At 46.1% G+C, this 72,089-nt stretch overlaps 1 protein-coding gene across 1 annotated transcript; it reads left to right on the top strand.

The window, feature by feature from the left end:
* Positions 1-22,019: 22,019 nt before the first annotated feature.
* LOC147712516 (uncharacterized) lies at positions 22,020-67,694 on the top strand. The gene is made up of 5 exons (XM_086923194.1): positions 22,020-27,268; positions 44,287-44,605; positions 45,612-45,779; positions 58,406-58,521; positions 66,552-67,694. Exon 1 carries the CDS (start codon positions 22,867-22,869, stop codon positions 24,172-24,174), a length of 1,308 nt encoding a protein of 435 aa, XP_086779320.1. The 5' UTR covers positions 22,020-22,866; the 3' UTR covers positions 24,175-27,268; positions 44,287-44,605; positions 45,612-45,779; positions 58,406-58,521; positions 66,552-67,694.
* The last annotated feature ends 4,395 nt before the right edge of the window (positions 67,695-72,089 follow it).

Raw genomic sequence — 72,089 nt, 5'->3', positions numbered from 1 at the left:
ACAAAACATGATTAAGTAATGCAATATAGAAATTAGGTCACCTTGAGTCACAGATCTATAATTCTATCCTTAGGTCCAATCAAGGATACATAACAATTTAGGGCTGCCTATTCCTTTAAGGGAATGTGCAGTAAGTAACATCAGGTGATACACTTTGAACCTGTTATATTTGTTTAGTTTTCTTCAATATCAATATAGCCAAATTTAGGCATGCACTGGTAAAAGTGCTGCCTGTCTTCCTCTTAGTATGCAAACCATATCTGTGAAATTTATCATTATACCAAACTCATCCAACTGTTTTGTGCAATGGTACGTATCATCATACGGACCCCTTCACAACACAGGAGAAATTGTAATGGTAACAACATAAAACAAAACATACCCAAAATATAAAAAAATGCACAATGCACATGTCAAGCCATCAGATATATTCGCTGTATACTTTATGCACTGTAAACCTGCAGCCCAAAATGCAATATTTGGGCCTGTCTAAATTGTCAGGTCTAAACTCCATACAAACTCTATACCTTCCGTTTGACAATGAGCACAACGCAGTTGTAGGTCTAATGTCAAATATAATATGTCATGACAGCTGTAAATACCTCAAAAAACATGAACATTTTTTTTTCTGTCAAAGAAATGACGCAAAAACACATCTTTTGTCAATTAGCCAAACTCACGTGTCTTCTCCTCTTAAGAACAATCCATAAACAATCTGTTGGCAAAAAACAGAAGAATACACAACACCAAAAAACACATCGGAACAGACACAGAAATAATTTTACATTACTTAACTGTGACTCTCTTGCCAGTGCACTTCGCAACATCAAACCACCTTATTCTTACCGTTCTAAAAGAAATTGTTACACTGACATTCCATATGAATGTGGCACCCATAATGTGCACTGAAAAAAATAATACCTAATGAGCAATTTTTTAACTAGGCCTATAACCTTCAAAATTGTGTTAAAAGCCTGCATGTTATTTTTATCTAAGACTGGATGCAACATTTCATTTTCTGTAAAATAAACACAGCTAGCAAACATTATTTTCCTTAGCGTGGAAACACAATGTATCATTTCTGCCAAGCATTTAACACGATCTTTGGGACTTTCAGAAAAACCCCTATTTTTCTCTTTGAAATTAAGTTCTTTCATTGTATTTATTTTCTCACGAAGAAACCAGAAACCTCACCCTTAGCAGCCCGTTCAGAGAGGTCATTCTGCATTCCTTGGAAACAAAGGCCTAATTAAGAGGCTGTAAATGTCAACACACGAGGGGCCTTCTCCATTATTTATGGGGAAACACTGAAAAGATGACATCTCAGCGAGCTCGCTGAGCCAGCCTTTGCAAATTCTCCCGCCCCCGGCCTCTTCCACAGTGGAACTGACAAAGCCAGTAGGCTCTATTTAATCCTGCAAGAATGCAATCTATTGTAAAAATAATTTCTCCTTTTAGGCGCTAAAATTATCACTATTCCAGATTATTAGACTACATTCACTGTCAATTTATCTCAAAAGCTAAAGACACACAGACCAGTTTTTTTTTCAAAATGCAGTTTAAACTGTGATTTTACTCAAAATCGACTTTCTCATTTTGGGCATTAAAAAATGAATATCCTACAATTTTCTTGCAGAATATGGATTACTAGAAAGTCTATTACATAACCCATGAGTCAGGTATTTGAAAATAATAATTTATACGTTATAAAAAATGAGCTTGCTTGCGCCTATGGCAAGCGAAATATACACATGAATTCTTGTCATTTTATTGATGCAACGTAACTAAAATCACATTTTAATGCTAGGAGGTCATAGTATGAGTGTTAAGCTTGGCCCCTCCCGCCCTCAACCCTTTAAAAAGCTCAATGAGTCTTTGGTCTGATTGATAGAAGTGCGCGGTTGCCCGTGATTATACCGGGCTCCGTGCTTACTTTAGAGGCGACGTGATCATTTTAAAAGCGAATTGTGTGACTTGCAGCGAAATTTGCACATCGTGTTTTTAACATTTTATTTTGTTATACAGGTTCCTTTTTATAGCGCAAATTGTCTGTTTAACTCATCTGCCCCAGATCTGTCCCATGGCAGGCGATTAAAGCACTGCCCGGGACCCGATTTTGGCCGCCATTTTGGGTGAGGAGACTGGAGTGGAGCTGAGGCGAGCGGACTAGCGCTTGGCCCCTCCCGCCCTCAACCCTTTAAAAAGCTCAATGAGTCTTTGGTCTGATTGATAGAAGTGCGCGGTTGCCCGTGATTATACCGGGCTCCGTGCTTACTTTAGAGGCGACGTGATCATTTTAAAAGCGAATTGTGTGACTTGCAGCGAAATTTGCACATCGTGTTTTTAACATTTTATTTTGTTATACAGGTTCCTTTTTATAGCGCAAATTGTCTGTTTAACTCATCTGCCCCAGATCTGTCCCATGGCAGGCGATTAAAGCACTGCCCGGGACCCGATTTTGGCCGCCATTTTGGGTGAGGAGACTGGAGTGGAGCTGCGGCGAGCGGACTAGCGCTTGGCCCCTCCCGCCCTCAACCCTTTAAAAAGCTCAATGAGTCTTTGGTCTGATTGATAGAAGTGCGCGGTTGCCCGTGATTATACCGGGCTCCGTGCTTACTTTAGAGGCGACGTGATCATTTTAAAAGCGAATTGTGTGACTTGCAGCGAAATTTGCACATCGTGTTTTTAACATTTTATTTTGTTATACAGGTTCCTTTTTATAGCGCAAATTGTCTGTTTAACTCATCTGCCCCAGATCTGTCCCATGGCAGGCGATTAAAGCACTGCCCGGGACCCGATTTTGGCCGCCATTTTGGGTGAGGAGACTGGAGTGGAGCTGAGGCGAGCGGACTAGCGCTTGGCCCCTCCCGCCCTCAACCCTTTAAAAAGCTCAATGAGTCTTTGGTCTGATTGATAGAAGTGCGCGGTTGCCCGTGATTATACCGGGCTCCGTGCTTACTTTAGAGGCGACGTGATCATTTTAAAAGCGAATTGTGTGACTTGCAGCGAAATTTGCACATCGTGTTTTTAACATTTTATTTTGTTATACAGGTTCCTTTTTATAGCGCAAATTGTCTGTTTAACTCATCTGCCCCAGATCTGTCCCATGGCAGGCGATTAAAGCACTGCCCGGGACCCGATTTTGGCCGCCATTTTGGGTGAGGAGACTGGAGTGGAGCTGAGGCGAGCGGACTAGCGCTTGGCCCCTCCCGCCCTCAACCCTTTAAAAAGCTCAATGAGTCTTTGGTCTGATTGATAGAAGTGCGCGGTTGCCCGTGATTATACCGGGCTCCGTGCTTACTTTAGAGGCGACGTGATCATTTTAAAAGCGAATTGTGTGACTTGCAGCGAAATTTGCACATCGTGTTTTTAACATTTTATTTTGTTATACAGGTTCCTTTTTATAGCGCAAATTGTCTGTTTAACTCATCTGCCCCAGATCTGTCCCATGGCAGGCGATTAAAGCACTGCCCGGGACCCGATTTTGGCCGCCATTTTGGGTGAGGAGACTGGAGTGGAGCTGAGGCGAGCGGACTAGCGCTTGGCCCCTCCCGCCCTCAACCCTTTAAAATGGAACCCCCCCCCCAGGAAGCGCAGCGGACGAGCGCAGCGGGCACGACGTAGGCGCGCCGGAGTTGCGCCTGAGTTAAGCCCGTCTGCGCCCGTCCGCGGCCGAACGGGCCCAGGGGCCACTCCCCCTGCTTCTGGTTCTAATATCCCCAGACTTACCTACTCTCGATCTACACTGTATAGCTTACGAACCCCGCCTAGTAAGCACTGCTCTCGCATGCGTGGTCAAGATGCCCCTCTATCTTGCCCTGTATGTGCCTTGGCTCTTATATCTCTCCCCTCGGAGTTGTGTATTCCCTCATCCCCTCTCTGGTTTGAGAATCCTCTCCCAGCAAATGCTCACCTGCCCAATCCCTCTTCTGTTTTTAGTTTTATTAGCTTAAATTGTCGCTCATTGCCCAAACACAAGAGGGACATATTTGATCTCCTCACTTCATCTAGCCCGTCAACCGTGTTTCTTACTGAAACTTGGCTTAAGGATTGTTCTGGTCCGGATATTGCCACCGCCCTCCCTGATGAATACACTTTCGTGGGGCGTAATAGACCTCTCAGGGATGGAGGTGGCATTGCCATTATTTTTAAAAGGATCTACTCCTGTAAGTGGGAAGACCTCGATATCCCTAATTGTGAAGCTGGTAGTTTTAAATTGTCATTATCCCCTAACTTCACATTATCTGGTGCTCTTCTGTATCGCCCGCCTGGCGCAGCCGGAGCATGGGCAGCCGCCCTTCCGGAACTCATTGCCCCTCTTTTGCTAGACTCTAATAACTTCCTGTTGTTGGGTGATATGAATATACACTTCAACGACATTCTATGCCCTATTAGCACTCATTTTATACAGGATTTTTCCGCCCTCAATTTAAGTCTCTTAAACTCTGGTCCCACTCATAAAGGCGGCAACCTATTAGACCCAATCTTCACTAATCTAAATACTGTTACATGTCTCCCCTCCAGACCTATTATTTGGTCAGATCATTTCATTGTAGAGTTCCACATTAAGATAATGGATGCACCCTGCCCCTCTAGCAGCCCACACTCCCTTAGAACTACTAGAAATTGGCAAAGACTTAATTTGGAGCAACTTAATAATTCCTTAGAAAAAACCCTACCTCCTCTTGCCAATATTTCTACGGATGATGTGAATACAATTAGCACCTGGCTTACCTCTGCAATTGATTCTTGCCTTCCGAAGCGTAATTGCAAGCAAAAGTTCCTGCACCAACCTGCCCCTTGGTTTAATGAAGAACTTAAAATGGAAAAATCCCGCTGCAAAAGACTGGAGCGTATTTGGAGATCCAACTATTTTTCGGCAGACAAAGAAAACTATAAACTAGCATTACATAAATATCACATCTTATGTAATACTGCCAGGGCCAATCATGTTAACAACACAATATTGAAAGCTCAGAACCGACCTAAAGCCCTCTTCAAGGCAGTTCAGGAACTGTCCGGTATGTCATGTGCCCCCAAAGCTCCTTATCTGGATAGCAATCAATGTAATTCCTTGGCAGACTTCTTTACTGCGAAAATTGACAGCATCTATGCGGGTTTCACAGCTTCACCATCTGCTTCACCTAAGTCATCTATTCGGCAACATGACCATCCATCTACACAGGACGACCCTGAACGTTCCTCTTTTCCTATATTAGACAAGTGGGAATGTATCTCTATGCCAGTTTTCCAGAAACTGCTGGCAGAGATCAAATCTGGCTCTCCATTGGATCCCATGCCCCCCCAGATTCTCTGTACTTTAGCCACCGCCCCTTTGGACTGTATTCTAGCTCTCTTGAATGCCTCTCTCAGGGAGGCAATTGTTCCTAACATCTGGAAACATGCGATGGTGGTTCCACTTCTAAAGAAAGCCAATGCGGATGTTTGCAATCCTGCCAACTTTAGGCCCATTTCTCTGCTTCCCTGCCTCTCGAAGGTGTTGGAGAAGCATGTTAACCGTCACCTCACCAGCCACATTGAATCGGCGAACGTTCTCCACCCTTTCCAGTCAGGTTTTCGGGCGGGCTTCTCTACGGAGTCCACCCTTTTGGGAGTCTCGGAGACAGTCAGGCGCCAGGTAGATAGAGGGGAGACAGTGACACTCATCCTTCTGGATTTGAGTGCCGCTTTTGACACCGTCTCCCACAACATCCTTCTCTCTGCCTTAAAGTCTGTTGGTATCTGCGGCTCCGCCCTTGCCTGGATTTCTAATTTTCTTTCCAATCGTACTTTTCAGGTTTTCTCCCCCTCTTCTGTGTCCACTGTTCACAATTCTCCATATGGGGTTCCCCAAGGTTCTATTCTTAGTCCGTTATTTTTCAACCTTTATGTTAGACCTCTTGCTTTTCTTGCGGAACAGGCTGGACTTTCTATTTTTTCTTATGCTGATGATACTCAAATTATTTTCTCCCTTTCTTCTAATCAGCACTCCCCCTCCTCTTCTCTTCGTTCTGGACTCACTGACATCGCCAATTGGATGCTGACGAACAAACTAAAGCTAAATGGCGATAAAACAGAGCTTCTTCTGTTTGGGCCGGACTCTGCTCTCTGGGGCCCCCAACATTGGCCTCAGCAAATGGGCCCATTGCCGACCCCAGTTACTACAGCACGCAATCTCGGGGTCCTCTTTGATAATCAGCTATCTATGAAACATCATGTGGTCAAAGTCTCAGCCACCTGTACCACCATCATCAGGTGGTTGAGGAAAATCACATGGATGCTTCCCCCAGACACCCAGAAGTCAGTGGTCCAGGCCTTAGTGACATCTCGCCTGGACTACGGTAATGTACTTCTTCTGGGTGCCTGCAAAGAGGTCACCCGGAAGCTCCAAGTGGTTCAGAACATGGCTGCCCGTCTTCTCTGTAATTTGCCGAGAACTTCCTCTGCTTCTTCGACCCTGCGTAGCCTGCATTGGCTGCGCATAGAATCCAGGTCCAAATTCAAAGCTCTTTGCTTCATGCACCGTATCAAAGCTGGAAAATCCCCTCACTATCTATCCACTTTAGTTCAACAATATTGTCCCTCGCGCACCCTTAGATCGTCCACCCACTGCAGATTCTCTGTCCCCCGTTTCAAGCGTGCTAGAGTTGGAGGGCGCTCTTTTTCTTACCTGGCACCCATGCTTTGGAACTCGCTCCCCATTCCTTTGCGGTCTGAAACATGTTATTTCAAGTTCCGCAAAGGAGTGAAAACCTGGCTGTTTTCCCTATAATCTGTTCTCTACAATTCCGTTTGCCTTCTACTACTTCTGTTCTCCTAGCGCCGGGAAACCCACGGGTAGCTGTGCGCTCTACAAAATCAGATATAATAATAATAATAATAATAATAATAATAATAAGCTTTATAAATATTAAAAAACGATTTTGGTAGCACTAATTTTTAATAATTATTTTTCCATAATTAATAATTTTTGTCTTCTAATAAAAACCCAATTATTTCTGTTTGTGATTGTTCTACGTATAAGAGCACGCTGCATCCCTTGCCTATTATTTAGATGCATTAACTCACAAACCTGAGCGCATATGCCTAACTTAAAAAGCGTCACATTCTGCGTCACTTTTTGGGCCTCTTTTATGTAAAAGGGGCGTCATGCAAAATTCCACCCGTGTTTAACTGCAAAAAGTGCTGGCTGAAGAAACATTCCTATCAAATATACTGCCGCTAAAAACGTTTGCCTGTGAACATTTAACACAGTGCATTTAAGTGAAAATGCTGTAAATTTATTTATTTTTGCAGAAACATGTAATTTCGTTTTTGTCTGGGGCCTTATTTATATCAATTGAATGTGACCCACACACACTGAGCTCATTTCAGACATAGACAGAAAGTGTTGAAAACATTTAGGACACACAATACAGCGCTCTCTAACCATTTCTTGTAAATAGCGCCGTCGCAATTTACAACAAAACCCACAAACAAAATAGACATTTAAACACACATTTTAACCACGCATTCAAACACACATTTAAACCAACAAATCAACACTCAGGACGAAAACAGGACAGTCCGGACTGTACGTAGCTGTAAGTCATATTTACAAGAAACACTGCTCAACAGTGTAAAAACCAAAAATACACTCAATTCACTAGCTGTAGCTGGCAGAACACCAAAAAATCGTTCTGCATATCCATTCATAAAATTGCACAGAGCAAAGGATCCTTGTTATGTATTATGTCATATTTTAATTCCCTGGAGATACAAAATCACCAAGGAAGAAATATGTTTGTAAATCTAACCTATTTAGATAAACCGGCTAATTCAAACGTATACAAAGTTGGCAAACACAAAGCTCCAAATTTGCTAAGATCAGGCATCTTATAGCTCACTAATCTAGCTTCAAACTTCAAGGGGTTATCTCCATCGATACATTTGCAAATATACAAAAACCCTCGGTTATTGAAAATTGCAATCTTCAAATAATACTAAGAACCAAACAAAGAACAACAAAGGACTGGGAGCGACCCACTTAAATACTAAGAACCAAACAAAGAACAACAAAGGACTGGGAGCGACCCACTTATACCTCAAATAAAGCACATTACCTGCCTACACAAATTGCAATTCGCATATACAAACCTATACAAGCTTATCAAAGCTGTACCAAACAAATAGTTGTCCAAATTCTAACTGCCAAGTTCTAACTGCACTAACAGTCTCTTTAAAAAAAACTTACGCCAAAAAGGGTTGCTCAGTCAGGAGTGACATCTTTTGGAGAGTTTTAAGTCAGAAAAAATCAAAAATATACTGGGCCGCAAAGACAGAGAATCCCCCAGAACCTCCGTGCACAGAGTACCTCTTTTAGTAGATTTCTGTCTTGCCTTCCCCAGCAGAATTCTGTTCTCTGACAAAATTTCTCCTCCAGGTAGTCACTTCATGATGAGGCCCGTGTTGGTTGCGCCAACTGAGGAACCAAATATTTACAATACTCCTTCTCAGGGGTCCTACCAATAAGTAGTCCATTCAAAAGTGGCAAAGAAATCAACAGAGAATCTGAAATATGAAAAGACATCTTTATTATAATTAATTGTGAGGCTGCGTCGCCCAGTCACGCTTAAAGCAACTGGATGAGGGAGTCTGTCTGCATGGCCTACGCACAGACCTTTTATACAAAATATTGTGCCCTCGGCACACATTCCTGCTTTGAAGTGCATTATTGTTAGTCACTCCCAGGACGTGCACACAAAGCACCACTTTCAAGATAAGTCCAGGCTAAAAAAGGATCGCACACATGCTTGGTTTCCTGTTCAATCAGGCCGGACAAACCCATCATAAAACCTTCAACCCAGATCGATGAACATGTCTTAAAGGAAAGGCAGAAACAGATGGGAAGGAAATAGAGGAGTGGGAATGGTGGGCCACAAAGTTGGACACGTCCTGCTCTTTGATCTTTATTGCGCCAGCTGCTGAACAAGGAACTGGCTTTCCGAGGATAGCCTCAAGCAACAGGGTCAGCTTTCGTCAGGTCATGCAGAAGTCAGCACAAACCCATGCTAAGGTTATGTCCTTTAAATGCTTGTTCTGCCATGGTGAGAGCCTACTGTAAGGGCAATGCATAACATGGCTGCTATTCACAAGATGGAACCCAAGTGTTCAATGCAAAACCTTCAAATGTACAGTGAATCCATTGGTGTAACATGATGAAAATACTCATGCATACCGCATTCGTCATTTGCGGTTCACTGATACCAAATTCATAACAGAATCATGATATTTTAAACACAGGTTCAGAATTTTCAGAACCACAGTCTGTGTAGTGACGAGTTGTTCAAGTCCGTTGTTGGCGAGGTTGTCACAAAGGATGGTGGAGTTGAGGTCGCTGTGGTTGTCGAGGTGGAAGTTCAGGTCTCCAATGAGTATGTTGTTCATTGAGGCGATGGTGTGGGGTGCAATGAAGTCGGTGATGGTGGTGGCGAAGGGTGTCTTGGGGCCGGGGGGTCTGTAGACGAGGGTTCCTCAGAGTGTGGAGTTGAGGCTGGTCTGGATCTGGTAGTGTAGGTGAATGTGTTCAGCGGAGGGGAAGGTTTCGCTGGAGGTGTTGAGGCGGAGGGTGATCTTGTGGGCGATGGCGAAGCCCCCTCTGGTGGTTGGGGCGGTCCTTCCTCTGGATCTTGTATCCATCCGGGATGGCAGCGTTGATGTCAGGCGCGGGGGAGGAGTTGGCTCAGGTCTCTGTGAAGAAGTTGTTGTAGGACGAGAAAGTTGAGTAGGTTACAGATTTCCATGACGTTGAGTAGGATGCATCTTAGGGTGTCACCAATGCTGGCATCGGCTGTGTTGTATTCCGGGGTGGTGGTTAAGGTGTGGCGGCAGTGGAGGCAGGAGAACTGGCCGTAGGCCATGTTTGGTGAGACCTGTTGGGAGTCTCTGACTTTTCCAGGGTTGAGTGCGTGGAGGCTGGCTGTGCTGTAGCAGTGGGTGGCCTGAGATCCAGGGTTCCTGACGCTGGTCGCGGTGGTAGACGGGCTTGGATAAGGTGCACCTTCTGCACGCCAGTGGCGCACGTTCGCTGCGCAACCGCACAGCGTCTGCCATTTAGTAGGAAAGGGGGGAGGAATGATCAGCTGGGAGGCGACAAAGTGTGAGGACAGAGATGCGGGCCACAGGGGCAGTAGCGGCGGGAAGTGCGGGCTACGAGAAACCAAAAAAAACCATCAAAAGTTAAAAACAAGGGATAATTGATGTAATCATGCTATGTATCCTCAGGGAGTGGAGTGGGAGGGTGGGTAGGACTGCCCCAAACACAGAGCAGGGAATGGGCGGATTGGCATGCCCACTCAAGTGTGCAATGACTGTTTGGTTGGCCCAATCAGGCCACCCACAGCAGACATGGGCACTTCCCTGTTCTCAATGCAGGCTGAATTACAGCCTGCATGGAGAATATGGCCACGCTTCCGGCCCCTGGCTGCATGACTTACCCGTTGCAGAATACCAATCCCACTGTTGCATCGCAGCGTTGTGATTGCCTCAGAGGAGGGAGTCTGGCTGGCTACTTCCTTTTCCTGGAAGAAGACACAGGAGAGCAGGCGCTCCAAAGACACGGGTTACACCTTCGAGGTAAGACTTCCCTCGATACATTTTTAACAACACGCGCTCACATACACATCCCTGCGTCCACGCACCATCCAGTGTTATTTCCGGCATTTCCCACCTCACAGCTGTCCAGCCCTTTGTACTTCTCGATGTTGGCAGCTGTGCACCCATGCACAGTGGCAGTACCACTCGTGTGCCAAAGGCACATACGTTGTTGTGGCGCATGTCATCACCTCACATTCCATTCCAATGCATACTGATACTAGGGACATTGCAACAGTAGTGTGGGTGTTGCATAGCGGATACATAAAGATCAATGTTCCCACTTCAGTGAGTGCAACCTAAAACAGACCTATATCCAAAAATCAAACCGTGAACCATGGAATTCCTTTTCCGAGTCCCCAAAACACATACAAAAATCAAATTTGAGACAAATGCACACACCATTTTTCATTCATATTTTAGCCCAAAATTCACCCAATTTTTCATATTTTACCCCACAATTCACCCATTTTTCATATTTTACCCCAAAAAACACCCCATTTCTCATATTTTACTGCCAAAAAAAGTACATTTTCCAATTTTACCCCAAAACCCATACTCACTGAGAAACTTTAATTTTATCCCATTATTGACCTCACAAGAAGTTGTGATCAAATGCGATGTTAAGGCACCCGCGTTGTCGGTGTTGCGTTGTTAACGATGTACTGCCTGCGTTGTAATGGTCATCTCCGTGCCAAAGGCAACCCATTGGCTACGCTGTTTGCGTCAGTCTGCCCCTGGACAGCGCTCAGCACCAAGGAGCATTCCTCTTGGACACTCCACAGCTACAACGCCAGCACCCTCCTCGCCATCAACTCTGGTTGCCACCCTCCCTGCCTGGACCAACCTCTGCTACGTGCCGGACATAGTCTTCACCATCACTGTCAGATGCAGTGTCACCCACAAGGAGCACTCCGACCGTCAAGGAGGAGGCATGGTCGTCACCTTCAGAGGCACACTCTGACTGACAACGCACTCTAATGTGCCAAGGGTGACCATGGACCACGTCAACTCCCACATTTCTGGACCAAGCCCAAGAACATCCTCTGTGGCACCTTCATGTGCAGCCCCCCGGGCCATGGCCCCCCATTCTCCAATGCCATTGTAGACCTCATTGCATCACAGGGTCTCCCATCCACAAACGACATCCCACTCTGAGTACTTAAGTTCCACCTGGATAACCCCAGTGACCAGAGCACCACCCCCTCCCGGGGAGGGTCACCGACATCAGACCCAAGTAGCAAGTCACCTCAACAAGCCACATAGCAGGATACACGGTCAAACACGTCACCTCCGCCAACGGGTACTTCAACTACAGCCACAATACCGGACTTACTTGGACCGACCATCATTGGTAACATCACGTCTTCACCTTGCCCACAGGACGCCACAGCCATCATCGCACCCCCTCACAGCTGGATCAAGGCCAGCGAAGAACATCTTGTCAACTCCCTCCGCACCAACACTCCACCAATGCTTCCAAACGATGACACTGCAGCGCGCAACAACCACCAATGGCTCTCCAACAGCGCCAACATTAGGGCACCCCTCCTGAACAGCACTGCCTCAGGACCTTCCGCCTGCCTAAGGGCAGGCGTGAGGGTGAGGCAGTGCCATAGGGATAGGATGGCCCCATGTATTGCTGGAGTTGCGTCTTGGTTGTGACACCACTGCAGCAATGCTTGACTTTAGCGCCAGCAGATACGTCAGGATTCCTGATGTATCTGTCATTACTTGCATCATGAGTGCTGTCAGTGATTACAGCGCATCCATGTTGTCGCAAGAAGGGAGAAGTGTTGCAACGCTGTCTTGTCGCAGCGCAACAACACTTTTCATGACTGGGGCACAGGTATGCACACTATGTTATTGTTTGTGCGCATTCCTGCACTGTAGTTTTGTCGCAGGGCAGCGCTGCAACATTGCTTGCAGCGCTGGCCAGCGCCAAAACCTGCAGAGATATGGGCCCAAGTTTTATCACCATTTTTAAGACCAGCTATTTTCTGGTCTTAAGTTACTGGCTCTACCTGCTGTTAGAGCCAGTTTTTTGGCTCTTCAGAATTTCAAGGAGCCCCTTGATAATATGGAGTAGTGGTGTTTGCACGCCTTTTTGCATGTAATTAGCTATAAATAGCGCTAACATGCTTTGAGATTAAAAAAACGGGCCACTATAGCCCAAAAACTAACGCTAAGGCCAGTTTGCTGCAGGCCTTGTGGTGTGGTTCCCCCCTGTTCCTCAGCTCCCCTTTAGCCCAGCTCCGTACTTAGAAACCCCTGGCTGCCCTGCCCATGTCCGACCAAACGCCCGCAGCCCGCATCGGCCTGTCCCCGGCCACCTTCCCAGCCCGCTTGCCGCAAACCCGCAAGGCCCCATAGGCCCACCGGCAGCCATTTTCCCTTCCCTGCAGGGTGCTAATAGTGAGATGTAATTATCGCCGCTTTAGCGGCAAAAAAGTGCAGCTAAAGCAGCGATAGGCCATTAATAATATGCGGCATAATTTTAAGTTTGTTTACCTTGAAGTTCTTCAAAGTTCATAGTTCCAGTCCGCAGAACTTGCACACGCAGGTTCGCCAAAATATGTTGTAAAGAAGTAGGTCCATTCCATGTAGTTTCTTTATGTAGATTTATTCCAAGTTAAGATCTTATGCAGAGCCCCACCAGGAGCAGCCTCCCTGCTGCTCAGCCCTTCCTTAACTGACACTCTGTCTCATCCAACATTCCACAACCAGCTCTCACACCAACATTCCACTCCACAGACACACAGGCTGAGCAGCAGGTATAACATTGTTGTATCATATATCTAGATGCAATGACAGAAACAGCAAAATACAAGTCGGGCGGCACACTATGCTAAACACAGAATTTTAGCATAAATGTTTTTAAGCTACGCCCTTAATTACATTGGCCACGCCCCTTTGAGAGACCCTCCAGTTTTTACATCCCGCTTAAAGCCCTGCATAAAGCAGACATGCCAACCCTCCCGATTCAGGCGTGAGACTACCGATTTGAAGGCTAGTCTCCCGTCTCCCGCATTCTACAAGCAAAAAACCTGATTCCTCTGGAGTTTCAGCTGACAGGGCTTGGTGCTGTGTAAAGTGCCAATTCTTCCAACAACGTGTGGCGACACAGGGGCTCCGAAGGGGTGAAAAACCACCAAAGAGTCATTAACAAGGGAATCTTCTTTTAAAGACCTGCGAAGTACTGGGGGGGGGGGGGGAGCTGTTTCTGTCCTGTCTGCCACAGGGGGGTGGGGGGTGCATGCACTGCCAACAACCTGCCAGGCCAGTGCACAACACTTTCATCACCCTCTCTCTGCCTGCCATTATGCTCCAGGTAAGAAAAAAATGTGCATTTACGTTTCAAATGTCCGATCCTACAGCGCACACTAGAAAATTTGCTAACATTCGTGCCAAGAATTTTCAATTCTATTAAGGACAGGAGGCGAGGATTATGCTTTCTCAATTTCTTTACTGAACAGCAGCCAATCAGCACAGTAAAGCAAAAACTCAGACTACATTACCCATAAACCCTGGGCAACCATAGAGTCCACGTAACTATAAATAAGGTGATAGAGGTTACAACTTCCTCTTTCTTTGCAATAACAGTAAGTAAAAGTTCAACAAGAAGAGCCAGAGGCCAAGACGTACCACGGAGAGGTCATCATCAGGCAGAAGAAACTGGAACCTCCCAGAGCCAAAGGAACAGCAAAAGTCCAACCAACAGGAGGAACTCAGAACACATCTCACTTAAAGTCGGAGCCTGAAAGGAGTAAGAACAAAGCCGTAAAGACCATCCCCAATGGATCATTAGAATCACAACAGGGCGGGAAAGAGTACATGCATAAACAGTATCATAATGCAGTAGAAATGTACAAAATAATTCATTAACATGAAAATACAAGGGTGGAATAATCCTCGCCTCCTGTCCTTAATAGAATTGAAAATTCTTGGCACGAATGTTAGCAAATTTTCTATTCTATGGCAGGACGGAGGCTCCGATTATGCTTGTTTAAAGCTTCGCCACCACAACAGATGCAACATCAATAATAGGCTTAAAGTAAAAAGTCTTAAACACACTTTCAGATGACCAATCCGCAGCCTTCATGATGTCCTGAAGGCTGGCACCCATGGAAAAGGCTTTGGAAGCCATGGCTCCTCTAGCAGAATGAGCACCAAACAGAGAAGTGTCAATGCCCGCTTCATGCATGAGCCAACGTAACCAACGTGCCAAAGTCGCCGGAGTTACCAGCTTTAAAGGTTTCTGCAAAGCAATAAGTAATTGTCTCTTTAAATCTTGCCGAAAAGGTGCAGTGCTTACCTCATAATCTTTAATACGTTGAACTACACACAATTGAGGATTGTGGGGGAAAGAAGGGTAAGAGACTGAGGGCGCATTACACTTAGTCCTTCTTGAGATAATAAAGGTAACACCTTCAGGAGAGAAAGACCGACCAGCGAGATCCAAGGCTCGCACATCAGAAACCCTTTTGCAAGAGACCAAGCACAAAAGCATAGTGAGCTTGGCTGAAAGTTGTTTGCGTGTTAAAAGGGAGTTAGAAGGCCAGACTGACAGGAAACGCAAAACAACTGAGACATCCCAAAGGGCTACATATTTGGGTCAAGGAGGTTTTTCCATCCGGATGCCCCTCAACAATTTAGAGATCAAGGGATGTTCTCCCGCTGGTTTACCATCCAAAGGCACATGACCTGCAGAAATTGCAGAACGAAAGTTATTAACTGTTCTGTAAGCTAGCCCAGAGGATGCTAGAAAATTAAGGATTAAAGAAAGATCCGCTGAAACGGGATCCACCGACCGCTGTCAGCACCAATCACACCAGCGCTTCCAACTTGATGCATAACGCTTGCGTGTGTTGGGTGCCCAAGCCTCATTGATATATCTGGTAGCGTCTCTCGATAAGCCCTGGATTTGCCAGCGTCCCCCGAAATTCTCCATGCTACCAGAAGGAGTTGACCGGACAGCACCAGAGGGTGAGGCTCGCAAAGCGGATCCAACAGCAGGTTCCACATGTGGGGAAGAAGAAGCGGCGTGGAGCAGCTCATCTCCAGAAGAACTGGAAACCATGCTTGAGCCCTCCAAAGAGGGGTTATTAGAACCAGTTCTGACAAGAAAAAGACGTGCTCGGGCCAGCACCCGGGGAATCATGAGGAATGGCGGGAAGGCATAGCACAGATGGCGAGGCCAGGTCTGGAGAAATGCGTCCGAGGCCAGAGCCTCCGGATCCGGACGCCAGCTGTAGAAGCGGGGAAGCTGGGTGTTGAGCCGGGAGGCAAAGAGATCCAGATGACAAGTCCCCAAAAGCGGGACAGCTTGCGGAACACACGAGGATGGAGCCTCCAATCGCTGAAGTCTCTCAGGTGACGAGAGTTCCAGTCCGCGATCTGATTGCGAGAACCCGGCAGGTATTCTGCAATAATCGTGATCTTGCGCTCCAGACAAAGATGCCAGAAGTCCTTCGCAATCTCCGAGAGAAGCTTGGACCTGGTACCCCCCAGTTTGTTCACATAATGAACCGCCGAAACATTGTCCATTCGGAGAAGAATGCAACAATTCGTTTTCTGAGGGGTGAGGCACCGAATCGCGAAGGAGCCCGCCAGCAACTCCAGGCAATTGATGTGAAGGGTCAATTCTTCTGGGGACCAACGACCCCCCGTCGATACCGAGCCGCAACGGGCTCCCCAGCCCCAAAGGCTGGCATCGGACTCTATCACAACATCGGGAGTCCTCCAAAACAGAGCTCGGCCATTCCAGGATTCCATGTGGTCCAACCACCACATCATTTCCGTCCTGGCATCCTCCGACAGGAGGATGTGATCGGAATACCGAAGACCCTTCTGCAAATGACGTATTTTGACGCGCTGAAGAGCCCGATAATGCATAGGGCCCGGAAAGATCGCCTGGATGGAAGACGATAAGAGACCTACAATCCTGGCCACTGACCTTAGCGAAACAGTCTGTTGTGCAAGAAACGACCTCAAGTCCCTCTTGATGGGCCTTATCTTCTGTCCTGGAAGAAGGAGCTGACAAGAGACAGAGTCTATTTGAAACCCCAGGAAGGACATCGACTGGGATGGAGAAAAGTCGGACTTCAGGGGATTGACAAGAAAACCCAAGGATTGCAAAAGGTCTATGGACCAGTGTAAGTGAGATAGAAGAAGAGTAGGGCATTGAGCCAAAAGAAGAATGTCGTCTAGATAGACTATAAGACGCACCCCGCGTGACCTCAAAGACTCCATCACAGGACGAAGGAGCTTCGTGAAGCACCACGAAGCGGAGGACAGGCCGAAAGGAAGAACTTTGTACTCGTACCACTTGTCCAACCATTGGAATTGAAGGTATCTGCGATGCGGAGCATAAATCGGAATGGACAGATAAGCATCTTTTAGGTCCAGACGAACCATCCAATCTCCTTCTTGAAGAAGGACTCGCAGAAGATGAATGCCCTCCATCTTGAAGTGGCGATAAACCACTCGGCCGTTGAAGTCCTTCAAATTGAGGACTAAACACAATCCTCCCCCTTTTTTCTCCACGAGAAAAACGTTGCTGACGAAACCCGAGGGATGAGGAGAAGTGGGAACAATGGCTCCCTTTGTCAAAAGAGAGGAGTCTTCCGCGGAGATGAACTCCTGGTCTTGTCGGGAACAAACAAGGGGGCGAGGCCGAAGATCTTGGTGAGGGTGAGAGTAAAATTCTATTTTGTACCCTTGCACCGTCTCCAGTATCCAGGCATCGTTTGAGATCAAACGCCAATTGTCTAGAAAAAATTGAATCCTGCCCCCCAAAATTACAGTAGAAGCTGGAATCAAGCTCACCTGCTGGGGAAGAGTCTTGATGTCCTCCTTGTCCTCCGGAGTATCCACCTTTACCAGGCTGCCCTCTATTTCTCTTAGAGGGGTAGAAATAAGACTTGTTTGAGGAGTATTGCTGTTGACCGCCTCGCTGGGACTTGTTCCCTCGCTGGAGAGCATTGTCGGAACCACGGCCGGGCAAACGCCCGCTTCGTCCGGCCCTGCCAAAAACCGGACGGAATGCCCGTTTCAAATTAGACTGGGCCTTGTCAAGGCCGCTAAAGGTGGAAACAAAGTTTGTCAGCTCCTTCAAAAAAGGTGCACCAAAAAGCAAACCTTGGGCTAGAGGGCCCGACTCCGAGGAGGCCAAATCCGTAAGTCTTGGATCCAGTTTCATTAAGATGGAACGCCGACGTTCAGTGGACAAGGCACAGTTGGCGTTGCCAAGCATAAAGACAGCCCGTTGAGCCCAGCCGACCAGCTCATCGGGGTCAATGAGGGAACCAGAATCCTTGGCTTTGTATCCTAAGTCCAGAATTTTTGTGAGGGGGCCCAAGAGATCTAAAAGCTTGTCTTGGCACAAACGCCACGATCTATCCAAACCTTTGGTAGGGTCCTTAGAATATTTTCTCATGTAAGTGATCATTGTAGGATCAACATCAGGAGTGGCTGCCAGCTTGTCTGCCAAGTCAGGACGTGGGCATTCGGAGCGCAATCGCGCTCTCACATCCTTATCAAAGGAATGACGGATGTTGGATTGGATGTATAGAGCCACTTCGGGGGAAGGCATCCAAGAAGAAGAATGAGGATGGATAATGTCAGAGGGGTTGAATGTCAACAATTGCGGTGCAGTAGGTGCATCAACATAATGTTCTTTCCTCGACTTTTTGGAGGGAGGAGGCATTGAAGGCTCGGAGGATGAAGACGAGGACACACCATCATCCGTATCAGAAGGAGGACCTGACCGAGAGGACACCCTGCGCTTCTTTGTAGGAGTAGAAAGGGTTTGCGCAAGTTTTGCAAAATTGCTGGAATGAGGATTTTTTGGCGACTTCTTGGAACGCCCAGAGGAAGGAGGCACCCAGCCGTGTTGCGCAGCCTAATCTGCCAGATGTTTTTTCAGAGGCGCAATTGCCTGACAAAGCGCTTGGCCCATAAAGTCATCAAAGGAAGTAGAGGATTCTTCCTCCTCATAGTAGTCATAACCTTCGTCTTCGCAGTAGTCTGCCATGGCGACAAAGTCTGCCAAGAAATGCCCAGTGAAGGTCAAACAATTAGAGAGGCAAAGACAAAGTAATTGGGGGAGTGGTACCCCTAGCGCAAGTCTGAAGAATACAGGGAGACCCTGTGAATAAGCAATAAATTGAATGTGGAGGGAGCAGACTTGCACAAACAATAGAAGAAAAATGAAGTATTTTCCCCCACTCTAGGCAAAACCTATGCAAATTTATACAACCCTCTTATTTCAAATTCACCAGAGGGCGTCAGGGAGCTCAAACGGCAGCAAGTAGGGCGCGCTAAAAATAGCTTTCATTCAGTCAGGCTGAGGCACAGGCGGCGTCTATGTGGAAAACGCTCGAAGAGACGTGTAAACAAACCGCCGCGCATGCGCGAAACAGCCGCTGCCGCCTAGGAAGGTGCGCGCGTCCTTCCAGCTCCGCTCCCGCTCCACAGGAAGACCGGGTTAAGAAATATAACCCTGTCGGGAGGTGCCGCACACACTCCCAAAGCACCGGCACTGGAGCCGGTCGAGTAAAGAAGACGCGCCGCACAGCGCGCAATAACAATACCGGCAAGGGGAAATCAAGGGAAGCAAACAAAGCGGCAAGCCGCACCTGAAATATACGCACACAGCGCAACAATAATTCCTGCAATAAGCAAATATGCAAGCAAATAAAGCAGTAAGCCAAACGTTTAGAACATTGAAAGATAATGTAAAAGCACTTAACTGGCTGCGAAGCAGCAAAGAAAGAGAAAGTTGTAACCTCTATCACCTTATTTATAGTTACGTGGACTCTATGGTTGCCCAGGGTTTATGGGTAATGTAGTCTGAGTTTTTGCTTTACTGTACTGATTGGCTGCTGTTCAGTAAAGAAATTGAGAAAGCATAATCGGAGCCTCCGTCCTGCCATAGAATTCCAAAGCCTATTGTGACACACTTAACGCCTCTATGGAACATGCTTCAGTCCCTGCTCTTTGGAAACACGCTATTGTCAGCCCTTTGCTAAAAAAGCCGACTGCCGATCCAACGATTTTGGCCAATTATCGGCCTTTATCGTTACTCCCCGCTTTTTCTAAAATACTAGAAAAGCACATCCATGAGGCACTTTCATCATACGTGGAGAAAAATGATTTACTTCACCATTCCCAGTCGGGTTTTAGGAGTGGCTACTCCACTGAGACTGCCCTGCTTGGGATCACCGAAAAGATCAGAGAGCTTGGAGATGATGGACAAACTGTAGCATTGGTCCTGTTAGACCTCAGTGCGGCCTTCGACACCATTTCTCATACCAAACTGCTTCTCAGGCTGGAAGAGTGTGGTGTCGAGGGCAGGGCGTTAGAATGGATCAAATCATACCTATCCCTTCGCACCTTCCAGATCATCTCTGCCGAGGCCAGCTCCAATGTCTTCTGTTCTCCCCACGGCGTACCACAGGGATCCATCCTGAGTCCCTTATTGTTTAATTTGTACCTCCGTCCCCTAGCCAACCTTGCTGAGAATTCTGGTCTTATTTTGATGACATATGCCGACGATTCCCAGATTGTGTTCTCTCTTTCTAAGTCCGATACGTCGGCTCCATCTGCACTCAAAATAGGCCTCCACGAGATATTCCGCTGGATGTCGGCCAATCAACTTAAATTAAATGGGGACAAAACAGAGGTCCTCCTTCTTGGAAATAATAAGGACCTATGGAGTGATCCCCATTGGCCGACCGCATTAGGCAAGCTACCGCCTCCAGCCACCCAGGTTAGAAATCTTGGGGTCATCATCGATGACAACCTTTCAATGTCACAGCAAGCTAACAAAGTAGCAGGCATATGTTTTACGATTCTTAGATGGCTCCGTAAAATCGTTTGGATGCTGCCACTCCCCACCCAGAAGACCGTAGTCAATGCCTTAGTAACTTCCCGGCTTGACTACGGTAACATCTTGTACATGGGCGCAAACAAAGCAGTAGTAAGACGCTTACAACTGGTGCAAAATGCCGCAGCCAGAATGCTTTGTAGAATACCCAAACATGCCAGGATCACAAAACATCTCAGGGACCTACACTGGCTCAGAGTCGAAAACAGGATTCGTTTTAAAACGCTGAGCTACTTGTTTAAAATTAAAGCCGGAACTGCACCCAAGTATCTTCTAGATCTTGCCAAACTCCATGTCCCCAATCGCAACCTTCGCTCAGCCACATCAGCAAAGTTTGCGGTTCCCAGGTATAAACGGGCCAAAATGGGTGGGAGATCATTTTCTTATTTGGGCCCAACCCTGTGGAACACTCTGCCCATTCAAATACGCAAAGAGGAAAACTACAGGATCTTTAGGAAAAACCTAAAGACCTGGTTGTTTGACCTATAAGTACCCTGGACTCCCTCTCTGGTTAGCTGGCTCGTGATCCTCTTTTCGGCGCCGGGAAACCCTTTGTGGGTAGCTGCGCGCCTTACAAATACTATAAAATAAATAATAAATAAATAAAGCCCACACATGCCAGTAACCAGATTCAAAGTCCCATTCTCCCGATTTTTTTCATTAAATCTCCCACTTTGCTCTCCTGAAATGTTGGCATGTATGATAAAGTAGCATTCTGAAACGCCCCACCTAAAAAGGCTTGAAGCGAATACGAAAGGGGAGTGAGAGAGGTAAGTGCCCGTTTTACGATGCAGCCGAATGTTCGATTTTTTTCCTAAATAAAAAAAGCTGAAACTATGCTGTTCGTCTAAAGAAGGCTAATTCATCGGCCATCTTGGATTGGCCTGGTTCCTTTTTCGGCAAAAGCAAGTTACCATTGTTATTCTTGATCAGTTTTAAAAGGTCTGTCAATCGATCGATGGGCGGCCGGAGTACTTGAAAAGAAAACGGTACATTTCCGTTTTAAACGATTATTCGGAGAGGCAAGGGAAACCAATGGGCTTCTTTGTCAAGTTAAAAAGAGCTTATTTCGATTAATACTTCGTGTTAGCCTTGCTGCTGACACTTTGCGTTTCCTCCTGAATACATCAGTATGTCCGGGGTTTTTTTTTTTAAAGAAAGGAACATTTTTTGTTAATCACAACCAAAAAGTTCCACTATATCATACACGCCAATCGACCCGATTCAGACAGGAGACTCCCCGTTATTATTTTTGTTGTGGCTAGAAACGGCTTTGAGTTATCTTCCGCTTGAAACTGTATCTGTTTAAATAGAAATCAATTGGGGAAATCTATTCCCCCGATTATGTTTTAAATGTCCCACTTTCCTGTTCTAAAATGTCTGCTTGTATGTACTTTGAATGGATTTCTCCGTTGCCAGCTATGCAGTCCGTGATTTGTCGAGGCCTTTTGTGGGCGTGGCTTTTTCTGTCTACTGGCGCGCGTTGCTGGGGGCTGATGGGAGAACTGGTCATCACTCTATGTAAACGCGTCCATCGAAGTGTTCAACTTCCCTAATTTACAACTAATTTTACGTTACGGCAGATCGCGTTGCGAGTACGCTTCCTATGTGGTGAGGAAGAACCGGACAATCCACGTTATTCTCCACCGGTAACGGAGGTACCCTTTTAAGGAACTAAGCAAATCCTCCCCTCTCCCAACGAGACTGGTTACAGCACTCCTCCCCCTGGATTGAGCTACCCCTACTTCCGCGACGGCGAGGCCGGTGCCCTGGGCAACCTCAATCTTTCCCAAGACCGGTGAAACCCTCACCCTGGTTACGATTTCCCCGTCATTCAAAGCCTGACTGATCGTCTAACACCTAAAAAAGCCCAAAGATCACACCTTTACTCAGGATAGCTTATCTAACCCTTCTAGAAACAGATGCACACAAGCCTGAGATCCAGCAAAGCCTCCACCCTCGTAAGGCATAGTTGGCAGCATCCACCACTTCAAGAGGCATTGATTAATAATCGGGTGCTACACGGTTTACACTGCTCTGTGTGTATAAGCTGGAGGGTAAATGCACGTGGTGTGATAACTAAATTTGTTCAAGTTTATGAGGTAGTCCCTTTAGTGTATTTTTTATAACCCACAAACATTCTAATTCGGTTACATAGGCCTTCTTGCTGGATTTTTATGACGCTTGCTTTGAGAGGTATGCTAAACTGATTGGGTGGAGAACCACACATTCACCCCGAACACGAGTTTTTTTTAAATCACGTGATGATCATTCTTCTTGACTCCACTGGACGACAGTGCCATTAGCAAAGCGATCCAACAAGGACATCAAGAAAGAATCCTATCATGGAGCTAAGTGATGAGCAGCTCGTGCTAATGACCTGGGATGTGGCAGTGCGAAAGGGGTGGGGATTTGTAGTGGACACTCTACTGCGTGGGGGCGTGGACGTTTTCTCCCCTGCCAGTGGTGTTTGCAAAGACCAGGGATTCAGGGGTCAGTTTGGAGATTGGTCACAGCAAGGTCTTATCCCAGAAGACAATCCAATGGTCAGCCAGGAGTCTGGGGATGAAGAGGATGAGATTACTGTAATGGACAAATCCTGCCTGAATAGCAATGAATGGCCTTCATGGACTGGACAGTGTCCTAGGTGTAGTGCAACCACCCTCTCTTCTCGAGAGGAGTCGCCAGTGCTGAGCACCAAGGGAAAATATCAGGGTGGGACGTCTGTGCACTCAAAGATAAAAGAGTTCATTGTTGAGGTGACCAGCGTGTTTCACAACTATTTTTCTGGCCTAGAGATGCCGGGGAGCAAGCCGACTCTCCCATCATGTGAGCCTTCAGACCCAGCATTGATATATGGCCAGCCAGGTCTGTCTGCAGGCATGTTGGTACAGAGGCCAAGTAAAGATGCACAGGCCCAAGCGCCCTCATGGGATGCATCCTCTGTTCCTGTCGGACCGCTACCTACAGTTGCAATCTCTAGAGCCAGTCCGCTGCCTCAGCAAGTGTTGCCTTCAGTGGCAGTTACTGGGTCAGTCCTTCCAGCCCCTGCTGGGGTAGCTGATGACTTCCATTGGGTTAAGCCATTAGCAGCCCATGTCCCCAGGAAATTACGGGAGACAGTGAGGAAACAGCAACTCGATGACGAGGCAGCGATGAAGAAAAAACCCCGCCAGCACCAGGAACCTGAATTGGGGATGGGTGACTTAGTCAAGTTTGGGACCATCTGTTCAAAATGTGGCGGTAAGCACCCAAGTGCAGAGTGTACCATTGTGAAACCTGGCGCTGAGAGTCTCATACAAGAGAACCAAAAGAATCCCAATGGGGGCCCAGAGACCAAAGACTATTGCACTTTCTATAACAAAGGGGAATGCAGCGTTGGGGAAATATGCCGCTACAAGCATGTTTGTTCCGGCTGTGGGGATAATCACCCATGGGTGAAGTGTAGCAAATTGAACCCTATGTCCCAGCCATTAAAGCGAAGTGCGACGAGACGAGGCAAGAGGAGAGCCAACAAAAAAAAACCTATCTGCCAGAAGTACAACATAGAAAAATGCACGTTCGGGAATATCTGCGTCTTTAAGCACGTGTGTTCCGAATGCTATCGACCGCACCCAGTAGTGAAGTGTGGTAGAGTAAACTATTTGAACTAAAGATGTGCAGACACTCGGAGCTGCTCCAAAAAGACTAGAAGCTGCTTAGTTAGCTCTACTCCTATACATTTTGTGTACTTTTTTTGGTGTCTGTTGCAATAGCACATAACCTGGCTGTTGGTCATCGTTGCCTCCATTTAAGCATGAATGATGAATGTTAGTTTCGTTTTTCCATGGAAACATACTAGACTTTGTTTACATAAGTCATTACTAACCTTTTGGTTCTTTTGCATGTAGGTTGGGGTTTTATAATTTTCTCCTGCTTTGTAGTCACTACAAAGTATAAACATCACATCTTTCTGCTCTTGATGGCCTAGTTTTGTATAGTCTATAATTTAAGTCTTGCTTTCTTTGTAATGCCCATGTTCGTGCCCAAGGCGCTTTGAGCTCCATAACTGTTCTATTGTCAACTGCTCTTCCATAATGTTGCTCTCTGAGAGGAATCTTGTAGTTTATACGCTCCTGTCCCATGTCATCATGACTCCAAGTTCTAAGACTATTTGTCTGAAAGATTCTTGAATCTTGTACATTATGTCTTAATTTTAATAATTAGAATGTCTTCGATTGAAATTCTGAACCTACCCCGTTGCTTGTAGTTTTAACTTTTTCATTTTTTCGTTTCTCTTGGAATTTTAACTTGTGGCTAATGGGAGGATTTGGCCTCCTGTATTGGATTTGATGCTTTGCCATTGATTTGTGCATAATGACATTTCTTCCCGTGTCTGCTGGTTGTACATGTCCCTCTGCACCCCAATATTCCACTTGTAATTTTGTTTAGCGTATTTGAGGTCCTTGAGTAGATTTTCATGATCCTGTTCGGAGACTTAAGTCTGCACTTGGCATTTTTCAGTGGTCTGAATTTATTTTTACATGGCTGACTTTGTTTAAATGGCTGTTATTTCGTATTAACTAAACTGCGAATACAAGGAGCACAATGTAAGCATACTGTGGAGGACTACCCAGTTTCTGTGTTCAGTATTTTTTTCTTTGCGCAAGGATTAAATAGAGACTCAAAATTATTTGATGGGACATTATAGGTGAATCAATGTCCCCTGTCAACTTCTATCTAAAAGATTGGTTATCAGGCGGGGGGGGGGGGGGGGGTCACAAACTGCTTTTGCCTACAAATACTTTGAGTAGTAAGTCTTTCTACCTGATGCCCAGTATTCCAAAATCCTTCCCACAACCAACCATTCTTTGTCTCTTTAATATGCATTGATCAGAAAGAAGGTGCAACAATTAGTAAAGTCCAGTTTGGCATGAATTTGTCTTGGATATCCAGGTGCTTCACGTACTTTGCGATTACCAGGAGCTGTGTTTTCATCTCACACAAATACCATTGCACATTGAGCTCAAATCACACTTTCAGGCTTGTGATGAATGCATCATTATGTATGCAAAGGAAATCGAGGTTTGCATCTCTTTACTTATAACGTTCTGCTACATTTGTTAACCTGAGCGGTTCGTCATTCCCATTGTTGCAGAGTTTGAAGCTAATAGTAGAAGTTGCTCATTGTTATCCTTTGCCTCGCCTGTTAATGTAATCTGCTTGATTTGGGTTTCTCTGTACAGCAGTTGTTTTGGTCTTCAACACTCAAGTTGTCTGCCGTTCCGTGTTTTTAGGACAGTTTGAATCTACATTTGCAGCTGATTACTACTGCATGTTTATTTGTTGTCGTCTCATCTGCATTTTGTATAGAGTTTTGCCCTTCCTTTATGTGATGCAGGTTCCATACTGCTTTATCACGACAATTGTATTCTAGTGTTAGAAAGCAAACCCAAGTAAGCTATGTTAATCTGCTCTTTTGTTTGTTTTTCTCTTCTGCATTACCTCCTTATTTTAAGTCTCATGCGTAATATCCAATATGCAGCAACTGCTTACGTGTAAAATCTTTGACTTCTAACAGCTCACTCCAAGCTAAAACTGTAAGGGTGCACTCACCCCTACTCCTCTGTTCCATGCCTCCATAAATCTAATCTGGGAACATGGCATTACTATTAGAGCTGGAAACCAAGCTCACAAGATCCAAAAGGCATAGTTCCTATTTAACACAAACTAAGTCAAATGACCGATTAGGATGCCTCTTGTACTGGTGTGCGACCAAGGTTGTGTCCGTAGGTGCCCCAGATGAGTTAATGACCAAAGTCCAATTTCTTTTCCATCCACTCACTCGTTTGGTTCGCCCTCTTATTGACATGGAAGTAACAAGACTTGACTCCCTCAAAGTTGGAGTGCAGGACTCGAAATATCCCAAAAATGGTACTAGTCCTGCAGGGCTAGTACCTTGAAAAAGCTTTTCGGCCCAACTCCAACCTTCTTGAGCTCAGAATCTGAAAACGGAGCAAATGTGACAAGATAACAAGATTTAAAGGCATCTTTATTGCTCATTACCTTTGTGAGCAATAAACATGCCTTTAAATCTTTTTATCTTGTCACATTTGCTCTGTTTTCACAGATAGAGGACAAAAGTTAGTTTGTCTTCCTACTCGCCGGAAGGGGCGAGTAGGACCTAAAAGCAGCTCTACCTCGTTAAACTAAGCTCGCATATGCGAGCGGTCGAGTGGATTTTTTTACCCTGGAGTGGCTACCCATAGCTTCAAACTAACCGACATTCCTGTACTGTCACAATTGTCACATGATCAGTCAACCCCTCTCATTCATTCCTCCCTTCTAACAGAATCGCTTCCAGGCATTGAGCACATACAGGAAGATGGTCTTCAAACCTAATCAGAACTCCCAACTTAAAATGTAATTGGCCTACATGATTTCCCAACATTTTAATGGCTGATTCCATCCCATTACTTTCCCAAAGACCCTAACTCCAGACCAATAGGACCCTAGTCTTGTACCTCTGATTAAGAAGGTTCCTAGTGACTTGACCTCAGGATATCTCCCAAACACAAATAATTGTATTTCCTGTTATAAAAATATCACAGTAAATGTCTTTAAAAAAGTTAAAAAGACACAAAGTGCTTTCATAACCTTGACTTTTATGGCTCTACTGCAAATGGAAGGAACATAGATCTGGTGTAGCAGCCAGCCAGCTTGGCTGACAAGATGAGTTGTGGAACCATGTCGACCTCAGACGGAAAGGTAAGGAATGCTGGTATTGTGGACAGGGGGATATTGTGAGGTTTGCAAAAGAACAGGAGGAAACGTGTGCTGATAGCATTGGGATGGGTTTGGTGGGAACTATATTTATGTTCACTAGAGTGTGGTTGGTGTTATGAAGAGGTGAGGTAGTAAGGTGTAGTGTCGCAAGACCGTCTGATATTGTGCACTTGCATGTTTTCTTTTGCAGATTCTGGCTAACCACATGCTTTTTCTCTTTGTGAAACAAACATGTCTCACGACTCCTATAAGGTTTTCACCAACTTTTACCTTGGTTTGGTTCCATACGAGTTCCTTAAGCTTCTGTAGAAGGCTACTCCAAAAAGATCCAATTCATAGTTAAGGATGATTGCATCCTACAGAGGTAAAGCCAGTCCATCACTCATAACTGGGACCCATTTCTATCTCATCTTTCAGAGTTTGTAGATGTCACTGTAATCCGCATAGAAAATCAACTTTAAGACTGCTAAAGTTTGGTTTCTAGTGCAGAAGAGAGACAGCGAGGTTTCCTACTCCTTATCTTTAACATCCTTGCTGTAGCGCGGACACTCTGAGACTCTGTTCTTAAGAGGTGGAGTTTTTCCTCTTTTGGTTTCAAACTTTGAATCCACTTCGACCTAAAACAGCAGACTTTTATTTAGAGGTGAGAAAAACATGCTGTCGATGGGATGTTTAACTTACTGTTGGGACAGTAAAGACTCTGCATGGTTTTGAAGAGCATGTTCACCTGCATCGAGCTCCCCGTATCAAGCGGAAGGTTTATGACCCCAAACCTCAGCACACTCGACAGTATTGCTGCCCCAGTAAAAATCTGTTTCGCTCTGGCAATTTACACATAACTGCTGCTATTCTACATTGCTGTTATTCGTTTTTAAATGCTTTTTTCTCTTCGGGAGATCGCCAGTCCGTGCGACCCCAGATAATGTTAGCTTCTTTGCACTTTTGAGGGTTTTCTAATTGTTTGAGGGCACCCTTTGACTGGTGGAGACGCGTAGGAAGCGGGATTACCTGTCAGCAGTGGTGTGTTTTATTACGCAACTTGGGGTGGGGTTTAAAGAACCAGCTTGGTCAGCGTACTAGTGATTATGGAATCTGGCCTTATAAGCGAGGGTGCTGTGCAGCAGTGATGCTGGCGCGCCAGAGGCAAGCCTGTCTGCCCCAGGGCCTTTCAGGTCAGCCCCAACTCTATACCAAACTTGATCTGATAGGCCTGCGCCCTGTTGCTGTGGGTCCTTAAACCTTGGAAATGTAGACCCTATGTGTGACCACTGCAGTTTTTCATTCCCAACTCTCATGTTAATAATCAACTTGAATCTGCCCTTCAGTATCAGCATACCACACTTTTAAATGTTCTTCTCTTAACTGTAGGCCACTTGTCAAGTGTAAGGTTGAGATGCATGATTTTCTCGAGGACCTCCGGCCAGACGCTGTCTTTCTAACTGAAACATGGCTTTATAAGGACTCCTTCCCTGATAATCACCAGGCCATCCCGCAGGGTTACGCTATTCTCAGGCAAGATAGATTAACATGGGGAATAGAATCTCTATAATTTTTAAGAGACCTCAAATGTTCCTTCTCTGACCTCTCTATTGACGACAGTAAAGCCTCCTCCTGACCCTCTTAAACAACTTCACAGGGTTCAGAGTTTTAATCAATCATCCTCCAGGACCTGTGACTAATTTCTGCACCTCATTAGCAGACACACTGTCCCCTTTAGCTTTGCGCTATTCTAAATTGATAGTGTTAGGTGATTTTAGTATTCAGATTGATGATATCAATTGCCAGATAGCTACAACTTTAATTGGTGATCTTGAGAGTCCACAGCTTCTCCAGCAAGTATCTTCCCCAACACACAGTCACATTCTCGACCCCGTGTTTACTAACATGGTCAAAGTGAAATTTGTACGCCGTTCCCACTGGTGTGGTCAGACCACCTAGCTACCCCTATATATTTATTTTGTGAGCGGTCTCTACTCTGGCCCCCATCTGGGCCTGGGCGTGGTATGAAGTTACTCCTGAGAGGCTTTATTATGCCCTTAAAAGTCAAACTCTGATTCTGGACCACAACGTCAGCAAAGTCAGCTCCCAGCTTTCTTAAAGAAGCTCTTGACCAGTTTGCCCCCTCCCCGTTAAACCAGCTGCTCAGAGACCAAAGCTGAAGGTTTTACGAGGAAATCATTGAGTCTAAAAAGAAATGTAAGAGGCTTGAGAGCCTTTGGCGTAAAAAGAATGGCCCTTTTGTAAGGCAAAACATAAGACTGCATTCAAAGCATACCATCAGCTTATTTCTCAGTCTGGCGAGCATACATTTAAGAGACATTTTTCAGATTGTAAAAACCCTCACATCATTATTCTTTGTCTCACCTTCTTCTTTGCAGTCGAAAGAAAGCTGCAATGAACTAGCTTCTTTTTTTGTTGAAAAAGCAGAGAAAAACTACATTTCCTTTCCTGTAGATGCGAGGTGTCATCCGCAGCTGGAGGTGTGCTTTGACTCTTCAACAGCTAATTTTAAGTTACTGCAATTTTTTCCATTCTCTTTTAAGAAATTGAATTCCCTCTTCTGCCATCAAATCTTGCTCCTTAACGAATTTAATTTCTCCCGCCATCTTGGAATAGGGTTGTGAGATTGTTCTACCTGCTGTATGTGAACTGATCACTCTCTCCCTGTCCTCTGGCTACGTTCCCCAACAATGAAAACATGCTGTGGCAGTTTCTTTGTTAAAGAAACCGCTTTTGAATCCATAGTTGCCTGAAAATTACCAGCCCATATCATTGCTGCCTCTTTTTGGTAAGTTAGCGGAAAAGCAGGTAAATGGACAACTTTCCAGCGTTTTGGCGGATAATAAGCTCCTGCGTTTAACTCAATCAGGCTTCTGCCTCCCTACAGCACTGAGTCTGCTTTACTGCTTGCCTCTGAGACTGCAAGGTGAATTATGGATGCGGGCAACATTGCAACTATGCTTAAGCTCAACCTCTGTGCCACGTTTGGTAGTATCTCGCAGAATATTTTGATCAAGTAGCTTTGGAACAGTGGTATTGCTGACATTGGTTGGCTTAATTTCTGCAGGTACGTACCTTTCAGGTTTCACAAAAGCCATTTAATTGTTCTGTTCGCTCTCTGCAGCAAGAAGTGCCACAGGGCTCCTGATTGATTCCAATTCGTTTTAATATTTACGTCAGCCATGTGGCTGAGGTCATTGAGCAGTACGGTTTTACTCTTATCAGTGCCGGTACTGATACTAGCACTTTTGATTTTGAGAGGGAGAGTGCCTGCTCTTTTCAAGAGTGACATAATACTTTTAATTGGAGAGTACCGGCACTTATCAGAAGCAAGCAGGTTCTCTGGTACAGAGTACCTGCACTTCTATTTTTCCATTTCAAGCACTGACTATTATTTCATATGCTGATGATACACAACCAGTCTCACAACATTGAGCTCATGGCCTCTTCCCTCCTTGCATGTCTGTCAGATGTTGCCACTTAGATGAACCATAACTGTTTGAAGCTGAATGCTGGAAAGACTGAGGTGATGGTATTGGGCAAGCATCTCAACATTTGGTCCAACGCTAAGTGGCCAGATAGTCTTGGTCCTTTACCATCTCCCAACCCCAAGGTTTAAAACCTGGGCATCTGGTTCGATGAGAAGCTTTCTTCGATGTCCAGATCATTCCCATTGCAGGAAAGTGTTTCGGGATGTTGAGATCCTTAAAAAAAAAAAAAACACCTCTTCCCTGATTCTGACCAGAAAACTGTAGTCCATGCTCTGGTTACCTCCAGATTGGACTACTGTAATGTTCTCTACCTGAGTGTTACACATTCACAGTTGACTAGGCTCCAATGGGTGCCAAATGCAGCAGCTCGCTCCCTAGACAAGCCTCCATCGGGGCTGCATTGAAGAAATTGCACTGGCTTCCAGTGAAACCGAGAATAACCTTTAAGGCTCTCTGTTACGAGGCACTTTCATCCCAAGGCCCTGCCTATTTGAAAACCCCATGTGCCCCAGCTGGAAATCTTAGGTCGGCTGCTTCCAAGCTGGCATTTGTTCCTAGATTTAAAAAAAGGCAGAATTGATGGCTGCGCTTTTAGTCAACTAACTCCACAAATCTGGAAGTCTTTACTCTCAGAACTTGGGCTAGTCTCCTTCAAAATGATTTTCCGAAAAAAATTGAAAATGTGTTTTTTTTTTTTAGACTTGTCTAACTTCCCAGTTCGTGAGCAACTCTTTTTCTGCTATTGTCACCCTACCACTGGGACACTTCGTTAAAAATGGCCATGCGCTCTATAAGTGACATTAATATTATTATTACTATTACGTTTAAAGTACTTTTTTGTGACAAATTAGGACCCAAGATGGGGTCATGTGATCCCAAGGAGCAAACCATGTGCGCTGTTTCACAAAAAGAAGAGAAAGATACGTTTTGAAGTGTCACCAATATTCTTTAATATCCCTTTTCTGCTTACACATTTTTATGACCAATATGCATTTTGCAATAGTAGATCACTTCTTTAGTGTCCCAAATTATTGTAGTTCAGTCACGAAAATCTGAAATTCAAACAATTCGGTGAGTGCTCTTTAAAACCAGTAGATAGTCATTCAAGCAGTATCTTGACGCATCCACGGCTACATCTGCCTGCATATGCAGCTATATCTCCAACAGCCTTCTATTGCAGGAACCGTTCTGTGAACTTGCAGTCTTATCAATACATACCTTCACAGATAAGTTAAACTCATATTAGGTACTAAGGATTTTTTTGTACAAGAGCTATGATATTCCTTGGAACGACTATTTCATTATGACAGTCATAGATGTGAAAACTATACACCTGAATTGATCAAAAGAGCTGTATAAATGCAATGAAAGTTTCTAGAAGCATGACCTACCAAACTACTAATCCGAAATTTGGGCAGCAACTTTTACGTAGAAGAATACTTCTTTTTTGTACCATGCTTGTCTAGATAAGTGAGCATCACGCCAATGTGCTGAGATTTAAGCCCTCATTTGAAAACCTACTCGTGGGGAGGATTTGAAAGAAAGTTAAAGGGAAGGAATGATTAGCATTTATTTGGAAAAAAATCATCCTTTGGTGTTGCTTAAGATACACTTTCTTGATTTGTAACATATTGGTAGAGAGTCTAAAGCTGTTTCATGACATCAAAAATAAGGAAGATAGGATTATTTGAATATTAATCAACAAGTTAACTATTGGTTAAAACATTTTTGAGAAATATTTTTGCCCGTTATTGAATAAAAAGTATTGTGATATGAATAATATATTCATTATAGTTGCAGAATGTTGGATACTATATCAACGAATTTGAAATTATGACAAAACCTAATGTCTGATTAAATGTGAGTTCTTGATGGCCAGACTTTAAATATATGCAACTTTAAGCAAGAGAAAGTTGTCGGAGGTAAAGGTACACACATAGGCATATGTAGCTATGAATGCATCAAGAAACTGCTTGAATGGCATTCTTTATTTGTTTTAAAGAGCACTTGCAGTATTGGTTGCATTTGTTTTTTTAAAGAATTAAATATGATAATTAGTGGCCCTGAAGAAGCAATCTTCTATTGTGTCATATGTTGGAAAGAGTATATTTGTAAGCCTGATTGTGATGCAAAAAAAGGATATTAAATAATATTAGAAACACTTTCAAAATTATGCTCATCTTACTATTTTTTTAATAACCGTGCGGGTTGATCCAGCCGGGCGAGTGAAGGAGCATTGTGCCGCTATAATAATTGTTGTTTGCAGAAAGAACATCATGTACACCTTCTTTCAGGCGAGCGTGACTACTGTCTGCTCGCTGGGATGTACAGGACACAGTGGTGGCAGCAATACAGTTTCGAGTGGAAGGTCGGGTCTTTTTATCTGTCCCTGCAAGAAGAGTTGTCAACTGACCTATATCATATTTTACATTAGGGCAGCCAGTCCCATGCTGGTGGGACCTTTTTCAGTAGCGTGTCCCAGAGCAATTTATAGAGTAGGTTGTGTGGAAAGCAGTCCTGCTTCATAAATTTGTGATAAGTGGGAAGTACAGACTCTAAATTTAGACAAAGGCTTCCAAGCTGGTTTGGAGTTCCCCCTTTTTAGCACCACGCTTGAAAAACACCCCCTTACTTTTGACAAAATTCCCTGAGTTGGGCCGCAGTGTAGGTCTCCAACTCCTCCAAATCAAATTCCATTTTGCCACTTCGGGTCAGGGACAGCCACTTGGAAGAAGTTAAGAAAGGGGGTAAAGTGAGAGTTGCCTCCACCCACCACCATGAGTAAATTTGGAAAAGCAAAAATTATTAATTAGTGAGTCCACTAGGAGAAAACTCAAGGTGTAGGCCTATGGTACACACTGCGTTACTATTGGGTGGATGCAAACACAAGCTCTAATCCCACCACTGATCACCAATTATGTTGGACCTGGGGTTCCCAGTCCACATGGGGTAGCCTGGCGCAGAGTAGGTAAGGCTAATCTCGGAAGCAAATTGTGTACAGTTTGCATCACACCATGAACAGTAACTCAGCGTCTAGCCACCAGAAAAAGAACGACTCTACACCAGGTTGGAAAAATACGATTTGTTTTATAAAAGTTCTATAAGTTATCTTGTTCCGTTAGTCATATCATGGGGTCATACATCAAGCACTTCCCCCATCAATTTTTCTGCATCAAGGAAGTTTCAACAATACAACGTACCCTACAGACAATGGATTCAACAATTACACTTATTACTTGAAGTTGCAGGCAGTTTCTTGGTTGTTTAGATAGGTCTCAAAAGGAAAAAGAAAACATGTTACATCACATCAAGTTAGCGAAACCTTGCATTAGCACAGTCTGGATACCACTTTGTATAACACATTTAGTTAAGTTGAATTATGTGCTTGCAGCAGTGCCAGATTTATCCCCTCCTGCTAGGATAAGAGCAGACAGGAGTTTCAGTCAGATTCATACATTTGTTTAGAGATCTCGGCAAGTACTGGCCCCTGTTTTACTTTACTGTCGAACCAGCGATAGCTCTAGGTCTAGTAAATCTCTTCTTTCAGTATATCAGTCTTCGCTAGAACGGGCTCATTTGACCAGTACGAAAGTTTCATTTGGGTTCATAAGGGGAGACCAACCACTAGGACCTGTGGCGTCAACTCCCAGTTCCAAGACCCTCCCCAGCCCCCAGAGCCCGGCTTACTTAGTGAAGTAGTGTGGCTCACTGGTTAGAGGCGGCAGACCCGAGAGCAGAGGACGGCCCGGGACCAGGGTTCGATTCCCGGCGCGGCAGGTTTCTGGACCAGGGTCAGCGGACTCGATAATTCTCTCGCCTCGGTGCCCACTGTGATCAGCGATCACACTCGGCAACTCTGGGCATTAGCTTGCCTCATCTTCACTAACGGCCCCACCAGATCGCCGGGGATGCCTGGTCTCACCCTGGAGATACCCATTAAGGGACCATCTCTCAGGGAAGCCAGGAAGGGTTTCGCAGCGGTCGAAGCGCCTTGGGACCCTCCGGGTAAGTAGTGCGCTATATAAATGCCTATACATACATACATACATACATACTTATGGCAGTATAGTTGTTTATTCAGATCCAGCCGACACAAGCAGGTGGAGACGTCACCGCACCACTAGCAATTCTTCTTCTAACGTCCGTTTCCTCTGCGGCCAGGCCGACTCACTCTCTGGGCCTGCGCGGGAGGAAAGACGCTGCCGCTCCACGTACCAGCTGACTCCTCCTCAGCCCGATCACTCCCTGAGGCACTTCTTGACTTCCCTGACGAGCCGCGCTACTGGGCTTGCGCGGGAAGAAAGTGTCGGTGTCACAGCGCCGCCCACTGGTACTCGGACGAGATCTCTGCTGGGCCTGCGCGGGAGTCAGACGCCTTCGGCTGTGCTACCGCTTCCTCAATAATGATCTCAACGTTCAGCAGCAGCTCCGACGGCGCCACCAATTCAGGTTCCTCCCTATCTGGAAACCGGACGTATCTCCCACCCGTGCACCTCTAACCCTGATGCCGCAGAACAGGTGGTCCTCACCGCTCAACAGGTCCCTGGCAATCTAGTCCCTGGAAGGAGGGGGAAGTGGCTTCTGGTCAGCGCTCCACGGTGCAGGTGAGGGGGCAGTCCTTATCAGATGTGGATTTGTAACGGAAACGGGTGAGGGTGACAATGGCTCACCGTTCCTTCTTTACAAGGGTCTCTCAGGGTCGGTAAACTGCTATTCCTACCGAGGGATAAAAGGGGCAGTACTCTTGACTCAGCACCGGCCCCGACAATCACTTGATATGGTTCAGTGGAAGTGTCAGTTTCTCCTATTCTGTAGATATACCAGGGCAGGATTCAATAATAGAATGCCTATGCAGGGGCAGATCTATGGGCGGGGACGATAACAGCAAAAAGGGCGCATCCCCAGAGCGAAGTCAACCCTTTCAGTGTTCCACCCCTCTGATGTCCCAGCCTGCACTCCAGCTAGCCCTCCAATGTCACAAAATGGCCACCCAAGTTCTGGCCCTTTTATAGACTGGGACCTGGCTACTGGAATCAGCTGGAAGGGTCTAAAGCCTTCCCAGTGTAGTCCGAAGGCTCAGGTCCCTGAGGTAAAAAATGTGGCAGTTACAAGCCACCATTTTGTGTCTATGTATTTACCATGTCAAGAGAGCACCTAGGCCTCAAAAAGGTTTTAGGAAGAGAGGCACTCCGAACTCTGGGGATAACACCAAAAAAGATTGTAGTGGACGCAAAAATAAATGAAAAATTAGGAGACGCAAAGGAGAAAAAGAAGAAAAAAAAATAGGAGGGACTACCCAAAGGCTGACAGGTCTAACAGCAGTCACTGCTCAAAATTGGCACAAGATACAACTGTGGAGTAGTTCCAATAATACCTCTGGAATTTTACTATATTAACCCATCCCTAACACCTCTTTAAATGTGAAATTCAAACGTTCCTTTAGGATGCACCGTGATTATAATAAAGTGCTCATGGATAAGTTTGGGGCAGTTTTTATCAATTAAGTTAAGTGGATTTACCAGCTGTTGTCAATTGCGGGGTATATTGCTTCAATTTAAATGGTAATAGTAGCTAAATACTGTCTTTATTTGTTAATATATACATTCTACTAAAACATTGAAAAAAGTGACTCTCTTTGCTGCTCAGGCTTATATCGACCGGTAAATGGGCTATTATTGGAAGGTGAGACACTAATCTAACCGTGTTCTAAGAGCGGACTCTGGGGTGTCTGGCCATATTGCTCATCTGCACAATTGCTTTTTGTAGCCTATCTGTGTCATGCTCCACCACCTATGTTACACTTGGTTACAGAAACTGATTTCATAGAAGCTGGAACAGTAAACACAATCACAGTAGTTAAACCTCAGCAGTCTTGTACAGATATAAACCTGATGATCTCAACATTTTGAGCATGACTTGTTTTGTCAATGTATGGTGGACATATTGAACTCTATTCCCAAGAGACCCAGTTACTGGATAATCTCAAGAAACCATTAACATTGGAAATAACCATAAACAATATATAACAGTGAACTTTAGTACTTAAGACTGGTCTTTTTCACTGAGGCAATTTAAAGAAAAAAACGGCAAGACTTCATTAGGTGTATTTTATACATTACAATTTGACATGGGTTGAGTGTTAACTACTCAGTAATTGTAGGAAAACCTGACGAAGCTCACCCCACTATCCTAGATAATTCAGACAGACACTTATCTAAAATGGGTATCTAGAATGTACAGGTTGACAAACTACCAGGGGATGATTGGTGGCATATCTAGGATGATTGCTGTCAAACGCCAACTTGAGCCCATATTAAATATGACACATTGTCCTTGTTTGTGCCACGGCACACCTCTAAGCATTGCGCAAGGGGAAAAAGGGGACTGTTCGTCCCATTACAATGAATGTTCTGCCCCTAGGGCAGCTACAATCTTGCGCTGCCTCGGGGGTAGTGCATTTAGTGAAATATTGAACGGCTGCTTCAAAGCCTCTCCGTACTTCTTTTTGCAGTTGGCAACTCATCTACACTTCATAGGGGTCAGAACCCCCCCACCCCCCCCTGCAGGCTGCTGCAGTGAGTGCACTCACCTGCAGAGGATTGTCGGGTGGGGGGGGAGGGGGGTCCAGAGCCCCTGTTCTCTACATAGGTGTGCCTCAGGGGATGCACTGGCAGTGCACCTCCTATGGACATGTTTGCCTCTTTGCCTTTATTCATAATACTTAACAACAAGGGGTGGTGATGGACAGAGTCTCTGAATTAAGCAGAATACTCTCACCCAGTCAAGAGATCAGGGCTAGATTCACCACCGTTTTTTAGCTCACTGCACCATCCCAGCTCAGAACCTGGCTATATGCAAATCAGTCTGTCCCTGGCCCAGTGCATCATGGGAACAGGGCAGACTAAACTACCAAGCCAATTCTTCACCAGAAAGGAGACAAGCTACCGGGGACCGGTTTCTGGCATTTCAGCCGTCTTCGGCCCGGCTTGCTTGAATCCTGATGGTGCAGTGAGAAAGGGACTCATGTCTGAGTATACCCTGCCACACCTATAGTGGCCAAAAACGATTCAGAAAAGGGGGTGGTGATGAACAGAGTGTCTGAATTAAGCAGACCACTATTACCCAGTCCAAAGATCAGGGCTAGATTCACCACCGTTTTTTAGCTCACTGCACCATCCCAGCTCAGAACCCGGCTATATGCAAATCAGTCTGTCCCTGGCCCAGTGCATCATGGGAACAGGGCAGATGGTGCATTGAGATAAATAACGGTGATGGATCAAGCCCTGATCTTTGGACTTGGTAAGAGTGGTCTGCTTAATTCAGACACTCTGTTCATCACCACCCCCTTTTCTGAATCGTTTTTGGCCACTATAGGTGTGGCAGGGTATACTCAGACATGAGTCCCTTTCTCACTGCACCATCAGGATTCAAGCAAGCCGGGCCGAAGACGGCTGAAATGCCAGAAACCGGTCCCCGGTAGCTTGTCTCCTTTCTGGTGAAGAATTGGCTTGGTAGTTTAGTCTGCCCTGTTCCCATGATGCACTGGGCCAGGGACAGACTGATTTGCATATAGCCAGGTTCTGAGCTGGGATGGCGCAGTGAGATAAATAACGGTGATGGATCAAGCCCTGGTCTTTGGACTGGGTAAGAGTGGTCTGCTTAATTCAGACACTCTGTTCATCACCACCCCCTTTTCTGAATCGTTCATTCATAATACAGCACGGGTGCAGAGGCAACCTGATTTCTCAGGAACGCCATCTGAAGATAGTGCAGGTGCTACATTTGCGCCAAACGCCATCATTATTACAAAAGGGGAAGCGGCAGCTTTAGCAGCCCCTTCTGTAATACCATAGTACCCTGGGGTTCACAAAGCAGGCAAAACCGCCTGTTGTGCCCAGGGCCGGACTGAGATCGCAATTCAGCCCTGGCAATTATGTCCGCCCCGCCCCGGTGGGGGCGCTAGCAGGAGCACTGCTGCTGTGCTTTTGTTACAAGGGGCCGATACTGCAGCACTGTTACAAAACTGGCCCCTAGTAGCAAAAACAGCCCCCATTGGTAGAAAACCGGCCCCCACCCTTCAGGCCCACCAGGGAAATGCCAGGTGCCTGCAATGTCCAGTCCTGTGCTGGTTGTGCCTCTGGGGCACTATGTGTAAAACGGGCCTTGGAGTACTGTTGCAAACAAATTTAACTAGCATCATTGAGCAGTAGGAATAGACCGTTGCAATTTAAATTGTGGTATCCGTATTATCACATTCCAGGACTGCTCCAGAAATCAAATTGAACAAAGGATCCATGATGTGTGCCTGGGACAATTTTTAAATAGGAGTGATTTACAAACATTGGGATTAAGACAAAACAATTCACACCTATCACTTATAGTGATCTTTTGTGATCCAAATGTAGGTAGTACAAAGTTCTGGAAGATCAATCTCCTAATCTTCCACACAGGAGTCTAGCTTCATAATATTGTTATATGCGAGTGATCAGCACACACCAACGGTTATAAGCAATGTACGTTAAATACACATTTTTCCATTTAACATAGTGCACAGACTCCATCCATCTTTTTCTCTAAAAGAAGTTCCTTTATTCACATCTTCTTTCTTATTATAAATATTTTATTCCAGTGTAGCCAACTCGTTTTGCCTCATAAACCAGATTTCTTCCGGGCATGTGATGTAATAGCACCAATATAGACTAGTATTTAGGGTCCATCATATGATTTGGTGATCGGTCAATTAGTGGAGCATTTCTCACCTTATTTTTTAAGACAAATTATGGTATCTTATTTCTCACAAATATCGTTTTTCCTTCTCACAGGCCAAACCGTATTGTCATTAATTTACATATGTAGGTCCAGCCTATATCGGCCATCCAACCGTATGTGCCGAATCCTGCAGAACAACGTTGGGCTGTCAAAAAGAAGTTTGAAATATTTCCAAGAAATAAGATATATTAATTCAATTTAACTGGAAGAAGTTTTTATAAAAAGAAAAAGATGTGAATAAAGGAACATCTTTTAGAGAAAAAACTGAATGGAGTCTGTGCACTATGTTAAATGGAATAATGTGTATAACGAACGTTGCTTATAACGGTTGGTGTATGCTAATCACTCTTGTATAACAATTTTTTAAAATATGGCCCGGGAATGTCTAAAAATATAGCAGTAGGGGATACTGAGTCCAACCATCTTTAAATCTGCCTCTTCCAGGCCCGAAAAGGGACAGTCGAAGCCACACTTTTCTGAACCGCCTTAATGTTCTCACTGATTCAGAACTGTAACAAGCATTGGAAATGCAATAGGTCTCGCATTAGAAAAGTTGGAGCTATTGGTCTTGTAAATGACAAATATTTTATTTGTTGTTTTTTTAAATAGCTAAATTGATAGCTTTGTCATTTACAATGCCAATATTTATAACTTTCGCGAATGTGACACCTAAAGCATTTGGAATGCAACATGTTATGTATTTACGTGACTTAGATGGCAGCTCTGGTCGTCAGGCCACATCTGTAGAGAGCAGGAGAGTGCAGCAGGGGAGAGAAGCACAGCAATGCAATAGGTCTCGCATTAGGAACGTTTGAGCTATTGGTATTGTAAAGAACACATTTTTTTATTTTTGTGCTTGTTTTGAAAATAGCGAAATTAATAGCTTTGTTATTAACAATGCCAATAGTTTTTATCTTTCGCAAATGTGACAACTATTGTAACACAATATGTGTTGTAGCACTGATTGGTGTGAGGGTGAGTGGGTGTGTGAGGGTGAGTGGGTGTGTGAGGGGGTGTGAAGGTGTGTGATTGTGGGTGAGGGGTGTGGGGGGGGAGTGAGGGGTGTGACGGTGAGGGGGGTGAGGGTGTGAGGATGAGTGTGAGGGTGACAGGGTGTGTGAGGGTGAGGGGGTAAGGGTGTGTGAGGGGGTGTGAAGGTGTGTGATTGTGGGTGAGGGTGAGTGAGGGGTGTGACAGTGAGAGGGGTGAGGGGTTGTGAGGGTGAGGGTGACAGGGTGTGTCATGGTGAGGGGGTGAGGGTGAGGGGATGTGAGGGCGAGAGAGGGTGAGAGGGTTGAGAGGGGGGTTGAGGGTGTGAGGGTGAGTGAGGGTGTGTGAGGATGAGTGGGTGAGGGGGTGAAATGGCCTTGGTACTGTGTGAAGCAACATCTAGGTCCCTTTGGCTGTATGCCTGTATGAAAAAAAATAACACCTCAAATGGCTGGGCTCCGCGGTTGCAATGGACTGTGCTTACGACACAATTCAACAAGCACTGGCAAAGGCAGAAGCTAAACGGCTGAGAGAGGGGCCACATCCTGCACAACTGGAAGAAAGCAAACAGAAACAAGTCGGGCGGCACAACAGGGGCTGAAAAAAGGGGAGGCTGAAAAAATAAAGGGAGACACGACCTGGCGGCCGTGAAACTGCAGGGAGAGAGAGGTGAGGTGCTGGCGGCTGGGGAGGGGGAGGAGAAATGCGAGCAAGGCTGTGTGCGGGGAGAGAGAGGGGAGGTGCTGGCAGCACCAAGCTCTGGCTGGGGAGGGGGAGGAAGCAGAGGTTTCCCCAAACATATTCCTTTTACATTGTTTCAGAGACTGGACGAATTTGTAACTGTGGTTTCAATTCGATGTTCCTGTTGCAGGCAGTCCTCAAGACGACAGAAATGACTTTATTTGGTCTAGGGTTTACAACGTTTCTGACTGATGCTAAATCACTGGAGGGAAGGCATTCTGAAAGAAAATACGGATTCAAAGGAAACCTCTGCGACTGATTGGAATTAAGCTTGTAAAGCGCCAGGCTACATTGAAGTAGACACAACTCATGCCAAATAGTCAGAACTAACCCAAACGAGGAAGGCTTCTCTCTTAAGAATTTTAACAAAGCAAACGTCTCTGAGGACAGGGCAATCATCAAAAGGGTGGTGGCTCTCTAAATTGGAATGGGCAAACCTCTTTTCAAAACGGTAAAGGGTCCTTGAACAAATGCTAATTACATAGGGGTGGGACTTTTGCGTGTAAGGGGTTGACTTTCCAATGGAGATGGGATTCACTTCAAAGAAGGGCACTCCCCTAGAGGGCTCGATGTTCCCAGCCATAGAATGGGCATTTAGTGTCCTACGGGGATCCCGCTTGTCTATGTCCACGTTCTGCCCTCACAGAGTACATTTTTCAACCATCCAAGCAGCCGCCTGCCTTAGTGAGCTGGTTTTCATCAGGGAGGAGGAAGATTTAAAAGCAGGATTTGCAAGAACACTGACCGGAAGCATTACACGAGACAAACCATTGCGGCCAGGGACTTGAAGTGGGCCCAGGATTGGGGGTGTGGGGAGGGAGAGAGAGGACATGCGAGTGCACGTTATTAGGATGGAGGGTGAGGAGGTAGTGTGAGACGCACGGGAAAACGAAGTACGCATGAGGATGAGATACATGAGAGTGGATGGAGGTAGACTAAGAATACAATCAATATGGAGGAATGGTGTGAGGTGAGGTTAGTTCACAGATCCGGGCTATGAAATGGAGGAAAGGGGACAAGTAATGGAACAACGGATAGAGGCAGAAAAGAAAATGTTAAATTGCACACAAACATTTTAAACAGAGAAAGGAATGTAGCGGAGTACATGGTTAAGGAGTAGAAGGGAGAAAATGTGTAAGAGTGAACAAATCAGATGAAGTACCATTATTTGTTTCTGCAGGGAGAGAGAGGGGAGGTGCTGGCGGCTGGGGAGCGCGGTGTCTGTAGTAGTTCAAAACAAAAAAACACAGTGAACAGCCAGAGACCAGAATATTGAGAAAATAAAACGAGACACGGCCTACCGGCCGTGACAGTGAAAGGCCGGCCAGCCGTGAAAAATTAGGGGAGGAGCAGCCAGGAGAGAGCAGGAGTGGAGGCGCCAAGCTGGGGAACAGATGGCTGGCGATTTGATGCTGTGCACGCGCATTTTAGCTCAATGCGCTTGCGCATTGACCTAAAAGCGCACGGGCACAGCATCAAATCGCCAGTCTAGTTAAAGTCGGTTTAAGCCCCTATAGTCTCGCAAGCTCAATGTGCATGCGCATTGACAGGCAAGACCTAAAAATGACTGTGTTGCTAATGTTCCTGTTATGGGAAACCTTATCAACCCGGACTCTTAGTTACTTTTGTAACAGGGCCAATATTTACTTGCATGGGGTGGCTCTGCTGTAAAGAAACGAGAACGGATAGAGTGGAATGTTCTCAAGTGTAATTATTGATTGTTGAGATTAATTGCCTCAATCTCCTTTTTTTATTTCTCGAAGTATCAGTGGATGGAGTTATGAATGGCTTTCTTGTTTCTACCAGCAACCCTCATGGATGACAACTGTATGCAACTATCCAAATCTGTCGAGTTTGTCCTTTCTGGCTGTATCACATATTGGCCCTAGGGTAGAAAACCAAGAATTATTTCAATATTGGAGCGATGCTCCACATTCATAGGAGGCATCCTCACGGACTTGGCAGTGGATCCGCCTTTTACCACGGGCTTTAGATATGTTCTAGGGACTGCACAGGTCACAGTCATTTAACTACTTTCCCTTGTTTGCTTTCAAAAAGACAGGTTGTATCCACCTAACCAACCCTGTGCTTTTTAGCCATCACTTTTGATAATCTGATAGTTGGCTGAAGATACTATATGTTTTTGAGGCATATATCAGTACAAGAGTCTGGAAGCCAGGAGGTGCACACACAAGTGTTCTGCCACCCATAGTCAAGGAGAATACTTGTCACCAGAAACCAAGAAGGGGATGGCCAAGGGTTGGTTGTAGTTAATTTTAGTTTCAGGTGCACAGGTGTTTTTACTCACTTTTACTTGTGGTGGGCTGGCCTACAGATTCTTCCCTGGAAAATCTATGCTGTCTGCCATAGCGGGGGGCCTTACTTGGTTAACCACCCCCCTCTGGCTATATTTGGAGAACTCTACGTTTTGCTTTTTTTTAAATCGGTTGTTTGACTTGGAAATTGCGAGCATCTTCTGAAGGACTCAAGTGCTTGAACAATATGTTCTTCGCTTGTTAACATGACAACCTGCAAGTACATTGTACCTGCATGTCTGCTCAAAACTACTTGGGTTTCTGGTGAGCTTGAAGAATATACATAAGTTGCTTGCCAACTAGTTTCTGCTAATGTGGAATCCAAGCTTATTCGATTGTGTTGTGTTTGGCATTGCCCAGATACATGATTAACTTGACTGCAAGCATCAGATGTCTGTTGAAATGAATGTACATAACTGGTCATGCTAATACGAACTTCTCTCTTCCTCTTGGAAAGCACAGGAAGATGTACTGTGATTGGAAACGTATAAATTTTTCATAAAATTCTTGTGCTGTGTTTGGCCCTAGCATTCTGCGTGCGTCCCCAAATCAGGATGTGTACTTGCCAATATCCACCAGCAGTTGTGTTTTCGATGGAGATTGTCAGCAACCTAGAAATACTTTAGTCACAAATGGGATACTGCTGGTTGCTGTTCTCCTAACAGTAGATTAATACCAGTTCATTGTCTTACAGAAAATGTCACATCAGCAGGAGGACTTCACCAGAGACCTATCTCGTGCCTGAAAAAATACTCTGCCCTCACCAAAAGGACTAAAAGGAAGGCTCAATTAACAGATGCTTGTATGGAGGTTCTCTAAAAGAAGTAATCTGATTTGAAGCCACAAGGTCCATGACGCTGAGCTCAGCAGAAATGAGCCAAAAACATTGTAAGCTAAGACCACTGATTTATGGAGAAACAGACCAGACCTACCAGGTGGATGAGCCTGCAGTATCCTGGACATTCCCTTTGCCATCTCTGGCTTTGTGGGAACCAGTATTGGACCTTTTCCAGGTGAGAAGACGTGGGTGTTTTTTCTTTTCATGCCAGGCCTTGTGGTAGTCTCTGTCGGCGTTGGCTAATTGCCCTCGTGCTGAAACCCTTTCTCTTTCAGCCCTTACTGTTCTGAAGATATCCGTGTACAGCATTGTGTTGGGCCTTACCCCATATCCCAGTACAGTGGTCCCCAATGCTGAATATTTTGGTCCAGTGGATGCCTGTCCAACCAGAAATCTTGCCGGTGTCGGACAGTTTTGACATAGCTGTGCTTGAAGTTTTTCTACATTTAAGAAGGCCTACATTGGTGCTCGTCAAACTCCAGAACCAGTAGATTCCCTTATTGAACTGTTACTGAGACGTGGATCACAACTGACCTCTCCTAGAACAGTGTAGACCCAACCTTTTGACCTCTGGTAGCCTTGTTAACTGGACTCTGATACTTTGTGAACTACCCCTCCCGCTCTAAATTTTCACTTTGAACACTGCCAACCTTTATCTTGTTTAGGTGATTTAAAATATTTTGAATACTATTGTGATTTTTTTGGACCATTATACTGGTTTCTCATCCATCTGGATTCAAATCATCCACTATACACTGATGGTGTACATTACCCCCAGTCCCTCTGAGAAACTATGTGAGACAGCCGACTCATCATATCCAGCGTCACATATTGTGGTATTCTTTGAGCCACTTAGGGTCACTTTGACTGGCTATTGTCAACAGTACCCGCATTACACCCAAGTTCACAAACCATGCTGTGGATGCCCAACCCTGTGCCCATTTATTAACACTGGCCATAGGCCTCCCTGGTATTTGTTTTTTAGTTCCTTTCCATAAAAGAAATATTGTTTCATTTGGGGGAGGCGGGGTGAATGTGTTGTCTCTTGGTCTCTTAAGGTGCTAAGGCCTTTTTGTGTGCTTCTCATTTTTAGTGTACTTTGTGCCTTCATGTGAATACAGTGTCTTCTTTTTAACAGACATTGCTCTTACAATTAATTTGATTGTACTTACTTATCATAGGACCAAACCTAAGGATCAACTGCAGCCTGAGCTGTTGGGAGTAGCTGCACACACTTTTGAAAAGATGGGTCAGTTCAAGAGCAGCCTGCTCGTTTGCAGGTGGATTACAGAAGACACTTCAACCTGGAAATTAACAGCGGAAGATCCCAAGTAGCCATCTTCCTTCTGGTAAGTCATGTTCTCCTAGTCTGTTCCTGTCCAGGCCCTGCGCTCCTGTCTCTGATATCTAGAAGTGAATTTTCCCTACAATGCGCAGGAGCTAGACTTGCATCATCGGAGTCCTGTTTCTCATTACGATCAATTTGGTCTTCTCTAGTGGATGTGAACTCTGTCTGCAGGGAGACTCCTTTAGTTCTAAATGACTTACTGACCCCAGATGATTTGGGCACCCTTCACGTCTCCTTTAACTTTGATTAGTCTGAGTAGCTGTTTTTTTAGTTGGGTCATGAGTTAAATTGAGGGAAGTAATGCACCATGAGTCTTTGCTGCTGTGCTGCATAAGGAGACATTTAGATACCCATGCAACAGTGGTCGATCGAACCCACTATGCCTATAACCATGGGACACGTTTTCAAGGGACAGATTTGTGGTTTGGGGATACCAGTGGGGGTGGAGGGGGGAGCCCTAGAGAACGAATTTCTTCTACAGAGACTTGTGGTATCTTAACTATTCAAACTATTGCTGAAGAAGCCTTGACCTGAGACTTAAATGTACCATAGGAATTTGGCCGGACGCACACCGCGGACAGAGGGAGTTACGACCGGAGCTGGTATGTCTGCAGGGGCGGCGCAGCCTACTCTCGCGCAGCAGCTGCTCTGCGTTGGTGACCCGGCCCCCGTGCCACATAGCTTCCTGGTGGCCGCTGACTGGAAATCGCTGCTCTATCAGGGTGCTGCTTGACGACTGGGCCCTACCTACGCCAATGGGACGTCTCTCCTGGTCGAGGTCCTAGTGTGTTCAGAGACAGGTCCCTGGCGCGCTTGCTTTATCCACGTGGACTTGCCCCGGCATACAGCGGGAGCAGGCCTGCTCTGTTTGTTCCTTGAGGCGCAGACGTGGGACAGATCCCAGAAGGACTCCAAACCCGACCTTACGGTGAAGGACCTCTTCTCTCGCGTCCAGCAGGGCCCCTCCTCAAGGTGGCTCACTAGTCCCAAGAGGCCTCATCCACTTAAGCACCAAGAGATGATCGAGAGGAACCAGTGAGGCACGCCTTCCTGGAGTCCCTCTTCACAACGCTCCAGGAAGATCTGCAGACAGTGAAACGCGATTTCACCTCTGGGATAAAGACATTCGCAGGGACGTGGATGCCATTGGGGATCGTGTGGCAGTTCCCAAAGATAAAGGGGACGGCAGAGACACAGAATGCTCAGCTCTTCAACAGGAGGTAATTTGCCTCCACGAGCAACAGGTAGACCTTGAACCGCATCTCGAAGAACTCGAAAACTGCTCCAGGAGGCATAACATAAGGATCCAGGGAGTGGCTACGAATGCAGAAGCGGGAGACCTCTCTGGAGCCACACACATTAAGGGTCTTCTACTAGACCCTGTGTTTACCAATATCCACACCCTACAAGCCAAAGAGTCCCTCCCCCTCCCGTGGACGGACCACTTTTTGGTCCCTTTCCGCTTACCAGGGGCATTCAGGAAACCCCACAAGCCCGCCACCTATACCAGGGACAGAGCATGGTCCAGACTCTCTGCCGAGGACTGGGCCAAAGCCCTGGACTCTACAACCCCTAGTCCTCCGGATGACCCTGTCACAGCGGACAGAAAGTTCAGGGAGTGGATCTCCACCTCCCTCGATTCTATCCTCCCCATAAAAACCCGTGAGGATAAAAACGGGAAAATAGGATCAGCCCCATGGTGCAGCCCGGAACTCAGAACTCTCCGCAAAGAGTGCAAAAAAGCGGAGCGACTATGGAGAAAGGACTGGCTTCATGCCAGCAAGGACGCCTACCGTAGGTCGGTGAGAACCTATAAATCCACCCTGAAGCTCACCAAAGCCGCCTACTACGACACCAGAATAAAAAATTCCACCAACTCGGCGAGAGAATCCTACCTCATTGCCAAAGAACTTCTGAAAATACCGGCGCCCCCCCTCTTCCAACATATCGCCTCCGGACAAAAGTGATGAACTGGCAACCTACTTTGACTCCAAAATCGCCCGTATCCTAGTCTCCCTCCCCCCGCTCAGTCTGCCTAACCACATGGACTATGACGCAAATACCAATCAGACAGGAAACATCCTGCACCCACAATTGACCGCCTTTAGGGCAGTATCATTGGACGAAGTAGGAACAACCTTGACCAAGATGAAAAGCGGCTCTCCCCTTGACCCCGCACCCATCAGATTCCTGAAAGAAGTTGCCCCTACCATCTTGCCCACCATCACGGAACTGATTAACATCTCGCTATCCCAAGGCTCTGTCCCTCCGAGTTGGAAGAGTGCTGTAGTCAAGGCTCTTCTTAAGAAGCCCCAACTGGATCCCTCCGACCTGGCCAATTATCTGCCAATCTCGCTCCTCCCTAGCACCAGCAAAATAGCCGAGAAACTGGTCAATGCCCAACTGTCCCAGTTTCTTGAATCAAACAACCTTCTGCGTCGGTCCCAAACTGGGTTCCGCCCGGGCCACGGCACAGACACCGCCCTCCTCGCTGTCATCGAGGAGGCAAGGTGCATTCTGGATTCAGGAGGGTCAGTGGCAGTGATCCTCCTGGACCTCAGTGCAGCCTTTGACACGGTGAACCACCGTGTCCTACTCCACCGGCTGGCCGTGGCGGGACTCGCGGGCACCGCGCTCGATTGGATAGAATCCTTCCTATCAGGTCGCTCTTTCCAGGTATGGGACGGCAATTCCCGCTCAGCCCCTCTCCCCCTCACTAGCGGAGTTCCCCAGGGGTCGTCACTGAGCCCCACTTTGTTTAACGCTTACATGGCCCCTCTCGAGGATGTTGTCACCCCATTCGGAATCAAGATAGTGAACTACGCGGACGACACACAACTGGTCGTCTCACTCTCCCATCATGACAACCACCCAGACAATCTGTTGAACTGCCTCCAGGAAATCCACCACTGGATGTGCGAATCATCACTGAAGCTCAACGGATCGAAAACCGAAGTCATGCTCATGGGCAAGAAATGGACCACCATCCCCCCATCGGTCTGGCCAGACTTTTTCGGTGAGGTGCCCACCCCGAAACAAGAAATCAAGACCTTGGGAGTCTGGCTTGAACCGGAGCTGTCTATGAAGACCCAGGCAGCCAAAACAGCAGGCACCTGCTTCGGACTCATGCGTTCCATCCGCAAGATCCTCCCACTACTCCCGCCCCTATCAAGGAAACTCTTGATTCAAGGTTTGATCCTTGCCCGGCTAGACTATAGCAACGCTGTCTATCTCGGAGCCCCTGAATCTACCCTGGCAAAACTCCAGCAAACTCAAAACGCGGCTGCCCGGCTCCTTATGGGCCTCCCCTCCAGAGCCTCTGCCAGACCAGCGCTCAAGGCCCTACACTGGCTTCCAGTGCGTCAGAGGGTAGAATTCAAGGCGTTGTGTACCGCCCACAAACTCCTCAATGGTCTTGGCCCTTCTATCCTGAGAGACATGGTCACCCCTTACAAGGCCCCTAGACTTCTGCGCTCGGATAACGAACGTTTGGCCATTGTCCCGAGATTCAGGAAGGCACGCACCGGCGGTAGACGCTTCGCAGTAAAAGCGTCCTCAGGATGGAACTCACTCCCCCGCTGCCTGCGGCTGGAACCCTGCCACCTTCTCTTCCGTAAAAAATTAAAAACTCTGCTTTTCTCCAAATAAGCTCCCCTTCCCCCCTGGTCTCCACAAGTATCTTAGCGCGGGGATGCCTCCGGGTCACCAGGCGCTCTATAAATCGCTAAATAAATAATAAATAAATCTTTGCTATGTCAAGGGGCTGTTTAACCATGTGCTAGGGAACTCGCCCGATATCCAGATCGACCGAGTGGGGCCCCCTAGGGCAGACAGGGCGGCCCCAGGTGATAAATTGGCCTGCATTCAGGACTTTCGCATAAAGGAGGAGATCCTCCGTAAGGCCAGGACCATGCACCCGATCATATACCAAGACCAACGTCCCACCCTCTATCAGGACCTTGTGGCGATCACCTTCCCGAAATGTCGACTTTTCCGTCCAATCATGTCTCATCTCCACCAACAGGACATTTCTTACTCCTGGCGTCACTTGTTTCGACTGATTTTCCGTATGCGGGGAAAACAGTATCAGCATCGATCCATCTCGGAGACCTGCAGAATTCTTGGTGTCACTATGCCAGAGGAGGAGGAAGGAAATGCCGGATCAAGCCCCGCTGCAGGTGTTTCGACATCGGGCTGGCAGCGACAGTGATGCTGCAGACGCCCTAAACGACTGGATCAAGCAAAAATCGCACAGAGCCCAAGGGCTGCTCTGAAATCCCTCCCAGGGGACCTAACCAAAATTCATTCCACATGACTTTAGAAGGGGCTGTCTGCTCTTTGATCTGCTAGGCAGGAGGCGGGGAGCGGGTAATCTTGGCCACTCTATGGACCCCTTAACAGACTTTTTCTGTTCAACCTGAGATGACTGACTACCATGTTTAAGATGTTGGTTGTTTGTTTCACTTTCTTACCCCATTGGGGGAGCTTGCTTTCGGCTTCCCTATGGGATCGACCGGACATCGTATTCACTAATGACAACGTGGTTCTGGTTTTTGTTGGTGTTTCCTTTTTCCCTTTTAAGGGGGCACTTGTTCTATGTTTGGGGTTGTTTTCTCTGGGTTTTGGGATCCCTCGCCCACCAGTCTTTTGTTCACCGCAGGGCTACACACTGGAGGCGCTCCTCTGTGGTTGATGAACCTTTTCTCTGGCCCCAGGGGCGATCTCTGCCCCTCGCTGCCACTTCTTCCTGACTTCTTACCAGGTAGATGCCGCCCACTACTCTCAAAATCCTCACCATGAACGTGCGGGGACTCCACTACCCCGTTAAACGCAAAGCAGTCTTGTCCTGCCTTGAGAACGCCCATGCTGATATATGCCTTCTCCTGGAGACGCATCTCTTGTCAAAGGACTGCCACCATCAAAAAATCTTTCGGGTTCCCAACTCAGATGTTCTCCTCCGACCCTGCCAAATCTGCTGGCGTGGCCATCACTCCCTCACAGCCCGACATGGTGGTTCCCCTACCCACTCTTCCCTACACAGTGTATCTCCGCCACACTCTCCAACATCTGTGGAAAGTACCAGCCCTGTTGTGGTGCAGGTATCCCGTGGGCACCATTCTCCTGGCCTGTCTTCCACCTACCACCACCCCTGGTGTTGGACCTGCTCATCCCATCCCTGGCAGACACCTGCAGAGGGGGCCTGCACCAGGCTATGGTGGCCAGTGGGAGCAGGACTTCTTCCAACAGCAGGCAGATGTGAGGCAGGACATTGGTGCCATAGGGGCTACCCTGTCGGACATGTCCGGGTCCCTGCAGGACGAGGTCCAATTACCTCAGGTGGTGGACAGGGTGAGCTAAGCTTTGGATAGGATGGATAGGACTTGGCAGGACATGTCCAGGAATATGAGAGACCTCATAGGGTAGAGAGTGCAAGACACCATCACTTGGCCATGAAGATATGGAGGGCATGCTGAGTGTGATCCGAAGTCTCCCTTCACAGCCAATGCAGGGAGGGGAGCCATTACATCTGCTTGCAGGACAACACAACCACACACCTGTACCACCAACTACACAGCAAAGGTACACCAGCACACCGGCATCCTGAACAGGCACCCCCACCACCTGCACAACCACCACCAACCCCTGTACCAACATCCCCCCCACCTGCACAACCACCACCAACCCCTGTACAGTCACCCTCACCACCTGCACAACCACCACCAACCCCTGTACCAACATCCCCCCCACCTGCACAACCACCACCAACCCCTGTACAGTCACCCTCACCACCTGCACAACCACCACCAACCCCTGTACCGTCACCCCCACCACCTGCACAACCACCACCAACCCCTGTACCAACATCCCCCCCCCCACCTGCACAACCACCACCAACCCATGTCCGCTCGCATCATGCTACAAGTGCGTCCAGAGATCCGCACGATGCGAGCAGACATGTCTGTTTGGTCCTCAACCATCCAACTCAAGTCCCCTGGCACAGCCGCAAGAGAAACAACACCGGGAGGGGCCTGGGGGGGACAGGAGGGATGTGGTGCCTCCGTTCCGGAGCAGATATGGCGTTTGGGTTGGTGGCTACGAGGAGGGGGACAGGTTGCAGGGGATGGAGCTGGAGCCCCCGATGGCATGGGGGACTCTGGAGGTAGGGATGGACTGATGACCGGCCCAGATTGAATGTTGGCCCGCCCCAGGGACACCTTCAGGACCCACTTGTGAAAAGCGTGGGAGAGAGTAGCTCTCCACCACATCCTGGTCAGAGGTGTCGGCTCCTTCCCCCCCCCCCCACCTTCAATGTCTACAGCCTCCACCCGGAACATAGCTCCAGCATGGTGTTCTTCCTCATCCCGGGTGGGCGCAATCCCCATGCCTCCTGATGTTGAGGTTCCCTCCTCCTCCTCCTCCTCTTCTTCCTTGCTGGTGGAAAGAGGGTGTAGCCGCTGGTCAACTGATGTCCTCCTGCTCCGGACCTGTTCCTGCAGTTCTTCTGTCTCACCATCTGTGCCTGCTGAAATGTAAGCAAAATCCTGATGTGGTGGTTGTTTCATACAGGACGAGACACATCCATAGATGAGCCAAGGTCAGAATTTGTTTTCCTCTGATCACACTCTACAGTTGTTGGGGGCCGATTTAAGACTTCTGGTGCATCTCTGCTAGTCAGCAGAGATGTGCCAGAAGAGTTGCGACGCATCTGCCCACCCGTGCGCCACCACTGATGTGCCACATTTTCAATGCGGCACACCGTGGCGCTCGGGTGGGCAGATGCGTGACGCATCCCTGGTGGAAATGCAGCGCATTGCTGGAGTTGCGTCGCAAGCGTAACGCAGCTCCAGCAAGGCTCGGGGGTGCCCTATCTCTAACATGCTGCGTCAATCCTCACGCCTGCTTCAAGCAGGCGCTGGGCTTTGACGCAGCATGGCCCTAAAAGTGACTGAGTGAAATCTTGTAGATTTCTCTCAGCCACTTTTAGAGGCATTCCTGCGCCTGAAATCGCCCCCCCCCCTGGCGCCAGAACGCCTACATGTGGCGTAGGGCGTTACTCCACAGCATGGTGCTTGGTTTGCGCCACTGCTGCGTCAGTGTAAGAGGCACAAGGGCCTTGTAAATCTGCCTCTCAGTGTTTATGAACTTATATTACATGTATGTTCACTGTCATTTACTGAATTGAGTCTGATATGGACATCTCATGTGTAATATTGTGTATTATTGTGGCTTAAGCAACTGTATTGGCCAACCCTCAGCCTTGGCATTCTTGTGATCTGTGTATCCTGTCACTGCTACATGTGCCAGTTCCAAAACCAGTCCACCAAAGGAGAACATGAAGAGTCCAGATTTTATTTAATTTTGGCCATTGACATGTATTTGCAGCTATTTAACGTCTGGACAAGTGTCATCTGCTTTGTAGCATTGTATGGGATAAGACAAATGTCGAATGTGGGTCACACATCCACATAGGGTCTGGGCTACTTCTCTAGCTACATTGTGAGTCTAGCCCTTTGCCTTCCCCACACATCATCGGACAATCCAGTTCCACATATTGACTTTGTAGACTTAAAAGGTAGTGCGGTACACCAGTGAACAGTGGTGGGTCGTTGTGACAGCTCCCTGTACATGTGAAATGTCATAAAGGCCACTGAGGGTGAGACTTCTGTCAATGGACACAAAGGGATGTGGAATTCCTATAGCCCGACGCCTAGGACATATTGTTTGGGGTCAAGGGCAACAAGTTTTCATGTGTATTTTGTCTTTGGGACAAGTAGGCCCAACCCTCTGCAGCACAAACCCTTTGGCTGGCAGTTTGCAGTACCACATTATAGATCAGGGAAGAGCACTGTCTGCAGTTAAGGTAATATTTGTGTTCATATGTTCACCTCGTCCATGCTCATGACGAGCTTGTCATGAGTCACAGTAGAGCTGTGCTCATGACGAGCTGGGCTCATCATAACTGCTGCGGTCCGCCCACGAGCGATTGATTCCCCGCCTGTGCAGGCGAATTAATCAGTGGGCGGAGTTGTGACTTGGCCAGCTCCTCTGTGACTCATGACGAGCTGAGCTTGTCACGAGCGCTGCAAACCCCCCTCGCCCCGCGCCCTGGGGGAATTACGCCCGCAATGAAGGGGTTAATGCTGCTTAAACTTGTATTTAGGGTTCATTAATTGAAAGCCTTTATTATTAGGGTGAACGCAATGTTGAAATGTAGAAATATTATAGGCTGTGACTGCACTACTGACAGTGGTTCCATTATAAAAATGTGAACACACGTTTTCAAAGTTTAGCAATATGAGGGCATGTATAAGGCTCCCTGAATGCACTCTGATTTGATGCAAATATTTGCAGAAGCTTGAAAGCAAGATTGGTGATTCTTTGCATTCAAAATCACGTTGATAAAAAAAATAAACATGAAAAAAAAACATTGCTCTAAACTACTGTAAATTTTCTGGTACTATTTCTTTGCAGCATCATTTAATAACATGTGTTGATGCATGCTAGTATTTCCCAAAAATATTCATAATGGAAAATCAGTGTAACAAGTTTCTATAAGATTATGGGAAACAAAAATAAACAGGCATTAGCAAAGGCCATAGGTCTGAAATTGGTGGTCAGCTTTTGAGTTTTGTCAATGCGTGACTTGTTTAGGCAAGGTTTTTCTAAAACCTTATTGGTGTGGGGCCCTCCCCATTATAACAAACATTGGCAAAAGCAAACATTGTTTGTGGTCTCAAAAAGAACATACTGCCGCAGTAGTTACTGCCACTTAAAAAAACTACTTAGTGTGCAGATATACTCCTTGTGAAGGAGCAGAATGCTGTCGCTCACAGTGAAGCCAGCCAATACAGAGAGAGAGAGAGAGAGAATTTTAATAAACGTAAAATGTCACGGTCAACGCCAGACCAAATTAGGGGCCCAATTATTATAGAAAGTCTCAAAAGTGCACCCATGGTATATGCCCTTACATTAAGTGCAGCTATACGGCTTTAATTAATTTCCAAGAATTTAAAGAAGTAGGACAAGAAATAGTACTCCTAGAAAATATTTGTGAACTGCATTTTAGCATGAGCAAATATGCATGTTTAGATTTGCTCATGTGAAAATCTGAGCGTTTGCAAGTTCACTTTACCTCCAACCACTTTTTTCCCTAACTCTGGAAGAAGGTTTACATCTGCCATTGTCAGGAGTACATTTCCAACATTTCTCAGTATGGTAAAAGATTAGAGAAGAGTTGTTGAACACCCTTAAAACATGCAAGTTAGTAGGTTTGCGCAGACTCAAAAGGGCATTCTAACCCTATCTTCAGAGGTATGTAAATCTGTGGAAATGTGGCAACATAAGGGTATTGCAAGTATTCAAACACTACTATGGTATGAGCCCTGTCCTAATCGGAAAGGTTTTATCAGAGCTCTTATATATTGAGATTGCTGCCATAATTTGTCGCCACACTACATAGCACCAAAGGGACAAGTGGATTTTGTTACAAGATAAGTAGATTTATGAAGCAACCTGCCTCATGGATAAGTAGATATTTTATTAAAATCCACACACCTTGCAAATTTAGGAACACTTAAGAGTGATGCAGGGATCTCAAAGTCTGTCTTGAATTCATGGCACATGATGATCTGTCTCAATTGGAACCCAAACTCTACAACTGCAATGCAAGTCACAGCATCCAATGCCCTTTAGCCTGCCATGCTCGCACTGGACAGTGTATGTACCATTGCTCATCCAATGCACTCATTAGTTATGATTTCTTTGGTTCGGGGGCGTGGCTTGGCGCCCGTGGGTGATGGCGGCGCTTGAGTGAGGCTCTGCGGCGGCTCCGGGGAATTCACTGCACACACAATGCTGTTTCCTGCATGGAGGCTTTGTCCCGTCGTCAGAACATCTCTGCACTGCTCCGCGACGCTTGAGGCTGCCCTGCTTTGCTTGGAGACGCAGTTCTTGGCCATAATATGCGGCTAGGCGTCTGAAGTGAATGCGGTCGCCATCTTCTTCTATCGGCTGACGCACCGCGCTGCATTTGCTGAGGTGCGAGCGCTCTGCCTCACATCCCAAGTCCGGCGGCTGTTGTGATCCGCACTTCGCCTATGATGACTGAATGGCGTCTGAGAGCCCTCCTAATCTCCCAATGACACGGTATTTCACACAGTGAGCTTGAGGAGCTTTATTCTTAGTTCGCGGCCGCCATTTTGTGCGAGGTGGCGCGCCGTGTTTTTTTTTTTTTTCTTTCTTTTTTGTATGCGGGGACGAGATTGTGCTGCATAATTGTCACCTGTTATGGGCCTGACTTGGTGGTGCTTCATAAAAGGCTTCTCCTTCACTATAGTGCTATATTCACTGCGTTGCCCACCTGCTATGTCTTTGCGGCAGATTGCTTGTCGCCTTAGCATTGACACAACCACCATTTTGCTCATATCAAGTGCCTTTGATCCATGCCTTCTCTGAGGAACTGGTGAATGTTCTACTGGAAGGAGGTAGTGCTTGAAGGCACCTATTGTTGGACATGTAGTTTTTCACCTGCTGTTGACCTTGTTTATTCCAATGTGGTTTTTGGCGCACTGTCGCATCTATGTTTTGCTGCAGCTTCTGAATTATCTCTATATTGTTTATAAGTGATACCAATGATGTCCCATGCTCCTTATCTTGTATATTTTCAGCGGCCTGCATACCCTCTTCCTCGCTAACTCCAGTGGCCTCTTTATGACTTGCACAGCTCGGCATGTACATTCAACCATTGTCTTCTTTGCCTACAGGCTTCAAAGTTTAACCAGCTACGGCCCTTCAAGCTCTTCTCGACGTACCTGCACATATGTTTTTTGTCTTCAAATGGTTCCCACACGATTATTTGTAGACTTTGTTCTCTACCTGCTCTATGCTCTGCTTCCTGGTGGATGCCTTACCTAATATGCCCGCTCACCGCTTTTAAAAACCCAATACCTACCATATGGGCAGACTCAAATCCATGTCTCACTTGCCCGCCCTACAAAGTCTACCTTTGTCATGTATCTTCACTTATTGCTGTTCAGCACTGGATATGGTCCCACTGAGGACTGGGTGATTTACTACTCCGTTCTCTGATATATCAGTGTGCTTTTGCTGCGGTATTTACCTTGGATTGGTCTTCACTGGGTGTGGAGCCGCCTGTCTGCGGTCAATGCACAGCGCCTTAAACAAGTGATTTTACAGCTTCCTCTGTTATTGTGAGCTCTCGTGTACACTGCCCTTTCACGTTAACTTGAGCACCCTCTTTCTGGGAAGGCTTAAATCCATGTCACACTTGCCTCACACGACTAAGTCTGCTATTGTCAAGAACTCTAGAGTCTTCTCTGCCTTCTCTAAATTGGAAGATTCCCTTACCTCTTCCGGCTTAGACACCAACATGGAACCCGCCCAACCCCTACTGGGGAAAGCTAATTCCAAAAGACTGAAGAAAGATCCCCCCTCGCCTCTTAAACACCCTTTGCCTGTTTCTATGGAACTGCTACTGGACGAAATCAGGTCATTTTGTCCTTTTTTGGAGGAAATCGGATCCCTGCGCCCTTTTATGAAAGAAACCAACGTCAAACTCCAGTATCTCACGGACAACTGGTTAAGATGGAAACTAGGGTGGCCTCCGTCGAACACTCTGAGTCCCTCCAAGGAACTTGCTACGCAGTATCCCATTTGAACTCTCAAGTGTCTGCTCTTCAGCGACAGGTGTAGGAGTTAAAAAACAGAAATAGGAAGAATAATCTCAGCATTTATGGTCTGGCAGAGGGGCTTGAGGGCTCGGACTCTCTTGCCTTCTTTAAATGTTTCCTTCCCAAGCTCTTCCCAAGCTATTGCGACTACCAGAGGGCACGACCCTTAACATCCAGGGTGCACATCGATTGGGACGACCATCTTCTTCGCTCTCCCCCTCACAGAAGACCAGAGGTGTCATTCTCTATTTTCTGGAGTATACTGATCTCCTGAACGTTTTGTCGGCTGCCAAATCCTCTCCAACACTGACATGGTCTGGTTCTTCCCTGTGTTTTGCTCAGAATTATGCAAAAGCTACTGCCAACCGCCGCAAGGATTTCCTGAGCCTGAAGGCAGACCTTCGTGAGATGGGAGCGAGATACGGCTTGTACCATCCGTGTTTGTTCAAGGTCACCTACAACAACAAGACTACCACCTATGAAGATCCTGTACGCCTTCGGAGTTTCATCAATGCGCGTAAGACCTCTGCCATGGACTCATCTGGATCTTCTTCCTCTGCCCCTGGTTGACCAGTGGCTGTGTTGACTCTCTTATTGTCACTGCATTTTGTTCGCTTTGATATTTGAGCGGTCTCTCCGCTTCGCTGTTGCAGCTTGCCTTCTTTGTTCTTTAACCCCTTCGCTGCTGATGACGAGCTCAGCTCGTCATCAGCCACGGTGGTCGTGTGCGGATGACGAGCTGAGCTCGTCATGTAACGCGGCTTTTAGAAAAAAGCCGCACAGAGCAAAAATTACCACTGCACGCATGTGGTTAAGAAGTTTCATTATGTTGGTTTTTATCCTCTCTACGTTGTGTGGTTATTCATTGTTGTTTGTGATACCGGTCCGATTTCTCTTTGTGTTGTAACCCTTTGTTCACCTTTTTTCATCCATACAGTATTCCCTTCACGTTTGACGATATCCCTCGGTTCCCCGCCTGGTCGACCTTGGTGTGTCGCCTTACCCTTGTGGTTCCATCCCTCCACCGTCTCTTCTCGTATTTTCCTTTTGCAGGTATGATCCTTTTTTGTTTCCTCCTTTATGCCTCCCTTTTGTACCTTGTTTTCCCTTCCCTCCCCCCTATTTACTTTAAGATGATTTTTATGTATCTTTAGAATTTGCTCTTCCCTATGCTGTTACTCCTTTTACTCCACTGTCCTCTATTCATCTTCTTATCTCTTTCCTGCTCTCCCTTATCACCCTTCTGTTCATACCCGTTTCTGTTTCTTATCTTCTTCCTCAGTTCAGCAGATTACTTTCTTCTTGTATTCATACTTTGTCTCATGGGTTCTTTTTTCCATTTCTTCCAATGTATTTACTATGGTTTATTTTATATGGAATGTCGTTGAATATAATCTCATGGAATGTTAAGGGCATTAACTCTCCAATCAAGCGTCAGCGAATTTTATCTCACTTGGCTAAGCTGAATGTAGATGTGGCTTTCTTGCAGGAAACTCACCTGTCTGATACGGAATCTGTCAAACTTAAAAGGGGTTGGGTGGGTGAGGTTTTTTATTCGCAAGGAGATGGTAAACGCAATGGTGTGGCTATTTTGTGCCGTAAGTCTCTCCCCTTGTCTATTCTCTCCCAGGAGTCAGACACTAATGGAAGATGGGCATATGTCAAATTGTCTCTTAGAGGTGTTCCAGTCTCTTTCCTCAATGTTTACGCTCCTACTGTTGGTGAGCCTCTTTTTTGGTCTGACTTTTCCCGTCATATCACACGATTTATGGATGACTATTTCATCCTTGCTAGTGACTGTAATCATCCCTTGGACCTCTTTGTAGATAGGAACTCTGCGGTCCATTACATTCCTAACAAATCTCACAAGCTCTTTACCCAGGCTATCTCCCAGCATAAACTTGTTGATACCTGGCGGCTTTGTAAACCAGCCCTGAAAGAGTTCACTTTTTATTCTCCCTCCCACCGCTCTGTCGCGGATCGACTACATTTTTGTTTCCCACAACCTTACTCAAACTCTTACTGCTGCTGAAATTGGCCCGATTTTATTCTCTGACAATGCCCATGTCCTAATCAACGTTGAGGTAATTTCCAAGTCTGATGGACCTAAGAGGTGGCGTTTAAACAATGCCCTTCTTTTAGATCCTAAATTTACTTCTTCCTTTATCGCTTTTTTTGATGATTTTTTCTTGCTTAATGATACTCCCTCTATCCCAACGCATACTGTCTGGGATGCTTTCAAACTAGCAGCACAGGATTTTATTATCCGCTTTGTGGCAAGAAAGCGTAAAGCTGCAAGCGTACTCACACAAGATATTCTTTGTGACATAGAGACTGGAACACGCCTACTTTACCTCTCATTCTCCGGCTTCTCTCATTGCTCTTGTGGCTGCTAAAATGCAGTTTAATAAGAAATCCACAGAGGATGCGTCACTGTACCTATTGAAGTCTAGTGCTAAGTTTTATGGTGGTAGAAATTCGGCTGGGAAACTTCTTGCTAACTATTTGAAGATTATGCATAATAAGCTAAACATTGAAGCTATTTATGATAATAACTCTGTTCTCAAGCACACTGATACTGACATTTTAACTGAGTTCTCCCTCTTCTACAAGACTTTATATTCCTCTGAAACCCAACCCTCTCCCTACTTACTCACACATTTCTTCTCTACCATTCAGAAACCCGCCCACTTCCCTCTCGATTTATCCACCTTGGAATCCGATATCTCTCAGAGGGAACTACTTGCCGCGCTTCAACACCTTAAATTAAACAAAGGCCCTGGACCGGATGGTTTTACCGTTGAGTTTTACCTCCACTTTTCAAAGTTGCTCATTCCTAAACTTTACTCTCTCCTAAGTTCGTTTACCGTCCTAGGAGGTTCCTCGGGGACCTTTTCTTATGCTCATATCTGTTTGATACCCAAGGAGGGGAAAGATGCCAAGCACTGTAAGAACTATCTGCCTATTTCTGCAGTAAATATTGACTACAAAATGTTTGCTAAATCATTGGCAGCACGGCTGAATCTATTGCTTCCCGATCTTTTGGGTGAGGAACAGTCCGGTTTTGTGAAGGGCCGATTCATTACTGATAACACCAGATTATTGTTTAATATTTTGACAAAATCCCCGCGTTTGCAACATTCTCTTGCTGCAATCGCCTTAGATGCGGAGAAGACTTTCGACAGTGTTGAATGGTCCTACCTTTTTCATACCCTCAAATGGTGTGGCTTCGGCCCAAATTTTAATTCCTTGATTTCCCTATTGTACTCACATCCACGCGCTGCAGTCTGTGCGAACGGTCAGGTTTCTCCCTTTTTCGATCTTGGTAGAGGTGTTCGTCAAGGTTGTCCCCTCTCCCCCTTTCTCTTCAACTTGGCCTTAGAACCTTTTTGGTTCAAACTCTGTCAGAACCCCAACATCCACGGTTTTCAAGCTACTAACTCTCATATTAAGCTTGCTGCCTACGCGGATGATATCCTGCTTTTCATCTCCAACCCCAAACCTCCATTCCTGCGTTTTTGGAGGAAGTGCGTGACTATTCCCTGATCTCGGGGTATACACTCAACAACGATAAATGCGAAATATTACCCCTGACAAAGTTCACTTTCAAGCCAGACTTTGATGCTTCCAATTTCACGTGGAGCTCTACGCACATCAAGTATCTTGGTTTACATATTACTCCCTCCATCTCGGATACTGTTTCCCTCTGCTTGAATAAATGTATCCAGAAAATTTTGGATCTCACCACTAGGTGGCATCCCCTCTACTTATCTTGGTGGGGACGCCTCAACACTATCAAGATGATGTTGACCCCCATAATTCTCTACACAATTTCCAATATCCCTGTGCCCATTCCCGCCAAATTCAATTTTGTCTGCCTTCCTTTGGAACAACAAGAAACCTAGGATGTCCATTGCTAGACTAATTCGTCCGGCATCAGAAGGTGGGGTCAATTTCCCAGATTTTCCAGCTTATCAAAAGGCTTTCTTGTCACGGCAAGCATCCTTCTGGTTGCAGGATTCCACAGCTCCATGTCCTTTATGAGCTAAGGTTGAGCACCTTTTCCTTTCCCCCTTTTCTTTTGCTGAATATATCTCTTTTTCCCGTAAGCCCTCTTCAATTTCCACGCCAATTCACAGATTTACCACTAAACTTCTCCTGTCCCACTCTCCTGCTCCCCCACCACTATTGTGGACTTCCTCTCTTCCCCCATACGGCACAACGTACATCTTTTAATCCACGACAAGCCCTTTTACTGGAAATCCTGGAGGCAGAGGGGATTGATTTGGATCTCGCAACTATTTTCACACTCTACTTTCCTGCCCTTCCAAAATCTCCGATTGACCTATGCTTTGCCTGCATCCTTTGCTTCCAAATACTCCCTGCTCAAGACAACGGTGATGGCTACATACACACGACTTGTGCAGACACAGAAGACATCCACCCTCCTCACTCCTGTTGCACGATTACACTCCCTCCTTTGTACTACCTCTAAGGCTTCTAGCATCTACAAGCATCTTCATGCAAGTGAGTTTCTTAGGCCTAAGTCTAAGGTGGAGGAGCAGTGGGAACATGACTTTGCTGCAACGTGGCCTTCATCTTTGTGGGACAGGTTATGGATTAAGGTTTTTAAGTCGTCTTGAGCGGCAACTCTAATGCAATCCATGTTCTTTATCTACAACAGGTTACTCCACACACCTTTTACCCTCCATAAGCGATTTACTGCTACTCCAGACATATGCTGGTCTTGTTCCTCCCCAAATGCTACGTTATTTCATATGCTGTTTCTATGTCAATCTGCTCACGACTTTTGGATACAGGTGTGGGTTCAAATTAATGTAATTTTCCAGACGTGCATTCCTTTTTCTCATGTTAACATCTTTTTGGGAAGCCTTTCACCTTGTTGGGAGGGCTCTCATCTTGATGTGCGTGTTGTTGACCTATTGTTGGCTGTTGCTTTTCAGCAGATTACCATTAACTGGAAGAATTCATCCAATAGCTCCTTTAAAGCATGGTGGTATAATGTTTGTCGTAACCATAGACTGGATACTACTTTTGTCTTCCCTGTCCAGTTGGCTCCGAAAAGAGCAGAATTATGGCTCCCTATTGTATTATATCTGGATAGATGTGCTACCCGTTCGCATTGTCCACGGCCTATCCAACAAGAGGTTTTTCAAACCTCCTTGAGTACCCTTCCATTCCTTTTTCTTTGTTACCATTTGACATGCATGTATTTTATCTTGCTCATATGTATAACCAATATGTTACCCATGTTTTGCTCTTTTACTCATGATTTACCTATGTAATTGATAACAATGCTTTATTTTTATGATTGCTTTAGTTTCTTTTTCCCTTTCTTTTGTTACCTTCCCCTTTTTCTTTTATTACCCATTGATACCTGCTTTTTTGCTTAATAAACTTTTCTTTTGAACTTAAAAAAAATTATTTCCTTGGTTCAATGGTAGTGGTGCTGGCAGAGCAGACTTCAATATGAATGCACAAGTTTGGCTCATTTACCCATTTGTTATGAAGAAACTACAACTCCCAAAATGCACTCTGCCCTGTACAGTCCATATGCCACAGTGTGTCTTTTTAATCTTGGTGACTGCTGCATGGACATGGAATTCGTGAATGGAGGCATGGGATACACAATGGTACAGCACTGTTTCACTCACATCCTACTCCCAGACACATATTTCATATGATGCACTTAGCAGATCTCTGCTGCTCATGCTCCTCCAGCTAAGTATGGAGGGTTGGCCAAGCTGCTCGCAGGACCCTCATGTACAGTGGGGAGAGGCGAGGACGATGCTCAAGGTGCTGGGAAGACAGGCCTTCCAGCTCCGTAGCCTTGTGGCTGGACCAGCGCTTTAGGTCTTCCCGGCGCTTGTGGCATGCCCTAGCACTCCTGGTGTTGACTCCCACTGTACTGCAGCGCTCACTGATGTTGGCCCATAGCCTGGCCCGGGCTGCAGTGCTCAGCTGGTACACAGGGTCCACATATAGCAGAGGAAATTTGTCCACCACTCCCTCTACCAAGATGTCCAATTCCCTTTCTGTGAAAAGGGGTGCTCTCTCTTCATACTCCTCTGCCATTTTGGGGGAAATAAGTGTAATGAGAGAAGCAGGATGTCTGAGGATCTGATCAGTGATAGAGGATGACTCAGAATGAACACAAAATGGCTGCCAACGAATTCCTGTGATCTATTTCCTGTATAACATTGCCTGTATAAAAATGATGTGTTCCGGGTTATTTTCGAAGATTACGGCCCGAAAACGTAGTTTCCGGTTCTGGAGCGTAGGGTCCGCACATCCGCATTACGCTCGAAAACCGTAAATTACGTTTTTGGGCCGTAACCTCCGAAAATGACCCGGAACACATATTTTCATACAGGAAATTTTATACAGGAAGTGGGAGACAGGAAATACATCACAGGAAGTAGCTGGCAGCCATTTTGTTTTCATCCTGATGCATCACATTCAGTAATCAAATTCACTGCCATCCTGCTGTTCTGTTGTAGAAAAAACTGAAATTACAGTGCAGGTGAAAATCATGAATATGTAACGAAAGGGGGAACAGACCATTCAATGACATTTCTGCACGGACAAGGGGGGGCTGACCACATCAAACCCCAGTTTCATTTTCTCCTACTTTGCATTATGGTACATTTAGTTCATATTGAGTGCTCATTATCAGAGTTGTGTGATCTTACGTAACATTGAGGTGGAGCAGACACATGGGGGCAGATTTTCAAACCCCGTACGCCACATTTGCGCCACCGCAGTGACGCAGCTGCGGCGCTAGGCCAGTGCCATGCTGCGGGGTATTTACAACGTGACGCGTCTGGGCGATGTGTCCCGTCGTAAAGCCCTGCGCCACATGTGGGCGCTCCGGCAGAGGGGCGGGGGCGTACCAGAGCAGGAACGCCTCCTAAAAGTGGCTGATAGAAATCTACAAGATTTTAATAAGTTACTTTTATGGCCATGCTGCGTCAAAACCCTGTGCCTGCTTGAAGCAGGCATAAGGATTGACGCATCATGTTAGGCATAGGGTCACCCCAAGCCTTGCTGGAACTCCAGCAATGCGTCACCTTTACGGCAGCAGATGCGTCACGTGTCTGTCTATTCTTGCGCCATGGTGCGCCACATTGTAAATGGTGACGCAAGAGGTGTCCAAGCTAGCCGAGGTTCCAGAGGTATGGGTAAGCCATGCGTTAAAGCAATGTTGTGCAAAACACAACAGGCTAATGTGAACTTGCATACGACTTCTGGGGAGTTCAGCAGCACACCCCCTGTGCGGTCGAGACATCTGAATCGCGACTTCAACAGACCAAAAGTGCGCTCTATGATGGCTCGAGTCTGTATGTGTGCCCTATTGTACCTACGCTGAGGTAGTGTTTGCACGCTTGTAAGGGGTGAGGAGACGTGGGGAGAGTGCATACCCAGCGTCGCCTGAGGAGGGAAGAAAGGGCAGTTGTTTACATTTCCCTCTTTGACTTACACAGGACATGATCTATACGTTAGTACATGCAGTGTCTGTTGGGCCATGAATCTTATTGTACATTGGTTAATCTTGGGGGGCATTCAGACATTTCAATGACACATAGCACTAATTTTTAGTGCTTGGTACTTACCCAGTAGCCACATGATGCCAAATTCTCCAGCAGCCATCCGCCGGGCAAGAGGTGACATGCGGAATATGAAGCTATAATCGGTACTGCCTGGGAACACTGCATGCACATTGATGAACCTCCCACTGGCATCACAGACAGCTTGCACATTGATGGAATATCATCTGTGTCTGTTGCAGAAGATGTGTGCAATGTGGCGGGGTGGTTGAAGGGCCACATGGGTGCAATCAATTGCACCCAGCACACATGGGAATTGTGCAAGGAGATAGAAATCTCTTGCTGCCCTTTGTTTCATGGGCAGTGTATGTGGCATTTGTATGTGGTTGTGGGCTCTAGCAGTGATGCATCTCAGTACCTGATGCAGGCACCGCGACTGGCTCGCCTGGGAAATGCCCACATGGTCACTGGAGACCCTTTGGAAAGACCCAGTGGCAAAGAAATGGAGAGCAGAAAGGATCTTGAGATATGCTGGTATTGCATGTGAACAGCAGGTCACAGAGTCAAGCTCCTACTCACATACCATATCCAAGATGACTTCTGGAGGGAAACGGTACCTGGCCCTTACATCTTGGCTAGACAATGCAAATAGGTTGATCCTCTGTCTGAAGATCCTCTCTGCTCTCCTCCTCAAGAAGTTTTTCCGCATGGCAAGGGGCAGTGCAAGAAACACATTCAGTGACATGTTGAAAGGTTTGTGTGTGTCTGCTCTGCATTTATACATGCTGCAGGGCTAGGATTGGCTGCAGTGTGTCAGCTGATCCATGGTGGGTGGTGGGAGGCACTTGGGCAGGTGTTTACCCTTGGCTAACATGATCAACTGCCATAATTTGTATTTTCCGGCCTGGAATCGGAAATTCCGACGCAGAGCTGGAAATTGCAGGCCGGAATCGCAAAATCCGCCGCAGTACTGTAAATTCAGGCCCGGAAGCGGAATATCCGGCTCGGGAGCGGACGTAAAGTTAGTAGTCGTAAGTCTATTCTGTGAATACTGAAAGTTGTAAGTTCTTTCTGTGAATACCGAAAGTAGCAAGTTCATTCTGTGAATGCCAAAATTAGTAAGTGCATTCTCTGAATACCAAAATAGTAGTAAGTTTAGGATTGAGTCTTAAGTTCATTCTGTGAATCGGGCCCTAACTGTGTTTACTAGAACAGAAGTTTCGGAAGACATAAAGATTTAATGGTATACTGAGAATTAAACGTCTTTCAATGTGAAGAAATATGAGTGTCTACAGCTAATACCATGTCCTTGTATTGTAAATTTGATATACTTGTAAGGCTCCATTGTATAATCTGAAATGTACAGAGTTGTGGAAGACCTGCTTAATCAAATCTGTTTTTTTTTAAAAAAAGGAACTGGCAACGTTTTCCTTCTTTGACTTGCTTTGTGGTGCTGCGTAAAGCTTTCATTGTGGTTTAACAGCCTCGCTGTTACTTTTGTTTTCATTCTGACAGACTCATGAATGGATTCTCCTGATGGTCCGAGAGAGAGTATGTACGGGACGCAAAGGGCACACTCCGAATTACATAGTGGAAGACTGACGGGTGCTATGTCTAGATACTCCACAGTACCTCTGTATGACTTGTGTATAGTGATCATTGATGCATACGACATCAGTAGAGTAATCCACCCTACTGTCCACCTCGCTGTGTTGTAGCAGATGGAATGCCTCTGATAACTCTTGGAAAAAATGGATCACCTTCTTCAGACTCTTGATGGCATAATCAGTCTGCACAATTGCTGTTATTCATATACAAAAGATCCCGCATTCAGTCAGGCTCCTCATCCTCAGTACCTTTTCCTGAGTCAGTTTGATTTGCAGTGACCAGGTGTGCCGCTATGAAAATAACCTTCACTCTAATACTGCTGCACAATAGAATAAAAAAAGCGAATCAGTGAAAGTCTAAAACCCCCTTCTCGATGAACTCAACCGGAGACTGCATCAGCAGTCTTCACATGCCACATTCAAATTTTGACCACCGAATAATCCACCGGCACTCACCAAATTGTGGCAGCAAAAAAACAGAAATGGCATACTAGATGTAACCAACCCATCTCAAAGCCGCCTCCAAATACAGACTGATTGGGCACAAGCACATCAGTGCTTCCACAAGCCTGGGAAAAAAAAATCATCCTTTCTTCCTCATCCAAGTGTATCTAGTGATCTCTCCCAGCACCAGCCAGCCAGGTCTACAAACATATATTCCCCTTGCAAATGTGCTCAGATTACATGGCCTTGGAGTCTACTGCTCTGTTGTAGCACATCAAGAGGAAGCAACATGCAAAAGAGAACATCCGCAGCAACATCCATTCATCCAGTGGGCTTAGCTGGCACAGAAATTCCATATAAACATCCTCCGCTAAATGGAAAGACTAAGATTAGAGGAACATAAGCATTCCTGGGATCATCTAGCCTGCTGAACTCCTCCCTGTGCTTTAACCTTTTTTCACTATTACTGTATACCCCGAAAACCTTAAGGCACAGGCCACATAAATAAATTTTGTAATTAGGAAAAATTTGACTCCATGGAAGATGTGTCCTACAGTGATCTGTTGGGGACTGATGTGCAAGAAATAAATATTTGCTGTTAAGATCATCATTGTGGGCATGTTTCTGCTGTTGGAATGCAGTCTTGTACTTCTGTGGCAGTTGGAGAAAGGGCAACTCACAATCACATGTCTATAATGTTTGCAAGAGGGTAGATAATCATCCTACTTCACACTAGCTCCTGAAATATTCCGTGGCCTCACGTCTGCCCAATAAATATGGTCTTTGAGTAAGCCTGGCTTTAATTCTAGTCACAGACCATATGGTCTCCTTATCAGGCTATTTGCGAGCACAACTACTTAACAGACTGTTCAACCGCACTGTTAGCCCTGTTGTCAAAGAATAGGAATCTGGTAGCCCCCTCACATAGAGATTGTTGACATGCTCTCAATCAACAACTCCATACTGACACATTCTGTATTGAGGAGAGAGGGGGCGGACATTGGGTAATGGCTGGTGCGTTTACTGCAGCTAGTATCTAAATATTTGCAACACTGCTTTAAAAGTTGAGACTATATTTTGTTTTCCACTTTAGGAACAAATAGTTGTTTTTTGAGCATGTGTTCACAAAGTAACACTGATAGCGCGTAGTTGGGGGGCTGCTCTTGTACTTACGCTCAGCGGAACATCCAAGTACACTCTCCTGGTGCACTGTGAAGTTTACATTACCCATTAGCCGAAAGGAAGAGGATACATTCTTCACTTACTACTGGTCACTCCTCTGTTTGTCTGGCAGAGGTTATAGCTAAAGTTTCGAAGGCAGGCCTTCAGTGATGATTTCTCGTTGACCTCACTTGCGAGCACCTTTTTTTGTTTTTCTTGCCTGCTGACCATCTGGGGAATCTTGGTGGTCCAGCCTTTGGGCAAGGGGCGGTGCTGTCCGCACAGGGCAGGCCATCGAGTTTTGGGTACGGTTGCCTCCCCTTACCTGCAGCCATTGCGGGAATTGCCACCAGCTCCTAAGTTACTTCCTCTCCAAGGGCTTGGTACTTTTTTGCTTTGGCAAAATAACGTTTCCAGCTCCTGGATATAGATTTAAACGTGATTTCTTATAATCTTTCAATAGCTTGCTAGTAAAAATGTGCAAAGTGTGGTGTGTCCTATATCTTTTAAAAATACACTAGTATGTCATTTCTATATTGTGGATCCCCTTTAAAGGTCTCAGATGGTGTAAAGTGCATTTTAGTCTTTTGTGTGAAAAGGTTGGTAGTTGCTAGCTTTTAGCAATTCACTAGGGATAACGTTATGTTAAAAAAACAGCAGAGCAAAGTAGTCTTAAGCGTCATTACAATTGGGGATTTTAAGTCCGCTTGTGTCCCTGCTGTTTTCAACCTGAAAAAGACCAGAAAATCCCAGGGGGCACAATTCCCTGTATGTATTATAAACAGATCAGTGAGGATACAGTAAAACACTGAAAATGTAAACATCAAAATATTCTTTAACCTCAAATGTAATTAAAAGTAATTTATTATTCCATATATGATATCATACAGGCATTTGCACTCCGGCCATTACAGTACATAGGCCTTGTACCTCCAACAGCATAACTTTGAGTGAAATGAAAATTGTTAGAAATGGGGGTTCTCCAGTTGGCAAATGTTGCCATGTTGTCCGAATAGGGACCTTTCTTCCTAGTCGGGTAAGAGGAATAAACTTCTAAAATAGCCCCTGCTCACCTTCTTGGTAGTTTGACAGGAGCAGACAGGCTTATCTTGGAGGTAGTGTGTAAATAAAGCATTTGTGCTTACACACAGTAAGACAGTGAGAACACTAAATGGACACCACACCAGTTCAGAAAAATACGCAATCTTTATCTAAACCAAACAAGACCAAAACGACAAAAATCCACAATACGGTAATCCAAATATGACTTTTGAAAGGTAGAAACAGTTCTGTCCACAGCAAACTATAGATGCAACACTTTCAACACTAAATACCTTGGATGCGTCAAAATCATAAGCAAAAACAGCTGCTGGGAAGGTGATGCGTCGGTTCCTCACTACAGGGGAGGGGATGCATTGGTTCCTCACTGCCACGCAGGGGAGGTGATGCGTCTGTTCCTTACTGAAAGGGAGGTGATGCATCGGTTCTTTACTAAAAGGGAGGTGATGCATCAGTTCCTTACTGAAGGGGAGGTGATGCATTGGTTTCTTACTGAAGGGGAGGTCATGTGTCTGTTTCTACTGTGGCCTCAGTGTTGATGTAGACTTAGTGCCCTGGTGTGATGCGCAAGGATCGGGGATGTGGCGGTTCTCAATGCAACAGTGCTGCATTAATTTCTCCAGCCACGGTCCCAGTATGCGTTGGTTCTTGCAGCCGCACATCAGGGCCTGCGTCTGAATCGGTGCGGTGATCTGGTACTTCGTAGATCGGTGCACTCGATGCAGCTTGCAGCAATTTTTCCAGCCGTGGGCGGGCACTGCGTTGGCTTCTTCAGCGATGCATCGGAAACAGGTGGGGATGTCGCCTTTTCGTCATTGGGTTACTTTTCCAGCTCCCAACAGCAGAAACAACCTCCACAGGCTCAGAACACCAACAGGCACCTGTTGGTAGGTCGGAACTCCCAGCAAGGAAGTTCAGGGGAGCTAGAGGTGAAGTCTTTGTGTTTCTTTAGACTTCAGAGCAGGATACAAGCTCTACTTAAAGCCCTTGGAGATCTTCCTCAAGCAGGGGACACAGCACACAGCAAAGTCCTTGTCCTTTCCTTGGCAGAAACAGCCAACCCCAGACAGCACACAGCAAAGGGGCAATACTTCTCATTCAATTTCTCCAGCTCTTCTCATTGGCAAAGGTTCCTATTGAATTCCAGAAGTAAACTTAAGTTCGGGGGTCTGGGCCCCACTCTTTATATCTCACATTCCTTTGTTCTCTGGTGGTGGAGAAGCTCTTTGCCCAGCCAAAACCAGTTCTGTCCTCTGGTGCAGCTTCCAGACAGGAGGTGAAGACAACATTGTCCAAGGCAGACCAGGCCCATTCAGGTGTGAAAGAAATCTTATCCCTCTACTCTGAATGCAGCCCAAGTCTATTCAACCCAGCCCTGACTCACCCTGGAATGGCAGGACACACCTCACCCCCTAAGTGGTTGTCTGAACAGAATGCACAACCCCAGCCCATGTCACTCCAAAGCCATACGGTCGATACACAAACCTAGCAGAGGCACACAGGATAACTAAGAAAGAAAATACCTACTTTCTAAAAATTGTATTTTCAAACACCGAATGTAAAAATCATCCTTAGTAAAAGATGCATCTTTATATTGAGTTCAGGCATACTAAACTTTATCTTCCTATCTTGTAGTTATATTTAGAGTTTATAAATAAAATCCCATTCTATCCAATGGGACAGATAACCTTTCATTAGTGAAAAAAAATAATAATAAGCAGTATCTCACTATCAGGACTGCCACACACATCAGGACATGTTCTGCCTTTCACATGCACTGTACCCTACCCACTGGGGTACCTTAGATCTAACTGAGGGATGACTCCCATATAGGAAAAGGGACGGTTAGGACCTGGCAAGTGGGTGCACTTGCCAGGTCGACAATACTAGACTGCACACAGACACTGCAATGGCAGGTCTGAGACACTTTTGCAAGGCTGTGTTTGTGGGTGACAAACACAACCCACTAGCAGCATTTGGATTAAATATCCTGGGCGTATACAGTGCACTGTACTAGGGGCTTAGCAGTAAACCAAATAAGCCAATTATGGAAACACTATTTCACGACAACAATTTACAGAGGGGGAACTGGCACTTTGGTACTTAACACAGTGGCAGAGTACCCAAAGCATCTAGACCAGCAAAAACAAAGTCCAACACACAGTAAAAACAGCGGAGGCAAAGGCAAAAATACAGGGGAAACCCACACCAAGTATGCCAGGTCTAACACGTGTTCCCTCCAGCTGAAATGTGGGGAGAGCTACCCACCCCCTTGGGAGTTCTTTTTATTAACCCCTTCGATGCTTGTGACGGAACCATTCCGTCACGGTTGGGCTTTGCTGATGACGGAATGGTTCCGTCACAACCACACCCATTTCAATGAGGGGCAGCATTTCAAGGAGGGGAATTCCATTAGCAGCGATGGAGTTAAGGCAGAAAAATCTGGACAGACCATTGGCATGTTCTGTACCAGGGCGGTGTTCCACCGTACAGTCCATCCCCTGTGCGGAAATGGACCACCTCGACAACTTTGGGTTCTCACCCCTTATCTGCATCAACCATTTGAGGGGCCTTTGGTCGGTCTGAACCTGGAAGTGAGTCCCAAACAAGTAGGGCTTCCGCTTATTCAGCACCCAGACTACAGCAAACGCCTCATGCTCAATCGTACTACACCTCTGTTACTGTGGAAGTAACCTCCTACTAACTAGGCCCTCCTCATCGAGTTTAGCGATCAGCCCCCACACCATGCTCTGAAGCATCTGTCTGCACCACAAATTCCTGT

Source organism: Lissotriton vulgaris, chromosome 5 (assembly GCF_964263255.1).
Source record: "Lissotriton vulgaris chromosome 5, aLisVul1.2, whole genome shotgun sequence".
Classification (NCBI taxonomy): domain Eukaryota; kingdom Metazoa; phylum Chordata; class Amphibia; order Caudata; family Salamandridae; genus Lissotriton; species Lissotriton vulgaris.
This window is presented reverse-complemented; position numbering and strand designations above follow the sequence as displayed.

Coding starts and splice junctions, on each gene's coding strand:
- LOC147712516 (XM_086923194.1), top strand. CDS start 22,867: ATGGAGCTAAGTGATGAGCAGCTCGTGCTAATGACCTGGGATGTGGCA.